This window comes from Panicum virgatum, chromosome 1N (genome assembly GCF_016808335.1).
Source record: "Panicum virgatum strain AP13 chromosome 1N, P.virgatum_v5, whole genome shotgun sequence".
NCBI classification, from domain to species: domain Eukaryota; kingdom Viridiplantae; phylum Streptophyta; class Magnoliopsida; order Poales; family Poaceae; genus Panicum; species Panicum virgatum.
The window spans coordinates 42740376-42811240 of record NC_053145.1 but is presented as its reverse complement, the minus strand read 5'-3'; the positions used below and the strand labels follow the sequence as shown (position 1 = coordinate 42811240).

The following is a 70865-nucleotide window of genomic DNA, read 5'->3' as shown; positions in this document are numbered from 1 at the left end:
AAGGTGGTTGCTGTGAAACATGAAACTTGTAACTTGGGTGGTTGTTTTGATCTGAATGCTTGCCCTCCGGATGAGGTTGTTGTTACTCCCAGTGGGGGGGACGACGTAGCTGAGCTATGCGTAGTTGGGGGTTCCAGTGAACATTTACATATGGAGGATGCCGAGCCAGCGAAGCAGCAGTATTTGCTAAGTGGATCAGCAGTGAACGAAGTCATTCATGATGAAATGAATGAGGAGAGTGCAATCTGTGCTACAGAATTGGAGTAATGTCGGCATGAGTTTGATGGAGCCGTGGTTGGTGATGAACTAACTCCTCGTGTGTTTGCTGAGGATACCCCTGATGATGTTGGTTATGATGCTGAGTATGTAGAAGATTCCGATGATGACCGTCCGGTTAGTGGGATGAGTGAAGTAGATATCCAGTGAAGTAGATATCCGTGCTTTTGAGGCAGTGATGGGCCGGCATCCTAGAGTGACTGAGTTTAAGGATCTGACAGGCAGCAAAAGGGCAGTAGTTGATGATTCTCCGAGTGTGTCAAAGATTCCAGATGCTGAAAATGGTCCAACAATTAGGGCTGGTTTAGAGTTCCCGACCTTATTGTCATTGCAGATGTGGTTGCAAGAGTACTCTGTGAAGCACAACAGGCCTTATAAAGTCGAGCATTCCAATCGAACCGTTCGGTACACTATTGTATGTGAGACCGTTGGCTGTCCGTGGACCATTAGGGCACGTAGGACGGCTGGAGGTACTTGGAAGATCACTAGCGTTGACCAGCCATACACGTGCGGCGATGATGAGGGTACTGGAAAGTATTTGCAGCTTACAACCAAGTTCATTGCCTATCGACTCATGAGTACTATAAAGGCTCAACCTAGCATTAGTCCTAGAGCTTTGATAGAGATTGTTAAAGAGATATTTGACTATGAGATTTCATATGGCAAGGCATGGAGAACAAGGGAGATAGCTAGATCGATCATATTCAGTGATTGGAGTGAATCACGGGAAATGTTGGCCGCACAATGCATCTGGCAATAGCAATCCGGCAGCTCTTCCCCTTTCGGCCATACCTTGCAATCTGAAATGCATCTATTTGGATCATCAGGAGGACCTCCCATATGTGCCTCCATTTCCCTACGAATATCTGCCCGAGACGACGATGTCATAATGCTCTCCTGGAGGCAAATGAAGAGGGAAGGATTGCTACAATGCTTGCTTGTTGCACTTCCCACGATCATATCCTACCCTTTTTATAGAAGAACTCGTGCGACAACATAATGCCAAAATCTGCAGAGCCCACGTTGCCCCTGCAACGAATCAAAAAAGCTACATGCTCACTGCTACTTATTCCGCGCCAAATATTTTGGCGCGTAGTGTCATACTTCCCGCGCCAATTAGTTTGGCGCCGAAGTACAGAATATATTCCCCTGCAAAGTTTCACCTGCAAAGGTTCCCCTGCAAGGAATATAAAGAAAGCAGAGATTCCCCTGCAACGAATAAAGAAAAGGGGAACAAATCTAAAAAGTTGGAAGCTCGTGAACTGATACGTAGTGCTATTCCGCGCCAAATCTGCTAGCGCGTACCATCCGACTTCCTGCGCCAATTAATATGGCGCGGACAATAAACTGCAGATGGAACAAACGTTAGCGAATATAAAAAGCGGGCGATTCGATTCCCCTGCACAGGTTCCCACTGCAACGATGATTGAAAGATGGAAGGAATCAAAAAAGTTGTCCGCTTGTGAACTGCTACGTTCCTGTTCCGCGCGCAAATCTACTGGTGCGTTGGTCACGCGCCAATTACTCTAGCGCGGACAATCCTTCAACCCCAACGCACAAACGTCAGGCGGTACCTTCTGTTCTGCGCCAATTCATTTGGTGCGTGCTAACCCATTTCCGGCGCCAATTACTTTGGCGCAGACCTACTAGCAGCAGGCAAGCAAAAAAATACGTGGCGCCATGCTCCTATCCTCTTGCCCCTTCAAACAATAAATATATACTCTAGTCATTCACATTGGTTGCCAACATGATTAATATGACAGTCAACATGATTTAAGATTAACTAAACAAAGCAAATATTACAATAATCCAAATGGTCCCTCCAAACTACAAGGTCCAAACTACATGACAACCCACAGCCAAGTCTATTACTTCGATACACAGACTTCTACTAAGTCTTGACGCATACAACCTTGTTAACAAGCTACAACTTCCTTCCTGCATTCTACTGAGTGCATCGAGGCCATTTTCCCTTCCTCATGGCATCGGGGTTCTCCTCTAGTGCTGCTTTAGCACGACGAACACGCTCTAGTTTCCTCTCCCTAACCTCCCTGGCCTCAGCTTGACGTCTCATTTGGATTTCCGCTTCATGCTCCTTCTCCGCTGCTTCCTCTTTGCGCCTCCTCTCCAATCGCTCCTCGCGCTCTGCATCCAACCTCTTCAAAGTCTCCATCCATTTTTTGTCTTCCTGTTTGATCTCAGTATCAATCCACTACTCAAAGTCGCATAGCGGCAGAGGAGTCTGAAACATAATCAAAGTTTAACCATTTAGTCGAACACACACATCTTTGTACGAAATAAATAAGCACAGCACAACATACACTACTTACCAGCAACCCAATTCGGATCTGACAATGGGAAGGCTCAAATGCAAAATTATCACACATCCAGTACCTCTGCCGATACGTATCCTCTTCGTCAGACTTGGCAACCTTTCAACGATCGCCACAGTAACACATAGGCACGGGAACACCGCTATGTAAAGGCAATCGTTCGAATGTGCTGCCGAAACGAACCCTACTGAAATTTTTTCCCATGTCAGACCAAAGTTAAAGTAAGAATGCAGGACATACAATTAAAACTTCAACGCAACATACCTTGCCTTACTAGCCTTACCACGCCTCGGCATCCCACACAAACGCAGATCAACATATCAGACATGCATGACCATTCATTTCAAAATGATACCGCATCTATTCGTACTCTACTCACTGGTTGTCCTACACCAACCATCCTCTATTACTGATGCAGTTCACCTTACAATCCGACTGGCCCTAGATATAGTACCTTTATTAAACATAAATTTAACATTCACTGTTTATCCTTTAATCTCTTCCATGAGTCCATCGATATATGCTATGCACATTTGTGATGTAACAGTCAATGCAGAAGGTTAATACCTAATATTAGAGTAGACATTTGGGATGGATCTGGACACAGTGTTGCTGAATGTCAATGTTGGGGACAAATCGGTTAACATTCCACATATTTTATGTCAGACTGTTGTCGGCTACATGAAACCTACTCACCATTACAACTAAGTTGTTACAATCGATTCTAAACTTCTACATCAAGCCTCATGAACCCCCGCGAATCGAATAAACCTAACCATTCCATAAGATCCTAGGGATCCAAAACAAAGGCACAAGGGGAACCCATAGACAAAGTTGAGTACCAACCTCAAATCGACGCTGTCGGTTAGCCCGCGCACCTACCCACCGCCGAGCTCACCACCAATGTCCGCTACAGCCGTCTGCTGCTCCGCCGCACACACGGCCCTGAGAAGAAGATGCCGGGTCCACCAAAGAAGAAGACGTGCACGCTGACAAGCCGGCCCAACGGTCCTGCCTTCTTCTCCGCCGATTGGGTCGCCGCGGCCGCCGCAACCTCTCTGGGGGCAGGACCACTGGATGGATGGGTTGGGGGTAAAAGGGATCCGCATGACCCCATGACTAAGAACCCGGGAGCTAGGGTTTCGCGAGGTCCGCGCCAACGGACCAGGCGCGGTCATTATGGACTCCGGGCCCACACCAAATGGGAAATAGATCCATTACGGGGAGAGCCGACCCGCACCAAGGCAATTGGCGTGGAATTAGAGCCATGTCAGATCTGGTGCTGGTCAACATGTCAGCTGGACAATCAACGACGGGACTAACATGCCAGTGGCCTTGGCATCCTAGAAGTAACGTTTAGCGCCAAATCTATTGGCGTGGTCGGGGTGGGTCAGTTCTGGAAATAGTTTTCCCAGCCGTTCACTATTGGAAATACTTTAACAAAAGGGTCAAATTGGCGACAAAATACTAAGAAAATTACGGTTTAAATCACACCTTGATAGTATTAAGTTGCACATCCCGATTTTTAGTTTCTTTTCTCTTTATTTCCTTTTTCCTTTCTTTCACGTTTATTCCCTATATGCACTAGTTCATCTCATAAAGTACTCCTCTAGCACTAGAGAGGATTCCAATATCCAGTGTCATCATAAGGAGGCGGAGTCAGGACTTGAAGGTTGGGTATTCAAAAATTCAAAAGGCAAAGCAAAATAGTTGTTTTATACCTATTACATATATATACATTTAGTTATACCTTTAATTACAATATATTAGCAAATATAATGGATATTTATTATTCAAGGAATACACATGAATACTGAGTGGGTCCACCCTACCATAGAATTTCTCTTTTATTGTTGAATGTTCCTGATTAAATAGTTGAAGATGAAGATTTGAATTCATAGTTTTTCACCCAAGTTGCACAATAACAAGGAAAAAGAGGAGTTGTTCTGTTCCACACACCAAAAGATAATCGGAGCTGCTAGCGCCCAGACGTCCGATTTGGACGCTAGCATCGGACGCTGATTGCAGCGCTTCCTTAATGGATATCGGAAAAATTCCTGCTGCAATATTTATTGATGTTGCGTGTAACATCATGATTTTCTGCACTTTCTTTTCATTGTTGTCATCGCCTGGCACATGAGCTCGAGGGGAGTCTTCCCCCGACCCTGAACTCCTCCCCAAGACATGCTTAGGAGTATAAATGATCGCAACATGCCCAAGAGCCAGAACTACCATATCAACATCCAAACTGACTGTCCACAACATGAAAACAAAATAATAGCAACATGCAAAATAACTTGATGCAACATTCAGGAGGCTAATACCAACATAGTTGGTTGCAACATTGCGAAAAGGTAATTCCAACATCCAAATTTACTTGGCGCAATGCTGAAATAATTGATACAACATCCAAACACATAGGCTACAACACAAGAAATGGGTTACCTCAACAGTAAAACTCACTTGATGCAACATTTGTAATCATCAATTGCAACATCTATAAGTCACAAATTGCAACATCTAGCTGGAACATCAAAAGGAAATAGCCTCACCATCAAAACTCGTTCGATGAAATACTCAGAATCAGTAATTTCGATATCTAAAATAAAAAATTCCAACATCTAAAAAATCTTAATACGGGGAAATAGTAATACTATATCATCAACCAGCCAGTGCAAAATCATCGGGAGATGGGTTCGTCCGATGTTCACCAAACTCTGATTCCTGTCGAGGCTAGCAGTAGCTAGCCTCCTCGACGAACAAGAGCCCTCGATTGAAGCGCATCCAGCCAAGAGTAGGTAGTGGACCCTATTTGTTTCCAAGGGCTTCTTTTTAGCCCATGTCATATCAAAAAGAATCTTACTATTTAGGAGTATCAAATAAATATGTTTAAATTAAAACTTTTGCACTGATGGTGCTAATTCGCGAGAAGAATCTAATAAGCCTAATTAATCCATAATTTGCTACAGTAGCCATCTACTAATTATGGATTAATATACCTCATTAGATTCGTCTCGCATTTTAGCCTCAAGGTTCTGGAATTAGTTTTGTAATTAGACTTCATTTAATAATTCTAAATACTAAGATTCTTTTTGATATGATATGGTCTAAAGGTTGCCGGGCAGTGGCGGAGCCACCTATATAGCAAGGTGCGGCGACCGCCACGCCTGGGGCTGATGACTCATAAGCTGATTTACCCGACGTGGCACGGATCAGTACCATGTATAAGATGTATCACACCTTGTACTCGTGTGTCATGTAACTAATCGTGATAGCCTTACAACTAGTCGGAGGAGTAAGAACCACCCAAGTAGTATTTGGATAAGCTCATGGGTCGCCACCGACCTAGGGCTCCCATGTAACCCTACTCACTCGGTCTATATAAGGGCGAGTAGGGACCCCTCTCATTCATCTTGAATACTCCATAATGCACAGAGACTTCCTCTCTACACGTTCCAAGCAATACAAACCACACAGGACGTAGGGTATTACGCAACATCTGCGACCCGAACCTGTTTAACCCTTGTGTTGCTTGTACCATCATGTTCTTGATCTCGGCGACCCCCCACGATCATCTCTCTACCTAAGGGATATGTTACATGTTAGATGGGATATGCTATATTGCTATTAATATGGCAAATGAACTTTAGGTTTAGTTGTATGTGGCAGAGCTTTCTATAGAAGAATTGACTTGCAAGTATTTTACAATACTAGTCCCGATGATTTCTTTGGAGAATTCATAAATAATCATCTATCCTTGCATACATTCATAATTAATCTTTTGTTTAGTGTGATTTGGATATGTGGTTTGGCTTATTTATGTATATTTCAGAAAACAATCAACTATTTGCAAATTCATGATTAATCTCTTGTTTAGTGTGATTTGGATTGAATTGTGTTATGTTTTCCCTTACGATGGAGATCATGGCCGAAGGGACTTACGGTGATTGCGTCTGCTTTGTAGGTTCAAATAGCTTGTTCTATGTCAAATATGAGTATGTTTAAGCTATAGGGTAAGATGGTCTTTGAGATTGCATGCTATTGCTGCTAGTTTCTAGTAGTGGACTGGTTGAAAATTGTCATGGTGCAATTATTGTAAAATCTTGTGCTAGATTAAAACTTAAGTTAGACTATGGTTTCACGTTGAGTAAAAACTTGTGCTATTGTATGTATATGTTGAGATGGATCAAAATTTATTTCACGTAATGAAATGTAAATGTGTTGTGTTTATACATGGACTGTTTTATATTTACGCACTGAAATTTTGGGCCAAAAAGTGACCCACTTCTAGACTGGGCCAATTAATAAATGGGCCAGAAACAAAAAGTCAATCTCCACATCAGCAGACATGTCTGGATGAGCACCACATCATCCTCCATATCATCAGCCACGTTGGCATCCATGTCGGTAATAGTTGCCATATTAGCATCCACGTCACCATCCATGTCAGCAACCACGTCACCTTGACAATTCAATCTGTGACGAAGTTTGTGATGTTTATTTTCGTCACAAACACTGGACCTAGATTGGGTTGCGCGGGCTCAAAGCTAATCTATGACGGTTAAGAAACGTCACAGATTGCTTCGATCTGTGATGATTTTTGTTAAACTGTCGATCAATTTAATTTGTGACGCTCAATACATGACGTTATCTGAAATCGTCACAAACACTGCTTTATGACGGTTTTCAACGATCTATGATGAATTCTCTCCGTCACACATTAAATGATTTCTTGTAGTGAAAGCATATCTTCCAGGCCCTAGTGTATGTGGAGTGCAGAGGTCCGTCCGGCGGGATTTTTGCATCAACACAACCTTGTGGATTTCCACTCCAACCACAGCATCCGCGACGCACTGACCATTGTGACTGCAGGGAGATGTCATCTTACCAAGTTCTCTCCAGTCTCACCGTCTGTGATGCTCCCGCTATGACTGCAGGGGGATGTTAGAGTATATCAGGGATATCTCTATATTATGTAGATTAGAGTTGTATCCGTATTCTACTATATCTATAGAAGAGACTCCTTACCCTCCAAATCATGTACACTTATGCATTCAACCTCATGCTAATATAGTTCACGCATCCATTACATCAATTACCCAATCTTAAAATTTAGAAATTGACAACGGCGGAGCCAAGGGGGGGCTACTAGGGGCACGCCCCCCCACCCCTAACAGTACAAAAAAAACTTTTATTCCTTCCTCTTCTTAGCAGTAAATATAATTAGACAAGTAGCAACAAATATAATTAGACAAGTAGTTTACAGCAAGCGTAATGTCTAGTAGCTCACATTGCATCTCAATTAAAGTCTAGCAGGTAGCTCAAGAGACAACAACTACAATCAAATAAGAAGTAACATTCTAAGAGCTTATTTGGCATAGCTTCCTCACTGGATTCACAACTGTCAAAGTGCCATTTTCAAATAGTTTCATTATGTGGCCGTGAATAAGCCGTAAAATGGCTTTGCCTACGCGAATGAAGCAAAAAATTGTAGCTTCTGCGGCTATCATGATCCTAAGTTATTGAAGCCATTTTACCCAATGTTTTTTTTAAATAGCTTCAACTTCAATTTCATAAAAAAAACTTCAACTAGAGCTATTTCAGTAGGAGCCGTAGATTGAAGAAAGCCCCGGGAAAAGGGAGTTGGAAGGTCGTGGATCATGGAGGGCGATTCCAGACATGCCGCGTGTGGAGGCAGGGACGCCACCACACGCTCGCGCCGTCGCCGTCGCGGCTATGGCTATCGGCTCGGTTTCCCTTCGTGCCCCCCCTTGGGGGAATTTTTTCTGGCTCCGCCACTGGAAATGGAGGGAGTAGGAATGATAGATACTACTCTTAGCGAAGAAGCTAGCTAATTAGCACCTCTAAGCAAGATCTACGGGTCGCGTGCCATCCAAATCTATTGCTTTAGGCTGCACAACATTATGGGCGCTTGGGCACTTCTATATCGAAAACGGATTGATATCGGATGGTCCGCCTCTCTCAACGTCAAGCCAGTTCGGACCTTCAAGAACTCACCGGAAGCAGTCGTCGTCTTCTTCCTTTCCGACCCTATCCCATGCATGAGAAACACGCTGACCACACATGTGGGCATATGGCAAATTGGCAGTGTCCACATCAACTTTTAACCGATATCCTCCACGTATCCAATCAAGAGGCAAAGTGATCTTCCATCCCAAGTCGGCTGAATCGAGTGACCACGGTGCCGCCGCGCGCCTTCTTCGATGGCTGGATGAAGCCGCCGTGACGCACCTTGTTGTGGGCTTTTTAGGGTACCCACAGCCGGGTGGCGGAACGCACCCGCCTAATCCCCAAGGGGGTGTACTCGGGATTGCGCTAAGCGATTAGGCCTATCTAGCTTGGGGGCAAGAACGCAAGAACACACGAGGATTTTAGAGTGGTTCGGGCCGCCGGAGCGTAATACCCTACGTCCACTTGAGAGTAGTATTGCTCTAGTGTCGGTAGATGAGTCTATCCTCTACCTTCCAGTCCTCTTTCGGACCTGAGCCTTTCTCTAACGGGCGTCTCCCTTTTATAGAGCAAGGAGGGCGCGTACACAGGTGTTGGACCCCGACAGATGGGTCCAACAAGGATGTATACTATACCAAATAGACACTAATGGAGCTACAGTGATGGAGAATCTCTTGCCGGATACACTTCATCATCTTGTAGACTCTCTGACCGAGGGGGGTCTTCTCCTGTCCCATCGGCGAGGCGCCCGTTGAGGTAGTGTAGGTTGCGGCGTAGACTGTTGGGTCTATTGCATAGGCGTTATGATACTCCATCGTCGAGTTGTCGTGTCTAACTGGTGTGCGTGGCGTGGGCGGAGCCAGAGGCTGCACCGCGCGCCTTGGTAACGCACGGTCAATAGTACAGCCTGGCAAAAGCCACCTCGGGCTCTGCTGTGGCAGAGCGCACTTACGTCTACCGTATTCAATGCGGTAGGTGGGCGTGTCTTCCCGGGGAAGCGCCGCGCCCCTACGCGAGCCCGCACCTGCGGACGCGTGGCGGCTTCGGACCCCCCCCAGGCGGCTTCGGACCCTGACAGGCGGGGTGTCTGTTTTCTCCCCGCTAAGGGGTCCGGATAGTATTTGGGGGTCCGGGACCTGGTGGGAGGTCCGGGCCCCTTAGCCGAGCGCTCCCTTCTCCGGGACACGTGGCATCACCGGACCTTCCTCAAGCGGGAGCGGGTCCGGGTCCGTTTGCCGGGAGAGTAGGGCTCCGAACTACAGGGGTCTGGCCGCCCAGCCGTCGAGGCGTAGTTAAGGATAACTACGAGACTCTTGCCTAGGCACAGCAAGAGGGGGTATCCCAATCCTGGGGTACCGACAGTGGCCCCCGGGCCCACCTCGGGAGAGGTACGAACCTGCGGGTGGGGCCACCATCATGACGTGTTTCCACGCAACTTGGCTGTGTTGATGTGCTCATGTCGAGAGCGGGTGCTCTGGACCCCTTGGAAGCCGGAACACCTGTTGCCAGGTTCTGGTACTAGTGTGTTCTCTGTAGGGCGGTGAAGGTACAGGCTTAGGGTATGGAGCCAAACTATGCGGCTGCACGGACCTCGAACCGCTCAGGGAGCGAGCACCACTTCCCCGGACCCGGCTTCAGGCAACCGTGGCGAGCGGTCTCCGCCGGAGCGGGCCACCGAAATGGACTTGGAGCGACCGTGGCGAGCGGTCTCCGCCGGAGCGGGCCACCGGAGTGGACTTGGAGCGACCGTGGCGAGCGGTCTCCGCCGGAGCGGGCCACCGGAGTGGACTTGGAGCGACCGTGGCGAGCGGTCTCCGCCGGAGCGGGCCACCGGAGTGGACTTGGAGCGACTGTAGGGTCGAGATGGCGGACTAGAGGGGGGGTGAATAGTCCTTTCTAAAACTAATTGCGCCGGCTAACCGAAACTTATGCGGAATTGAAACTATTCGCTTAGCCAAGACTTCACCCCTCTAACTATGACTCTAAGGCACCTCCAAAAAGATCCTACACAAAGCGAATGGAGTGCCAAGCTAGTAAGAGCTCTCCTAACAAATCTAATGCCAAGTCACACAAGCCTAAGCACTAGTACTTCACAAACCGGGGGAGCTCCTACACAATTCTAATGAGCAAAAGCACAAAGCCAAACCTAAGCTCACTCGATGCTCAAGGACAAGGATACTCAATCCAAATCCAAGAGCTCAACTTGCTTAGCTACACAATCTAAGCAAGAGCAACTAATTAAGCTACACAAGCTAACTAGTTACACTAGAGAGCAACTACACAAGCACAAGATATAGATGAATGTAAATACAAGGCTTGTGATTTGGAGAATGTAAACCACCGAGAAGAGTAGACAAAATTGACATGGTGATTTTTATCCCGAGGTTCACTTGGTTGCCACCAAGCTAATCCCCATTGAGACAAGCTCCAAGGTTGCCGCCGATCCTCTTGCTAGTGGTGACTCTCAAGTCACACTCTCCCACGGGGAGTGCTCACACCGAGCTCTAGCACATGATCCGGCCGAACCACTTGTTGCTCTTCACGTCTCGCTCAACTAGAGTTGCTCTTCGCGGCTCCCGCGGGGTGAGCACAATACCCCTCACAATCTCTTCTCCGGAGCACCGCACAATCTTCTTGCGGGCTTCAACGGAGCCTCTTGCCACCAAGCCGTCTAGGAGGTGGCAACCTCCAAGAGTAACAAGCACACCGGCTTGCAACACGATCACCTAGTGCCACTCGATGCAATCTCTCAAAGCAATCGCACTAGAATCGCTCTCTCACTCGATCGGATGATTACTATCAAGTTAGAGTGAGTAGAGGGCTCTCAAGCACTCTCACACATGGACACCAAGTCCCCAAGGTGCTCAGCAACCTCAAATGGCCGGCCACACCCTCTATTTATAGAGGGAGGCCCCAAACTAGCCGTTACACTCAAATCCCGTGAAAACAGAGATTTCGCGGGCTGTCCGCCTCACAGAGACCGGACCGTCCGCCATTCAAAACCAACGGCTAGAACTGCAATGATTATGTGTCAGAGTCGACCGTTAGAGCCCCGGGTGGACTGTCCGCACCCTTGGGGCGGACCGTCCGCGGTTCAAAACTTCGAACCAACCGATTCGCAAACGTCTCTGACTAAATCTGGAAGTGACCGGCGGACTGTCCGCTCCCCAGGGGCGGACCGTCCGCCGTTCAAAAGGTCAGCACACACAGCAACCGCAGTGTTTCTGTCCCAGAATTTTCAGTAGGAGGCGGACCGTCCGCCCCCAAGGGCCGGACCGTCCGCAGTACAATTTGGACACCCAAGACAGAACTACTAAGTTTCTGCGCCCGTTTCAGCTTTTAAAGACGGACCGTCCGCCCCCATGGACCGGACGGTCTGCAGTTCATTTTGGACCACCAACAGAGCCAAAAACGGTTCTGCACGAGCACAACCGAGATAACGGCGGACCGTCCGCCCCCCAGGAGCAGACCGTCCGCAGGTCTATTTCCAGCAGAAATGTACCTCGGTAAAACGGCCCTAACTCTTAGCTCCGATGTCCAAATTTGGTGATCTTGGACTCTATGGAAAGCTTATTCAGAGGGCTACACAACCCAACTGAATATTTGATCCAAAACACAATGGATCAAAGCAGTATTTCACTTCAAGAGCCAACCTAATCTCCAAAGAACACTGAAAAACCTTTCTTGCTTCCCCAAGTTGATAAACATCAACTCCAACTCTTTCTCCTTTGCAAATGTGCCAACACCACCACGTGAACAACACCATGTGCATGTGTGTTAGCATTTCACAATCATTTTCAAAGAACTTTCACTTGATCTCACCACGCCACTCGATCCTAGCAACATCGCAATGTTAGATCGCTCAAGTGGCACTAGATGACCGATATGCAAACAAGTTTGCCCCTCTTGATAGTACGACCATCTATCCTAAATCCGTGTATGCACTTCTCTACACAACCTTTGACCGGTGAAATGAAATGCCCTACAAGTCATACCTTTGCCTTGCGCATTCCATTTCATCTTCCCAAATGTTGATGCCACACAAGCACCAAACTCCATCAAGCCCTTTGATCATCATCATGAGTCAACACTTGGCTTGATATTTCTTAAATGATATGATCCACTCCATATCATCACATGACCTCTTTGGTTCATCGATCTTGACCTTGCTCGCTCTTCACCGTTGTCTCGGTCCATCGGCGCCAAATCTTGCCCAAGCTTCACCGCCTCGCGGTACCTCGCTTCAAAGTCTTGACTTGCCCTTCTCCATTGCAACCGGTCCATCAAGCCAAGCTTTGTCTTGGTCTTCTCCACTTTGGTCACATAACTCCATGTCATGTCTCATATGCAATGAGCTTCTCGATCACACTATATGAGCATAGCATCAACCCTTAGCCATTTCTCCTCCATGGCACATGTTGCTCATACTAGTGTCTTTGTGTGGACTAATCTTTTGTGTATCTCAACAAAAACACTTATTAGTCCATCTAAGTTGTCACTCAATTACCAAAACCAAACAAGTGCCTTTCAGCGACCGTGGCGAGCGATCTCCGCTGGAGCGGGCCACCGGAGTGGACTTGGAGCGACCGTGGCGAGCGGTCTCCGCCGGAGCGGGCCACCGGAGTGGACTTGGAGCGTTGCTGCCGATCCCATGAATTACGCCACCGGACCTTACAGTGAGGTGTAGGGAACCAGGCCTTATACTAGAAGGGAGCCCGGGACCTCTAGGGACAGCAGTCTCGGATATTAGGGGACTCGTAACAAGGTAGTGAAGTACGTAGGCTTAGGGTACATTACTAGTCTAAGCTACGCGGAGCTTCTCTACCCCAGGATACGGGCACCACTTCTCTGGAGCAGGTCCCTAGAGGTCCGAACTACCTTCCAGCTAGAAGGGGTGTCCCCACCTGACCACAAGCCAGTAACTCGATTTTGGATTGTTAGCAACAAAAGAAAAACCTCCGTATGGAAGAAAGAAAACATGCAAGCTGAACGGACAAGTGCTATCAGGTTAATGTAAAGATAGAACTAAGGAAGCACATCTCCTTTATTGCTTGACTCGTGGTGTACATCAGAGGTCGGGATTACGAGGGCGGACCTCTACCGCTCTGGACCACTTGCTGGTGTCGCCTATTTGTGCGATGAAGCCAGAGATCGGGTTTACAAGGGCGGACCTTTACCGCTCTGGACCACACGTAGGCACCAAATCATTACAAAGGAGAAACACACTCAATCCTATCTAGTGATAACCTACAGCCATTGCCCCGTAAGGCGTACACGTTGCTGGCTGTAGTGGAGCTGCCACCTTGAAGGTTCCTCTCAGCTGTTGGGGGCGAAGGCGCCCTGGACGTGCCTTCACAGCATCATCCAGCATCACCTCGGGAGCTTGCGGGGCCCTTCCCAGCATAAGACCTGTTCATGCTTTAGTTTGCATGAGAACAATTTCTTTGGCTTTGAATGGGAGTGGCCCTGCAGTTGCCGGCTGCAGTCGGAAGCCAGCCCGATGACTGCTCATAGTGAGCTGAATCCAGCCTGGCCCCTAGGCACAGCGAAGGACGGGTGCTCGCTTGGATGAGCACGGAGCGTGGAGAAGGGTGGTCGTTCGCCGGCTCCACCTTGGTGCTGGCGCAGGGCCCCCGTGTCTCTCGGTGAGGCCAAGGCCTGTCTGCAGCAGCACCGAGAGAGGCCTAAGCCAGGTGAGGAAGAAGGCGACAGGCATCCTTCCCGAGCCACAGCCGTCGGCTCCAGCTCCATCTTGAGAGGAAACCTTGAGCCGACGTCGTGTCGTCGGAGGGGGCTCCCGGTGGTTGCTTGAGAGAAAACCTTGAGCCGACACTGGGATGGCGCAGGGCGACGCATAGCAGGCGTCGCTCTTGCGCACCACCGTGCCGGCTCTGAGGTGTCGTAATGGCGACGCACAGCAGGCGCTGCTGCCGTGCGCCACCGCACCGAGGATTCTGCCACTTCGGTGTTGGGGCATGCGTCGCGGGTGGCGCCGCGCTCCTCTTCATCTTCTCGTCGCCGTTGCATTGGATGAACTCAACCTCAGAAACTAGGAGGTGAGTGGAGATCTAGCCAATGCTTGCGCGTATCCCCACGGTTGGCGCCAAATGTTGTGGGCTTTTTAGGGTACCCACAGCCGGGTGGCGGAACGCACCCGCCTAATCCCCGAGGGGGTGTACTCGGGATTGCGCTAAGCGATTAGGCCTATCTAGCTTGGGGGTAAGAACGCAAGAACACACGAGGATTTTAGAGTGGTTCGGGCCGCCGGAGCGTAATACCCTACGTCCACTTGAGAGTAGTATTGCTCTAGTGTCGGTGGATGAGTCTATCCTCTGCCTTCCAGTCCTCTTTCGGACCTGAGGCTTTCTCTAACGGGCGTCTCCCTTTTATAGAGCAAGGAGGGCGAGTACACAGGTGTTGGACCCCGACAGATGGGTCCAACAAGGATGTATACTATACCAAATAGACACTAATGGAGCTACAGTGATGGAGAATCTCTTGCCGGATACACTTCATCGTCTTATAGACTCTCTGACCGAGGGGGGTCTTCTCCTGTCCCATCGGCGAGACGCCCGTTGAGGTAGTGTAAGTTGCGGTGTAGACTGTTGGGTCTACCGCGTAGGCGTTATGATACTCCGTCGTTGAGTTGTCGTGTCTAACTGGCGTGCGTGGTGTGGGCGGTGCCAGAGGCTGCACCGCGCGCCTTGGTAACGCGCGGTCAATAGTACAGCCTGGCAAAAGCCGCCTCGGGCTCTGCTGTGGCAGAGCGCACTTACGTCTACCGTATTCAATGCGGTAGGTGGGCGTGTCTTCCCGGGGAAGCGCCGCGCCCCTACGCGGGCCCGCACCTGCGGACGCGTGGCGGCTTCGGACCCCCCAGGCGGCTTCGGACCCCGACAGGCGGGGTGTCTGTTCTCTCCCCGCTAAGGGGTCCGGATAGTATTTGGGGGTCCGGGACCTGGTGGGAGGTCCGGGCCCCTTAGCCGAGCGCTCCCTTCTCCGGGACACGTGGCATCACCGGACCTTCCTCAAGCGAGGAGCGGGTCCGGGTCCGTTTGCCGGGAGAGTAGGGCTCCGGACTACAGGGGTCCGGCCGCCCAACCGTCGAGGCGTAGTTAAGAATAACTACGAGACTCTTGTCTAGGCACAGCAAGAGGGAGTACCCCAATCCTGAGTTACCGACACACCTCATCCGCGTCATCATTGTTCCTCGTAGGCTCGTAGTCGTAGCGCCACCCTCATAAGCGTTGGACGGCCGGATCTCATAAACAGCGAGCATGCGCATAGAACACAGCGCCGTGGCGCCACCCTCATCCTATAACCGATCGTTCACTGTTGTGGGTATGTTTAATTACTGATCAGCAAACTAACCCATCGTCCTGAACTCCTGAGGAGCGATGGCACTAATGTTCACCCTCACATTGGATGCTGCTTTTCTGATTTTTTTCGTATCTACCCGATCCTAAAATATAAGGTATTTTGCTTTGACCTAACCAAACTTAGAATAAAATGAAATGCCTAATATTTTGGGATGGAGTGAGTAGTATACAAATGCTCCTTCAAGTTTACCAATATACTCCATCCGTACTGAAATGTAAGGTATTTTAGCTTATCATAAGTTAAATCTTTTTAAGTTTGACTGAGTTTATAGTTGAATGTCAAATGAGAATAATTAGATCCAATATAAAATATATTTTTATGATGTGTTAGATATTAATATTCTTCCTTTAAGTTTACTTTGACTTAGGATGGAATAAAATAATTTATATTTCAGGAGTGAGGGAGTGACTCTATCACAAAAAAAATTCTGTCAACATAAGTGATGGTTGCTACCGTGCCAATTTCCGATTTAGAATAAGCACTGCTAGCATCCAGATGTCCGATCTTAATCTTTTCATCGGAAATTGATAAACACTTGCAACATCAAAAAATTATGTATACAATTGACTCGGATATTCGATTCGATGATGGAAAATTCCCATCACGATGTAACATAAAAAATAATATTTACAATAGCGGTACTTGACTCTTGGGAGCATCTGATTTTTTTTTTCTGTGCGTGCGTCCTAATCGTAGCATTACCAATTTAGAAACCGGAAAAGAGCTCAGAATCTTTGATGAGAAAGACGGGGGTGGAGGGCAGACAAGGGAACCAGATGTTGTATGATGCCCAGGCCCAGCCCGGACCGCTGAATTTCTTGGGCTTTTCAAGAGTTGGTCCTAAAACGGCGGTTTTTTATTTTTTTATTTTTATATTTTCAGTTTTTACAAAAATATATTTTCGAATTGGAAATTTACAGTAATATACTCCGGCTGCCCCGCTGCCGGGCCGCCCGGCAGCGGGGCGGCAGGGGCATTTCTGGAAAAAATTCGCGAAGAAAATTGCGCGCAGGTCCCTGGGGCCGGTCGCCCGGCGGCGGGGCGGCCGGCCCTGGCCGCCCGGCTGCAGGGCAACCGGCTCTCCCACCCTTATATAAAGGTTGGCCAGTCCCCCACCCCTCATTTGCATCATTGAAATTCCAGAAATCAAGAAAAAAGAGGGAGGGAGGGAGGCGAAGCCCTACCGGATTTTCGAGCCGGCGACTGCAGGTAACCAAAATTCTTCTACGCTTTACAAATAGATCATGTTGTAATTATTTTTGTTGAAACAGTAGATTAGCAATCAATTTAATTATTGTTAGGAGTGATTAGTGGTACATTTAGGTGCAGTTACTTGTAATGATTAGCGTTGATACAATACATTTAGTGTTAGATTAAGTATTAGAAAGTACTAGAAAATTGTTAGAGAAGTATTAGAAAGTCTTAAAAATTGGAAGATAATATTAAAATTTTTAGAAAATGTTAGAAAATTGTAGAAAGTATTTTGTTGAAACAGTAGTTTAGCAATCAGTTTAATTATTATTAGGAGTGATTAGTGGTACATTTAGGTGTAGTTACTGATAATGATTAGCGTTGATATAGTATATTAGCAATCTGATTGCGCACTTGTGATTGCCAGGGCTCAACACCATGGCATCCTCAGGATCCACCTACATTCCATGGAGTAAGGTGACGGAAACAGTCCCCCAAAGAGTCTAGGTGTCTATGTGTTGTTGCGGATCCTTGTGCAAACTAATGAAATCAAGGGTTTTGTGGGACGACTTTGGCAAGAGGTTCTTCATGTGCGAGAATTACGAGTACGACCCGCCCAAGCATTACGGCAAGGACCGAGCAAAGGTACTACAAAACACTATCAGAGTTTGTCACTTTCAGATCTAGTAATGACTTCTAACATGATTTGGGGAAAGACTCCACCGCCTCTATGTGATTTCGTGCAGTGGTTAGACACCGAGCAATCTCAGCAGGATAAGGACCACGTGGAGCGTCAAGCAAGGTGGGTTGCACAAAGGTGGCAACGAATGCTGCATGAAGAACAGATGGAGGAGAAGCGCAAGAAAAACCAGGAAGAGATTCAGAAGAGGATTGCAGAAGTGGAACATCAGAAGGCAGAGGAACGTGAAGCTGACAGGGAGAGAAAGCGAGAGAGGGCCCGCCGTGCTAAGGAAGCAGGGTCTAAAGCTATTAGGAAGGGAAAATATCCCCGGTGCACTCAGTAAAGCACCACCATGTAATCCCGGCATTTTACATTTCCTAAGGCATGATAGGTTTACTCACAACATGAGGTTATCGTGTTGCACATGCCATGCTTTTCATTGTTCAAGTACCTAGTAATACGAACGCCTTAGGCCTCTGCTTTGTAATCGTAGCATTGTTTACAAAACTGTATTGCAAACTGAAAATTTTTTATTCGTAACTATCCTTCTATTTTCAGTACACTACATTCAGTGAGCAATCTAATTGAACCAACCTACACATTTAGAACTGCAACCAAGAAATCTTACTACACAAATACCTTCGTAATATTACATGCTACAATCTAATACAAATACATATCAATACATAACGAAATATAATTATCACATACAGGTCGGAATACATATCCATACATCTGGTTCAAATACATATGTACACATAACGAAATCTAGACGCGACGGGCTCCAAAATCCGGAGGCAATCTATCGGTGGGATTTCCAGAAGGTCCAACCTCAGCACCAGCATTATCTTCTTGCATTTTATGGCACTTCTTGTAAGTGTGACCATCTGCTCCACACTGGTTGCATCGTTTTTTCTTCTTTCCTACCTCAGACTCATCCATTTTGTTACGGATACGAAGTGTCTGCCGTCGACCAACCCCTCTCCTAGCATCTGGATTGGGAATGAACATTGGAGAGATATTTGGTGTAGTGAATGATCCCAGACTGCCTACGCCATATATCTCATGGCCCCAAGTGTGCACAGCGGTTTCTTTTTTGTAATATTCTGAAACAAAAACCACAGGATCCAACCCAGATTCTGAACATGCCGCAATGACATGGGAGCATGGTAAGTGAAGAAGATGTGGCTTCTTGTATCTACAAAAAAACCTTGTCTTCCGGCGTTATCAAGCAATCCTGAACGACCATTTGTCTGCGGACACCCTGTCCTGTCCTGTCCTTGCATGAAACCTCAAACCTTTGATCCTTTGTGCCTATGGAGACCACTCTGTGATATTAAGCCTTTTTAATCTTTTTTTCATGTAGTTAGTGACCCTATTACAAAAATCACTCCTAGATCATTAAGTAAGACAGCAGCTGCCTGGTACCGCTCTCTGAAGTACCTTGTGCATCCGTACATGATGAACTCAACTATGCCAACAAGAGGAAATCCACGAACATGACGCATTACCATATTGTAACACTCTGCGTGGTTGGTTGTCTCGATCCCATATCGATGACCACCAGTGTCGTATAGAATGGACCACTTCTCTTTAGGTGCATCCTTAATCCACTATGTGAAAGGTCCGCCGCCGGAACGTCTCCGGCTGGAGGTTGAGGTCTGTTCCTTTAGCAGCTCGGCGCACATGTTATCTAGCACCTGCCACAATACATTAAACTTCCGCTGCTGATTCTGAGTGCACAACCTCTTGAACAAATTCATAAGTTCCTTATTCTTGAAGCGCTCGTAAAAGTTTGCACCCATATACCTTATGCACCACCTACTCACAACATCTGGCCATATAGGAGGTTGTCCTCGACTTCCTTCATGTAGTTGCCTTATTGCTGCTAGAAAACCTGCATGTCTGTCACTGATGAGGCAAACATCAGGCCTTCCAGCAACAACGTGAATCTTCACACGTTCAAGGAACCAGCACTAGCTTTCTGTGTTCTCATTCTCAACAAAAGCAAAGACGATGGGAACCACCTGCTTGTTGCAATCAACTCCAATCGCTGTCAGTATTGTCCCCTTATATCTTTCTGTCAAAAATGTGTCGTCAATACATAGAACAGGAAGACAATACATAAATGCCCTCACACATGCACCAAGGCAGAAGAAAGCACGAAGCAGAAACTCAGGTCCCCTATCTAAACTCGGTACAATGTAGGTATCAGTCGCGCTTCCAGGATTTCTCTGCACAATTGCTAATAGCATGTGAGGCAGGTTATCATATGATGTCTCATATGTGGCGAATCTCATCTCAAACACATTTTGTTTTGCCCGCCAAGCCTTTGCATAGCTGATTTTGTATTGAAAACGGTCGTCGATGTCCCTAATTATTAATTTTGGCACATAATCAATTTTGTCCAAAATCACCCCATACATCTTCTTGGCCACGAAAGTGGATGTGATGTTACGGTGAGTTTGCGCAACAGCAGTTAATCTACATGTATGTGGTGTAACAATTGAACACTCCCAGTGTGTCTTGTACTTGCCCTTGTAGGCATGTACTCGCCATGTACAATCGCCATTGACACACATCACCTCATATTCTTTGCTGCTAGACTTCACAACTCTGAATTCCTTCCTCAATGATATAGCCCAAAGCTTCACAACATCTTTCACAGCTTCAATGCTAGGATACTTTGCCCCCTGCACAACCTCATTATCTCTGTATTCGTACTCATTACTCCTAATATCCTGTATCACTGGATTTCCAAAACTCTTGTCTCGCCATTCACCTAGCAACGGGTAGTCCTCATCGTCTGATGAGTCCCCACATTCTTCCATCATTCGAGCATCTTGGTCTTCATTCTGTACAGCTTCCACTATTCTAGGTATCCGCTCCCCCTCATCAGCTAAACCTTGTGGCTCAGGTTGAATGACATGCACGTTCTGATCTTCCTTTTCTCCTACCTGATCAGCTATACCTTGCGGCTCAGGTTCTGTGACATGCATGTTCTGATCTTCATTTTCTTGTTCCACTGCTTGGTTCATATAAGATGATGTAATTGTTGACCCTTCACCGAAATGGGCTGCCTTCTGGTGAATCTGAATTAGCATTGCAAGAGGCCACCCGCGGTCAAGAGCTGCTTGCATGTAAGTCCGTCATTCTTCGGTGTTTGCTATAAGCATCAACTTCCAGAAATCTCCTTCAGTTCCCCAATTCGTCACAGTCTGAACGGTTAGGAAATGAGTCTTTGGATTCACATTGAATATCTCGTGAAGCCATTTGCGTATGGAACCAAAACTCCTCTCTAAGGGTTTATCTATTCTGCACTCTCTTCGTTCAAAAGCTGATAGATCTACTCCATACGCATCATGAGAAATATAGTAGTCACCATAATGATCTTGAAAACGAAGTTTGCTCGACATATCTGGACACACAATCATGATATTAAATTGATTGCTAATCTACTGTTTCAACAAAAATAATTACAACATAATCTATTTGTAAAGCGTAGAAGAATTTTGGTTACCTGCAGTCGCCGGCTCGAAAATCAGGCAGGGCTTCGCCTCTCTCTCTCCCTCCCTCCCTCTTTTTTTGTTTCTAAAATTTTAGTGATGCAAATGAGGGGTGGGGGGACCAGCCAACCCTATATAAGGGTGGGAGGGCCGGCCGGCCCGCTGCCGGGCGACCGGCCTCCAGGGACCTGCGCGCAATTTTCTCCGCGAATTTTTTTCAGAAATGCCCCTGCCGCCCCGCTGCCCGGGCGGCCAGGTCCCAGCAGTCCGGTAGCGGGGCGGCCGTGGTATATTCCTGTAAATTTCCAAATCGAAAATATATTTTTGTAAAAAACAAAATAAAAAATAAAAAAAACGCCCCTAAAACGCGGCCACACACAGTAGCCCATCAAATTTCTTGGAGGCATATCTGCCCAGCCCATTTCTGTTCTACGGTTGAGAGTTGTGGCTGACCAAAGTTCAGGTCCAGCTTTGAAAACTGCGTGCTCGAGTCACCCGCACGAATTGTCCGCGCGAGATCGACAAGGACACACACAGTGCTGTGGGCATCCGTGCCGTGCGTGTCCATGGACACATGCCGCGGACCGGTGTCACGTCATTTGCTCACGCTGTCACACATGCAACGGAATCTGGCCGGAAAATGTAACAAGCTCACGCCTAGATGCGTTGCAACGTTGCTTTTCTCCTTTTTCCCCTTCCGAATACCACCGTGGGAATGCTGTGAAGCTCGCATGGGCCCAAAGAAAAATCCAGCCCACACGGCGTCTTCAGCGGTCAGCGCCAAGCGCGTCCACCCGACCCGAGTGAGCACAAAAAGGACCAACAGAAAGGCCCGCGGAGCAGCAACGCCTCTCTGGTGTGGCATGGGCCCCACCCCGCCTGGCACCTGGCGCAACGCCCTGGCCGTGGCCGCACGCCCCCACCGCGAACCGAAGCGCGATCGCCGCCAGCCACGGCACACGCCGCGAAGCAGCAGCACCACCACCCCCGCGCTCCCCGCGATCAAAGGCGCCGTTCAGTTGTCTGGGCTGGAACGCGTCTGGCTGGGATGGAATGTGGATCGGCGACTGCGGGGCACAGTGGAGGAATCCCCCGGGGCATATTCGGCCTTCCATCTCTCCAGTCATGCTACTACTGGAGTAGTCAACACCGGGAGGCGATCGACACCACGGCACCAGACGCGCCTGCTGATCGTGAGCAGGCAGGCGTCCCGGTGCGACGGTGCGTTGACCGGACGAAAATCGGTGAAGTTGTCGTAGTCGTTCGCCTCGATCTCGTCCAGGATCTGCCGGTACAGAAGCAGAGAAGCCCACACCTGAAACAGCAGCTGCAGGCTTGCAGGTAAGCAGATTGTTGTTCAATTCATCTAAGGCAGACAGAGTTGTGTGATGCTGATTGCTGAAGAAATGTATAGATGGCCAGGGCCAGGAGAGAGTAAGATGCTGATGTCTCACCGGCCATCGGCTCTCCTGATTGAGCTCGGTGGCGCCTTCCTGAGCCTACGCGTCTAGTTTACTTCAGCCAGAACCAGCTGGCTGGGCTGCTTTCCCAGCCAACCGAACAGCGCCAAAAGCCACCTCGCCACCCACCATGGCCGCGCCGCGCGTGCGCGCGCTTGGACCGACGCGCAACGGCATCCTCCCCCCAGCGCGCATGCAGCCGCCCGCCCCGCGTGAGCACGGCCGGGCTCACTCCACTCCACTCCTCCCCCCCCCCCCCCGCCCCCCCCCCCCCCCGCCCCGCCCACCGTCTCCCTCCCCGTGCTATATAGCGCGCGCCTCCGGGGCCCTCCGGATCGCAGCCTAGCCTCCGCAGTCGCCCAACGCAGCCCCCCGCGTTTCACTCCCAGCGGTCGCAGCAGGCGGGTTTAAGCGCCGGTTGGTCGTGCTTCGATTTCGATCCATCCGATCCGATCCGGCTGCGGAGAGAGAGATGGCGGTGCCGCCGGCGTTGGCGGTCTCCGGGGCCGTGGCGAGGGCTCCACGGCCCACCGGCGGCGGCGGGGACCGGAGGCGCGGGTCGGGGTCGGGGCGACCGTCGCCGTCGCTGGTCTTCCTCTCTCGTAATGAAACGCCCTCCCTGCTCAATCACTCGCTCGCTCATCCGCCGATCAAGAGTGCCAGAGTGATGTGGTGATGATATGATGCGTGCAGGGGGTGCCCGAGATGGAGCTTCGGGAAGGCGCGGGGCCATGCGCGCCGCGGCCGCGTCCGGGAAGGTGATTGTTCCCGAGGGCGAGAACGACGGCCTGACATCCTCGGCCGACTCGGCTCAGTTCCAGTCTGACGAACTGGAGGTTCGTGATCCGTTGATCCTTTTCCTTACCTTCCAAAATTGTGGAACGTACCACACTGCGTCTATTTCCGGCGGTTGCCCCTTTTCTGCATGCGATTCGAGAGCAGAGGTCGACGCGCGATCAGTGAGCCTCCGAAAGTGGTGCATGTTCGATGGAGTCGCAACTCTGTGCACCACCATTTAGAGTTATCTGTATTACAATCGTCTTCTGAACATTTCGTCTGTCTAATCGTCATCTGAACATTTTATCTCATGGGCACTTGTCTAGGTACCAGACATCACTGACGGTAAGATCGAGTCTTCAGAGACAATGCAAGGTGCTGATGCTGAAGCCTTGAACAGAGAGGTTTTAGGATCAGCTCCACAGGAGAAACCGCGTACAGTTCCACCACCAGGGGATGGACAGAAAATATTCCAGATTGACCCCATGCTGCAAGGCTATAAGTACCATCTTGAGTATAGGTCTGTATTGCTTGCTTCGTTCAATTCTACTGCACATTTCAAGATGATCCAGTCTTTCATGAGATATAAAACGCCTGCCTCGACTCTCTGAGTGTCATGAAGATATAAAATGCCTCCCTCGAGCCTCGAGTGTCATGATGCTCTTTAATTTTATCTTAGTTTTTCATATGGAGTAGTTACTCTTCAAAGTTTTGCTGGAAGATCATATATTCATATTGTAGCATGAATCAATAATTAGGTTCATTTCCTCCTGGAAATTATCATGTATATTTGATGCCTAACCTAAGAATTAGAATGCAATGGATATGTCCCCTTTCAGGGTAAGATATTTGCAGAAATGGTCGGCCAACAAAATAGAGGCTCATAGTGGGTTATAATTCTTTCTAGAGTGTCAATTAAATGACAACCTTCATTTGCATCCCCTTTTGCATTCTTGTTATAAGACCAACTCCTATATAAGCCCATACGAACACACCTAGCAATCTCACTATGCTTTAATTAATTAATAAAAAAACAGGTACAGCCTCTACAGGAGAATCCGTTCAGATATTGACGAGCATGAAGGAGGTTTGGAAGCCTTCTCCCGTAGTTATGAGAAGTTTGGATTTAATCGCAGGTAAAATTTCTTTAACATGCAAGTGTCAATCCTTCTTCCAATGTAGAAGCAGTTAACGTTGTATCTTCTTCCTACGCAGTGCTGAAGGTGTCACCTACCGAGAATGGGCTCCTGGAGCACATGTATGCTCTTCTTCAAATCTTATTGTTTATCTTAATACAATACTAGCTCAATCTTTAAATGTGGAAATGACCACTCCCACATCTACAAAGCTATTTCAATCCTATGATTTTTTTACTTTTAAATGAATATCTTATCAGACTCGGCTAGTGTTATTCAGAAGTGCCTCCTGCTTTAATTGCAGTCTGCAGCATTGGTGGGTGACTTCAACAACTGGAATCCAAATGCAGACCGTATGAGCAAGGTATACTTATGGCTTCAAAATGCATTTTATTTTTTCTCAATGGATTGTATATTAAATTCATTAGACTCAGTTCCTTCATTTAACTGTTGCCATAAGTTGACTACTAAAAATCAGTGTCGCTGCTGCTGTAAACTCAGTGTTGAGAACTTACGCATGTTACACGTATATTCTAATTTTCTAGATATCTTTTACTGCTTGTGTACTCATATAAAAGGAGGAATTGAGTACCATACTTAAATGCCTCCTGGAAGCATGTGTCACTCTATATTATTGATAAGGAGTTCCTGATGCTAGTATCTGATGTGCTTTCAGAATGAGTATGGTGTTTGGGAGGTTTTTCTGCCTAACAATGCAGATGGTTCGTCACCTATTCCTCATGGTTCTCGTGTAAAGGTATATTTTCCTGCTTGGTCAGTTATTTTTGGCTTGAAAGCATCTCCTAATTTAATCAATGGATGTTTTGACCGTGTACAGGTGAGAATGGATACTCCATCAGGGATAAAGGATTCAATTCCTGCCTGGATCAAGTACTCAGTGCAGGCCCCAGGAGAGATACCATATGATGGGATTTATTATGATCCTCCTGAAGAGGTCTTCATATCCCATATTCCGTACTTATAAATTCTGAATTTTTCTTCTTTGTTTCTACTTTGTGCTAGCATTTTTTTTCGGGAAAATATATATCATTTTCCTTGTGCCTCCCAAGTGTATTTGAACCTATCCTATTTGTTGTGGGATATTTTTCCTTCACTAGCCAGTAACTAAAAGAGTTTACATGCATATGCAGGTGAAGTATGTGTTCAAGCATCCTCAACCTAAAAGACCCAAATCACTGCGGATATATGAAACACATGTTGGAATGAGTAGCCCGGTATTGCACCTTTACCTGATGACTCCTCAGACAATGCTAGCCATATGCAGTTTTAGTTACATAAAGGCTTCAAGGATGTTTGGTACTGTTAACCTTTTTTTACCCTCCAATTCACAGGAGAAATGATGTCTTCTTGTATTGAGAAGAACAGTTTAAAAGTTACAAACCACACACCCAACACCTTACATTATAAAGACATACACACCACTGACTATGAAAAAACGACCACATAACCATGCTTCCAATCCTTAAAAAAATGCTACCAAGAACTAGCTGGCAGCTACATCAAGCTGCGCCAATCCCCTAGCACCTGCTAAGCACCAATGTTACTTATGCTGCTATATGTTTCTTTAGTTTTTAACATGATATTAACATTTCAAAACAATGTGCTTGATTAAACTACAATGTATGTTTCTCATGAATGTTTGTCGATTTGTGGTTATATTTCTTCTACTTTAGTTGCTACATTCTGTTTAATGTTGCAAGTTAAATTGATGCTTCCCACAATTAGTTTACTTTTGAATTCATAAAATAAACAAGCGAACGGCACAATATCTTTACCGTCAATCTACATTATCTAATTACCATGTGGTTATATCCACAAGTTCTTTAACTAATCATTATCCTATTTTTGACTGGCTATCATTTTGTTACTTTGTTGGCCCTTGGATAAACGATATAATCCTTTGTGATTAGGAACCGAAGATCAACACATACGCGAACTTCAGGGACGATGTCCTCCCAAGGATAAAAAAACTTGGATACAATGCAGTGCAAATAATGGCAATCCAAGAGCACTCATATTATGGAAGCTTTGGGTAATTTCAGGACTCAATTTTGGTTGTACTTTTCCTTGTATCAATAATTTACACAGTACCTTTCAATTTTGAAAACTACTATACTTGAAACTTCATTTTTCATCACCCTTTTTTTATGTGAGTATATAACTGCTGTTTCTTGCTGCCTTTCCACAATTTCTTCTATTTTGATTATTCTTAAAATGTTAAAGTTATGTTTGGTATTCAATAATCAATTGCATTCGGATGCATGTATATTAGCAAGATTTACATAGATATATCCCCAACTGTATGAATTGTCTCTGAATGGATGGTTGACTGCTTGATACTGTCATTATGGCACTACGGAAACTCACAAGTATCAGTATCAATGCTTATTTTGCTAATTTTCCATGTTTCGAACAGGAATAATTTTGAGATAATTTTTTTTTCTCGAACACGCAGGAGAGCTGCGTATCTTTGTATTAAGTGAGAAATAGTCCAATTACAAACACATCACCTTACCTTGGACTACAGTCTCGAATCTTAATTGTAAATGAAGTTTCTTTCATTTTTGGCAAACAGAATTACAACATTGATTTAATATTGTGTTACTTCCACTGCAGATACCATGTTACTAATTTTTTTGCACCAAGTAGTCGCTTTGGAACCCCAGAAGATTTGAAGTCTTTGATTGATAGAGCACATGAGCTAGGTTTGCTTGTGCTCATGGATGTCGTTCACAGGTAATTGACAAATTCTTTGTTGTTAGCTCATCTACCATATGTATGATTGCATAGTTAATGGTGTTGGCCTAAACTGTAAAGGCTAAATAGTCGGTCACCTACCGTTTAGCTCTTTATTCGGACTAAATGGCCAATTAAACGGGTTAAATGGTCATTAAACAGGATAAACGGCTGATTAAATGGACACAGCTAGCCGCTGTATAGTGTTTACATGGTGTGTAAATGGGCTAAACGGCTGTGTAGGCGAACAGTTAATGCTAAAGCTGGTTCAGAACTCCTGAGTAAAGGCAGTATAATAGTTCCACACTAGGTGGAAGTATTTAGCCCCCAATTATCAGACCTGGGCTGTAACTAGTCTACAATCTCTACCACATACATAAATTCAGAAGATGAGAAAGAATTGCTAAACCATAATGTGTGAATACAAATCTGGTTTATGAATGTGTGAATTCATCTTGAATTTGGGTGCCTAGAAAAAACACCTAGTTCCTCCTAGGTTGGATCTCTCTCCTGGGTCGAATCTGGTTATGAATATGTGAGCTCACAATCACATTTATATTCATTTTGGTATCCTTTCTTGTTGATGCGATGAAAACATCATTTAGTTTCCGCCAAACAGTTCTAAATATATTTTACATGTCAAATGTTGCCATCCACTAAGAAATATAAAAGGATATGAGGCTGTTGCTTTGTAGCACCTATTTTCTTATAAAAAAGAATATCAATGGCCAAAACCAAGAACAATAGGCAAAATTATCAGATACTGAAGCCCTAAGAATATTTGAAACCTATTGTCATGGTTCAAATCTCTTTGGCTTTAGGCCTATTGGGATTGGGATGAGATTGATCATTAGTTCATTATCAAACGGACATCCTTGTCGATTTACTGAAGCCATTTGGGTTCATACCATTGCTTTTATGTTACTTGCAGTCATGCATCAAGTAATACTCTGGATGGATTGAATGGTTTTGATGGTACGGATACACATTACTTTCATAGTGGTCCACGAGGCCATCACTGGATGTGGGATTCCCGCCTGTTCAACTATGGGAATTGGGAAGTATGGAACAGAGAATGCTCTATTTCCATTCATTTTGTTCACTCCCATTTGTTTGTTTGTTTCTTTTTTCTTTGCATGTATGTCTGCTAACATTTTTATACCTACGCAGGTTTTAAGATTTCTTCTCTCCAATGCTAGATGGTGGCTTGAGGAATATAAGTTTGATGGTTTCCGTTTTGATGGTGTCACCTCCATGATGTACACTCACCATGGATTACAAGTAATTTAAACTTAATATCTCTTGATTTATCTTCGATTGCTAAATCTGATGGGATTAAGCCTAAGAAGTAGCTACCTAATACAGTATCATATTTTTCACATTCATAAAGTACTGCAATTTATTTTAGGTATCATTTACGGGGAACTTCAATGAGTATTTTGGCTTTGCCACCGATGTAGATGCAGTGGTTTACTTGATGCTGGTAAATGATCTAATTCACGGACTTTATCCTGAGGCTGTATCCATTGGCGAAGATGTAAGTGCTATCCGATTGTCATTAATCTAAGTTCCTTTCTGTTTATCTTGCCAAAATGCTCCTATATGGTGATGAAAAAAAGTTATTTTGTAGTTTAGTATAAAGTGTTCGCAAGTTGTTGCTTAGCATTATTTTTCATGTCTTCGAATTTCATGGTATAATTAACACCAATTGTAGCAATGTGCTTAACAAGTTTGTTTTACATAAATATAATAGAGCAAAGGTATGCTTTGCAACAGGTGTATATATAAGATAAATAATTTATGAAGAATCACTTTTTTGAGACATATAAAGAAAGTGAATGCATGAGCCTACACTATAATGGATACAATTTTTGGATTTATAAATCCGATATTTCAATTTGAAATATATCTTGAGTCTTAATCTCTTGTGAAGTTGAAGCATGTTCCATATTGATAACCTATTTACTTTCCCTGGAAGCTCCTGATCTATTGAAGTCGGACAAAGTATACACCATGTTTTTGTGGGCTATAATTTTACGACAATAGGGCAACAGCTCCGCATCATAAAGAGGAAATTCGAATCTATCCACAATGATTGGCAACTTTTCTGCTGGATATTCAAATTAAACAAATATATAACTTCTTCAGGTTAGTGGAATGCCTACATTTGCAATTCCTGTTCACGATGGAGGAGTGGGCTTTGACTACCGGCTGCATATGGCTGTGGCCGACAAATGGATTGAGCTAATGAAGTAAGTGTTGCAAATGGCTGTGTACGATTATTATTTTCTTGTATTGGGCTGCATATCAAATTAATCTCTTTTTTTTGCATAACACTACAAGTACATGCATTGCATGTGCCATATGCGTGTGCCTTTATTTTTGGGTCACCACTTTTGAAATTTATTCTACAAAATTATGAAAATAATATGTAGTTGACAACTTTTACAGTTTCTCATGAGAGAATGTTTTTTGCACATGTTTGTGGCTATACGTGCTATCAACACTACCAAATGTGTCTCGAGATTTAAAAAATTTGAACTAATGAATGACCATCTGACACTCAATATTCTTGTTGCACAAATCTTGAAGTTCTTTTTTGTAGGTAGGATAGTGCACACCTATACCAGCATATACATGTGGAGGTGCATATCTATTTCACACAAGTAGCATTACATCATACACAATGTTCATCTATTGTGTGTCTCTACTCTCTACAAAAAAAAGTCCTCTCTTTGAATCTGGCATTCCTTTAATTTGTTTGAAGCTTTCACTCTGAAACTGTAAAGCTCTATCTGTAATATGTCTTCTGCTTTTATTTTGATATAAATATGGTGAGTTTCAACCTTCTTTTATTTTTTTAAACCATGTAGTCAAAGTGACGAAGCTTGGAAGATGGGTGATATTGTGCACACACTGACAAATAGAAGGTGGTTAGAGAAGTGTGTTACTTATTCTGAAAGTCATGATCAAGCACTAGTTGGTGATAAGACTATTGCATTTTGGTTGATGGACAAGGTAACCACTCATTAATTTTTTTGTACTAATTGCGGCATAGATCATGTTTCACATATTTATTTTTTGCCAACAATGATTGATTCTCTTTATCCTTTCTAAGGAAATTCTCTTTATTTTCCTCAAGTTCCAAATTTATCTATAGTTCCTACGAAATAAATGTGATTAAAAGCACAATGTTAGAGCTTTTTTTTAATTTTAATTAATTTGGACTTGTGCCCCCTGCCTTTCTGTTGTTTTGCTGCATTTATTTATGTAATCTCGTGCACTGGATCATGACAGCCTCTAAGATCCCTGTATGAGTGAGTTTCAATTCTCATCAGCTATCTCTGTGAGAACATATATGCTTTTCTTGATTTAATACTTAGTTGTTTTTAGAACAAATATTGACAGTTTTTTGTGCTATATTTTCAGAAAAATCCATTTTGTTTTTACCTTCCACTGTTACAGAAAAGTACGGAAGAATGACACCGGTTATACTTGTGCAGGATATGTATGATTTCATGGCTCTGGATAGACCTGCAACACCTACCATTGATCGTGGGATAGCATTGCATAAGATGATCAGACTTATCACAATGGGTTTAGGAGGAGAAGGTTATCTTAATTTCATGGGAAATGAGTTTGGACATCCTGGTGAGATTTGACTACTTTGCTGCATTCAACCTTCTTTGAATCTTTTATAATAGTATTTCATTTGACAATTATCTTGCCATTTATCTTGTGTTATGCTTTAGGAAACTGTTAGTTCTAAGGCCATTGATCTACTTTACATTTTGCAGAATGGATAGATTTTCCAAGAGGTCCGCAAAGGCTCCCAAATGGTAAGTTTATTCCAGGGAATAACAACAGTTATGACAAATGCCGCCGAAGATTTGACCTGGTAAAGTTTCTTTGAGCTGATACCTTATATTGATAACTGCAATAGCATGCCTCAATAAAGTCAAATTCTTAATTTCTTTTACCATTTCGAGTGCTTTCATTAACAGTGTGTCATTATAATAGTTTGGTTTTGTTCATACGAGTCACTAGTGTTTTCAAAACTAGAACATTAAACTGCTTCTGCAAAGTTTTGGTTTAATTTATGTTGTTAATCTTTGATCTCTAATTGATCATTATGGAATTTGTGCTTTTGGTCGTTAGGGTGATGCGGACTATCTAAGGTATCATGGTATGCAAGAGTTTGATCGGGCAATGCAACATCTTGAGGAAAAATATGGAGTATGTTTTTTTTCTGTAAATCATTGCTTTTACTAAAATCATACTAGGTATCCATTCCCTCTGTAATATCATTTAATTCGAAATCATTTTGCTATTTCACTGGACTAGTAATAAGCTAGGGAAAATCAGTTATGAGTTCTTATATGTTGCATCACTAACTCTGTATATGGTGTCTGATTTTAACCATTCTTTTGTGGCAATCTACATAAACTTGGTAAATCTTAGTTTCATGATCACTAGTAGTACCCTTAATATTAAGTCATGTCATAACAGCAACAAAGATTTTCTGATGAAATTGGCTATGTAATTGCAGTTTATGACTGATGATCACCAGTACATTTCTCGGAAACATGAGGAGGACAAGGTGATTGTGTTTGAAAAGGGTGATTTGGTATTTGTGTTCAACTTCCATTGTAACAACAGCTATTTTGACTACCGTGTTGGCTGTCGGAGACCTGGGGTGTATAAGGTATGCAGCTATCGCGCAAATATTTCCCATGATCAAAGTGTAATTTTTCTTTGCTAAATGGGTTTGCTCGACCTAATCTCTATCTGCAATTTGTCCGTTGTCATTATTGATCTCTTCCGATGATGAGGATAGGAGTAAGGAATTTATTGGTGTGAGGAGTTCATATTGTCGTTTAATCTCCTCAAACAAATAGGCTACTAATTTTGTGGTTTCCAATTTGGTATGCTGCATGAACAGGAAAAGGAAGCAAAAAAATACGAGTGCCTTCCTAGTTTCTACCCTTCTGGAACTGGTTCTTCTGTGTTTTCATATGCTTGACAAAAGACCCAGAATCGTTGTCTGCTTTTAAATAAATGGCACTTAACTAATTAGCTTGTTCTGAACGCCATATATTTAAAAATGGAGGGAGCACCTAATATGGGTGACTGCTTGCTCATTCTCTTGTTGGCGCCTTGATCTCATATTCGAACACACCCATATTTCGAAAATTACCTGGTGAAATTACTAAGAACATACTCAATGTGCTGAGTACTTGGGTGCTGATAGCGTCTGCGATTTTCTACTAGGTGGCCTTGGACTCAGACGCTGGACTGTTCGGTGGATTCGGCAGGATTCATCATGCCGCAGAGCACTTCACCACCGTAAGTTTTGTGTCACATGAGAATGCTTACAATTGCAGCTTGCTGATTTAAACTCGTTAATGAAGATGTGAGCTAACTTCCCCTTGGCTCATCGTTACCTACAGGACTGCTCGCATGACAACAGGCCCCATTCGTTCTCCGTGTATACACCAAGCAGAACCTGCGTCGTCTACGCTCCAGCGGACACAATGACGCCGGAAATCAGTGAGGAAAGCAAGTAAAACAATGCCAGTACAGCTAATTGCATGCGTGGTTAGCTTTCTGTGCCTGAGATTAGGATGCGATTTGCAACCTCTGCCATTGGGTTGAATAAGGTTCTCCTTCAATCCATGCTGGAAAGGCCAGACATCTTTTTGCTGTGTTGTGCTCTTAGTTTAGTATATCATATATAGCTACCACCCTTCAGGATGTCGGTAAAACATAGCTATTTTGCTTCTTTCTTTTTTTTAAAAAAATATTTATACCATTGGTGACTGATTTAAGTTCTGTTCGTCTGGCACCTGGCGGCGCTCATTATTCACCTCATGATCTCGTGTCTGCTCTTCTTTCTTAACGTTGAGCCCTAGTGTTCTTCTTTTCAAAAAAAAAACCCCTAGTGCTCTTGAGTTGATCGACGTGTAGCTTCTTCTGCGAGGTCTTACAAAAGGACTCCCTTTGTCAACTGTGGCCGTGTTTAGTTTCTCGTGCCAATTTTTTTTGGAATAGAATCTCGCTAATTTATTGTATTAAATGAAGTCTATCTACAATTTTTTTGCATAGATGGATTGTAAATCGTGAGACGAATCTAATGATGGATCGGATGGTTATTGTAGCATCACTGTTACAAATCATGGATTAAATAAGCTTATTAAATTCGTCTCGCGATTTACAACCTATTCGTACAAAAAATTTTATAAATATACTTTATTTAGTACTCTATGTATGTGTCCAAACATTCAATGTGACGTTTTTGGAGAAACTTTTGGAATCTAAACAGACCCTGTAGTAATAAAAGGATATTTTGGGTTGTTAGCATCGGAGCCGATGATTGTTGCCCATGTGCCAGAATATGCATAGAGCAGAGCAGTCAGTCAGTACCAAGCAGTGTGGCCCTGCCTGATGCTTGTCCTTGACTTCTACTCCTCCCCAGACCCCAGTACCGAGTGTGGGAGTCCAATCCCTGAAGAGTGAAGGCGCAACCTTCCCGGCTTGGCGTTGCAGGATGCAGAGACCTCGCCTGCCTTAGGTGTTAACCCTGCAGCAACGGGCCCGGAGACGCGGTCGAGGGGGAACGGCGGAATGGCCGCCAAGTTAAGCAGGGTTTTTCCTCAAAAAAAAATTAAGCAGGGTTAGGGATGCATGCCTGCCTTCCGCATCCTCGATCGGAGGAAAACGAAAGGAGATAGATAGACTAGCGAAAGCGTGCGTGCGTGCGTGCGTGCACATGGGCTCACCAAACTCGTGACAGGGGACGTGCACTGGACCCTGCTGCTTGCTCAGGAGTCACTCCTACTCGACCTCTTGTTGGGTCGCCACAGGGCGTGTCACCACTTAACGCTTCTACATGATGCTACCTGATCGATGATGCTTTGCAGTTGGTACCGGACCAATCGAAAGCCGGTGCCCCCGCTCTCATCGGCCACATGCACGGGGGGATGATGTTGCTGTCTCGTGACGACCCGCAGAGGTATATCGTGGGCCACGACTCGTTGCATGCAGCTTGAGTTAATGAGTGACACACTGACGGCTGCATATTTATGAAGATAACCTCAAATGATTAAAGAAATTGTTAGCACAAATCGCCGCCGGTGCTTGCTTAAAGGTTCAGGCTGCGAGTAGTTAGGACACTCGCTCAGCTCTCTCCATCTTTTGCAAGACGAGAAAAATAAAAGGAGGAGAAAGGAAATGAATGTGCATCAGCTGGGAGCACAAGGCAGGAAGCGAAGAGCGATAGCCGATAAATAGACGAGTGGTGGTTGCCTTTGGCTAGCTGCTCCTACTACCAAATTCTTACACGATGAGCTACGACTAGAGCCACCTCTGCGTCCTGCTAGTTCGGTGAGGGAGTCGAGTCGATTGGCACCGATCGAGCTGCTAGCCTGCTACCAGTTGGCAGCAGGGCGATGCAGCAGGGGGGCCAGCAGATGGAGTGCGGCAAGGAGCAGCAGATGCAGCTCGTGTGCGTGCGGAGCGCGTCGACGGGCGAGGAGGCGATGGCGGAGTGGGCGGCGGAGCAGTCGTCGTCGCGGTCGGCGCTGTCGCTGTTCAAGGAGAAGGAGGAGGAGATCGAGCGCAGGAAGCTGGAGGTGCGGGACAAGGTGTTCTCCATGCTGGGCCGGGTGGAGGAGGAGACCAAGCGCCTCGCCGTCATCCGCCAGGAGCTCGAGGTCATGGCCGACCCCACGCGCCGGGAGGTCGACGCCATCCGCAAGCGCATCGACAAGGTCAACAAGCAGCTCAAGCCGCTCGGCAAGACGTGCCTCAGAAAGGTAACATCCTACCTTGCATCATCCTGATCGATTGGCTTACTGCTCGTTGGTTGGTCAGCCAGAGATTAAACCGACCTTGTTTATTGTGTTTGTTCTTTCGAACGTGACCTCGATCGAGCAGGAGAAGGAATACAAGATGTGCCTCGACGCCTACAACGAGAAGAGCAACGAGAAGGCTACGCTCGTCAACAGGCTCATGGAGGTGACTGTTCACTTATTACAAGTTTACAACATGCGTGTTCTGCACTTTTTTTTAGAACTGTTTTCTGCAGGTGGAAACTTTTAAAAAAAATAAGAGAAAAGAAAAATGTTTTCCCATCCCAGTAAAGAATGACAAAGTTAGCTGGGCCTTTTCGAAGTGACTAGGCCGTTAGATTTGGGCTTGGCCAAGCAGGCCGGGCGCAATATATTTCCAGTTTTCCACGAACTGACCACTGACGTTTTCGCTGCTGTGTACTACTACTTCGTGGCAGCTCGTGAGCGAGAGCGAGAGGCTGCGGATGAAGAAGCTTGAAGAGCTCAACAAGACGATAGAGTCCCTCTACTGATCTGCTCTGCACGCCTCAAGAGATGACGATGACGAAGACGACGATCAGGTATTAGTCCGGAGGCACCACAGGAGGAGCAGAGCATGCACTGCTGGTTGCATGCTACACGGGCAACTTTTTCATGCGACGTGCGTGCGTGCATGGTGATTGAATTTGTGTTGCTTTACATTTGTGTGCTAGCTTTGTAATGGATGGGCAGACTAGAGATACTGTTGCACTCTCCGTTCTAGCTGTGCAAATGGAGATTCTCAAAAACAAGATCGATGTTCTATGAGTGGAGACTCGAGTGTACTCAAACTGTCGAATCAAACGAGATCATTTACACTTTTATCCTTTGCCCTGTTTGGAAAAGACCAAATCCCCAGCCCGTCCATGTGGATGGGCTGGAAACTTTGGGCACAGGCCCTTCCAACACAGGCATTTTGCGTGTGACGCGACTTGAACTTAAGTATGGATTTAAATGTTATTTTTCCATTTCGATTGGTGGAAAGAGCTGATTTCGACTAATTCAATAGTGTTCTATGAGAGAGAATAAGCTGAAATAAGTCGAAAGCAGACATGCAAACTGTTGTTGCTACAGAAACACTGTACCTTAAGATGAAGGAAATACAGGTCGAAGTCTAATTTCTGAGATTGTGTCAAGTAGTTAAACCATGTTTTGTATTTGGAAATAGAGGGAGTAGTTAATAGTGTTTTTGTAAAGAAAAAAGGAAATCTTCCTCAAATCCTTACGTCAAAAGAAGGTATACAACTTTATTTTCTCCTCTGCGAAATTCCTCTACTAATCCACCTCACTCCCATTAATGGTAAACTCAGTATTCTTGATTATCACTTGGCATGGCTCTTGCCTTTTGTTTTTTTAGGGCATTCAAAGCATGCTGGTGGTGCTGGAGAAAGCAAAATAATTAAGCTACCCCACAAGAAACTAGGCAATCTATCAATATCTCGTATATCTATTTCAATATCTCGTATATCTATTGTTTATGTAGGTATAGAGTTTCAAGAAACAATTTCCTATTGCAAATGACTGTAGCATTTCTTTAAGGGATGATGAACGTTTCTAGCATCGGATTTTAAAATATAAGAGCATCTCCAGCAATTCTCTAATAAATATTGCCCAATGACTAGGTAATGTGGATGTTTAGTTCTTTCATAATTATTGGAAGAGTTGTTTTTGAAGTTTCCTAAAAATCTCATCCCAAACAACTATTTTATTGGAGAGCTTCAACTCTCCCTTTATTTTGGGACAATTGTGGTGGATTATTAGTTTATCCCATAATTATTGGGAAAATAGAGATTTGTTGAAACATAATTTTTAAACAAATTCTCCTAATATAGTAGTTGGGTTGGGGATTGAGGATCAGTTGGAGATGCACCAGACATGATTTAACTTCGCGGTCTTTAAAACTAGATTTGGTTGCACTTTCAGCTACAAATCCAATAAAAGCAACTCCAGTCATAGCCAGGGTTCACCTAACCGACCGGTCTCCGGTAACCGCCGGGCTCCGGTTCCGGTTTACCGGACCGGTTGCACCGGTTACCGGTAGAAACCGGTCAAATTCAAATTTAAATTCAAAAAACTCAATTCAACCGGTTCGTACCGGTATACCGACCGGTTAGACAGGTTTACCGGTCGGTTTGACCGGTTTACCGGCCGGTTTGACCGGTTTGAATTCAAATCCAAATTTATAATCGCATGTGCAACCGGTATACCGGCCGGTTTGACCGGTTTACCAAGTGGGCCTTAATGGGCCGTCTCATTTTTTTCCTTTTCTTTTTTGTTTTAACTTTAAATGCCCGAAAAGTATGTTAAACGAACGAATTTTTGAGAAAATTTGACACCATTAGATTCGTCGCACCTTGAAGTATTTTTAGGATTTTTTTGGGATTTTTTCATTTTTTGAATTCAAATTTGAATTTTGAATTTGGGCCGGTTTGGTACCGGCCCAAACCGGAACCAGACCGGACCGGTTTGACCGATAACCGGTCAAACCGAACCGGTTCCCACCGGTAAGGGGAACCCTGGTCATAGCTCCTAAGTTAGACCATCTGAATATTTTACTTTTGAGTAAATTGCACTCATCATATAACAACTTGGCAGGTGGGTGTAAATTGGTCCAATAACTCGTAAAGTGCTCAATTTAGTACAATAACTTGATAGCTGGGTGCAGATTGATCCAACAACTTACAAAATGCTTAATTTAGTACAATAACTTGGTAAATTGGTGCATTCACAATCCAAACATTACAAGACAATATATTTGCTAATATCAAGTCACAATAAAGAGTATATTCACATCGGAACATACTATTTGACCGAAAATTTTTGTGTCGCAATGGACACCAATAATTTTATTCTCAGAATAAATTAATTATGGTTTTATTAAAATAATATATTATTTAATCACCATTACAACAACAACATATTAAGCAAAGTAGATGAACGTCAATAATTCTTAAATTTTATAAATGGAAATTATTGATGGTGATCCGGTTGTTGCTTTTCAACTATGTACAAATTTTTATTAGTTCAAATGCAAAAAAATAGTATTACATCATTATCATCACTCAAATAATGAAGTTGATAAGAGAGACACTAAAACCTTAGGTTTCTTCTGCGCTTCTGCTCATGTATTCAATAATGTTCATGTTTGTTTCTGTTTATTTAGCTCATTTTTCCTTTCTAATGAATATATGAGGCTTTAAAAATATATGTACCAAGCTCCTTAAAGGTATGGATAGTTTGGATCAATGTATTCATTTTTAGTTTAACAGTGCATATAATCAAACAAATCATAAACAGGGAGAGTGAATTTTTCAATATTGAATATCAAATTAAATCACTATACAAAAATAATTAATGTATGGACATAAAATTAATTTCTAAACAGTGAAGGTTTTATCCTGGCCAAATACATTGCCACGCAGGCGCATCACAAAAATCAATGATCAAATAATACTTAATAATTTGTCCTAACATGAATATACTCTTTATTGAGATTTTGCGTTAGTTACATTGCCGTGTAATGTTTGGAATGTAAACCTATTTTCCAAGTTATTGCATTAAGTTGGGCAATTACAAGTTGTTGGACCGACTGCACCCACCTGTCAAGTTATTGCACTAAATTGAATATTTTACAAGTTGTTGGACTAATTTGCACCTACCTAACAAGTTGTTATATGGTCGGTGCAATTTACTCTTTATTTTTATGGACTTTTAAATTTGCTTCAACTATAGCAATAACCCTCAATCCTAACTTACAATGGCTCCCTGAAGATCTTCTAGGGATAGAGAGTGAAAGAGAAAATTTGGAGGCCTTTCAAAATAGAGGAATTAGTACAGGGTTTGCTGGAGTGCATAGTTTTAGTGTAACCCTTTAAATCCTTTAAATTTGGTTTAACGAATGTGCTGGAGCAAATTCTGCATCTCGGAGGACCAATTGTTGATTGAGAATCCCCATTTCCAGGTCATGCGTTTCACTTGCCGCGCTGTGTCATCTGCTCCTCCGATGGCGTACGTGTAACAAACACGTTTAAGCACATGGTTTGCCGGGGCAGGCAGGTCGGCCTCGGCCTTGCTCTTCATCATAAACCCAAAATAAGAAAAAGAAACGAGGCCGGTCGGTCCGGTTAGGGATGAAAGCGGGAACGGAAAAATCCCGTACCGACCAACACCGTATCCCGATTTTCCCGATCGAATACTGTATTTTCGGGAAAAAACAAAATCAGGAAAAAATTCGGGAAAATTCGGCGAAATCGGGATCGAAATCGGTTGGGGACTTTTCTCGACCGAATTAGCAGATCCCGTTTTTAATTCGGTATTTTCTCGCGGTATTCCCGAATTACAACAGCCACACCAGCCAAACCATCGCACCTCACGGCCCAAGGCCCATTCGCGCGCCCACCCTCCACCAAACCCTAACCTCCCGAGTCCCACCCTCCCAGTCCGGCCAGCGCCCCAGCCCCCAGCCGCACGCCCTCCCATCCCCATCGCCCAATGCCCCAGCCCCCAGCCGCACGCCGCCACGCCCCCATCCCCATCGCGCCTCCCCACCTCGCGCATCGCCCAGCCCGGCCAGCCGCACGCCCCCATCCCCATCGGTCATCGCGCCTCCCCACCTCGCGCAGACGCGCAGCGCAGTCGCGCGCCCGCGCTGCACGCGGCACACCCGCACGACACCTAGCCAGCACAGCAGGTCAGCAGCACCTCCTCCCCATCGCGCCTCCCCATCGCGCCTCCCCACCTCGCGCATCGCCCTGCCGCCCTCCACTTGCCGCCGGCAGGACCAAGAGCCCAGGAGCAGAGGAGCCAGCTCGTCACCTCGGAGGCCCAGATCCAGCACAGCAGCACCTCCTCGCCAAAGCGCGCGCCACGGCCGAGTCCTCGCCGCCTTGTGCCCCTGTCCCTGGCGCTCAGGATGTCAGGATCCATGAAGCCGCGGACCGAACAAGGGCCATCTTCCGGTTCAACTTCTGCATCGCCCGCCACAAGGCGTCTCTTCCAGGAGCCGACGCCGCCGGTGAACAGCAGCACTCTAGCTCCTTTTCCAGCACCAGGTAATATACGAATTTGATCGATGTACATGTTTTCATGTTGATGTGGTTCTGTAGAGTGTAGTCAACATGTTAATTAGTTTACTAGATGCAAGAGGTCTAGATCAGCAAGTTAATTAGTTTACTAGATACAAGTTAATTGTTGCAATCGTCTTATACATTTCAGCATTTCTTATCTTTATAGGATGCAAGAGGTCTAGGTCAGCAAGTGGAAGCCCTAGTCAGGATCTAGGTCTGTGTCTATCTTCAGCATCTACAAATGGGACTCCTGCATCTAGCCCGCCATCAGCCTCTTTGCCAAGTCAAGGTGGGAATGATGCCGGTGGTGAAGCCAAGGGTGATGCTGCTACTGGAGATGGTAGTGGAACACAAATGCAGTGACAACAAGGGACACAAGTGCAGGGACAGCAAGGAAGAAACACTACAGATGCCATAATTATTGAGGGTGATGAGCCTGTGCAAGATGGAGATGTAGATGAACCTCTTGTTGGTGGAAAGAGGCGAAAGAGATGCACATCAAATGTGTGGGAATATTTCACAAAGAAGCAGGTGATCAAAGAGGATAATGGAAAGGCATATCTCCAAGTGTGGGCACATTGCAAACAACCTGGTTGCAAACACAGTGCCAGAGCCGAGGGCAATTATGGGGCAATAGGTTTTTGGACCCACCTAAGAACAACACACATCATAGTGAAGGGTCAGTTGCAGCTCAAATGTGAAAAAGATGGTGAAAAGAACATCACTACTGTGCAGCCCTATAGGTATGATGAAGAAGCAAGTTTGAAGAAGTTTTACTTGGCAATAATCATGCATGAGTATCCATTTAACATATCCGAGCATGAGTACTTTGTTGATTTCATTAAATCCCTGTGTCCCAGTTTTCCCATTAAGTCTCGTGTTACCGTAAGGAAGGAAATTCTGAACATGTTCTTGCAAGAGAAGGAGAAGTTGTACACTTATTTCAAATCTGTCCCATGCCGCTTTAGTGCCACAATGGATATGTGGACATCAAATCAAAATAAGTCATATATGTGTGTCACCATACATTGGATAGATGACAAGTGGTGCATACAGAAAAGGATTGTGAATTTTGTGCATGTAGAGGGCCGCCACACAGGTAGCAAGTTGTCTGAGACCTTCACTGAGCTCATGGTTAAGTGGTACATTGATAAGAAAATGTTTGCACTCACTTTGGACAATGCAGCAACAAATGAAGTAGCAGTAAGAGACATTGTGGCTGATCTCAAGGCCAATGGTTCATCTTCATTGGTATGTGATGGCCTATTCTTTCATGTGCGGTGTGCATGCCACATTTTGAACCTAGTTGCTAGAGATGGTTTGAGTGTCATTGCCCACACAATTGAGAATATTAGACAACTTGTACTAGCTGTTAAAGGATCTCCATTGCAGTGGGAAGAGCTTATGAAGCGTGCAACTGAGTGTGGATTGGATACAACAAAAGGTCTTTGTCTTGATGTCTCAACTACATAGAATTCGACTTACATGATGCTGCAAGATGCTTTATACTACAAGGCTGCATTCATGAGGTTGAAATCATCAGATCGACGTAGGTATGAGAAAATCACTCCATCTCCTAATGAATGGTCCATGGCATTGAAATTCTTTCAATGCTTAAAGAAATTTTTTGATCTCACGGAACTTCTCTCTGGTACTTTATATCCAACTGCAAATCTATTCTATAGAGGGTTTTGTGAGATAAAGATCTTACTTGATGATTGGTGTGATAGTCAAGATACCACTATTAGTGCAATTGCTACTTCTATGAGCAAAAAAGTTTGAAAAATATTGGAAAAAGTCCAGCACCACCCTTACTGTTGCATGCTTCCTAGATCCTAGGTATAAGAAAAGGCTAATAGAATTCTACATGAGAAAATTTCATGGTCATGCATATCAGTCCCATGTTGATGAACTTGTGGATGTTATCAAGAATTTGTATCAGTTTTATTGTGCTTCACAACCATCAACTTCAAGGGCTAGATCGCGGGAGTGAATATATGCCTAGTGATACAATAGATATGTTAGTGGATAATGATGATGAGGAGCTTGAAAACTACTTATACGAGTCAAGTAGACCAGATGTGGCTGAATTGAGTGAGCTGGATAAATATATGGCAGATGCACCTTTGAGAATTAGTGGTCAGTTTGATATTTTGGCATGGTGGAAGAATCAGGTGGATGAGTATCCTATTTTTTCCCAAATAGCACGAGATTTGCTGGCTGTTCAAGTATCAACTGTTGCATCTGAGTCTGCATTTAGTGATGGTGGCCGTGTAATTGATCCATTTCGCAGCCGTCTGGATCCTGAGATGGTTGAAGCTTTAGTATGCACAAAAGACTGGGTTGCTGCAACAAAAAGGGGTAACAATAACTCCTTAAATTTAGTTCTTGTACATGAATTTTTCATAATTGTCCTTTGCTGATTTTTATCTTTGTTTATCAGATAAAAGAGTTGGTTTAATTGTTACTGATTTAGAAGTTATAGAAGCCCTTGCTGCGAAATTGGCAATTCAGGTTTATTGATTTACTATATTCAATATATTATACTACTTATGCTACTGAAGTATTGATGTAGATTTTGTAATTGCAATATCATAGGATGATGAAGTCACAGATAGTGATGAGGAGGCCCATGCAGACGACTTGGACTTTGGCTTGGACATCTAGGTTTTTGGATTGGCTCATAAGATGTCTTGCTGCTGCTGTTCAAGCTAAATGGTGTATCCAGTGTTCTTGTGTTTGTGTTTGTGTTTGTGTGTGTCGATGTGTGACTGTTTGTGGACAGTGGACCTATTCACCTATTATTTGTATGAGTGTGGACTTTTGTTGTGTTGACTGTGATGGCATGTTATCGGTTATGACAGTATGAGACTATGGCATGTTATTTGTTATGTGAAGGCTTAATGTTATGTCGTGGTGCTATTTACCTATCTACGGATAACGGATTATAGTTTTGCTTCCCTATGTATTATGTATGTATGGTTGAATCTATTGCGTCGAGTTCTACGTTTGAAGTGGTTACATGCATTGATGTTCCCGCTTTTAAATATCGCTTCCCGATCGTTATCGACATGCTTCCGATCGAATTATTTCGATTTCATTTTCCCGTGTATTCGGTTTCGTTTTCCCGGCCGAGTTCTCCCGTTCCCGTACCCGTTCCTGCATAAAAATATGAAAACGAAAGTGGTTAGAGTATTTTTTCCCCGATGTTCCCGACCGTTTTCATCCGGTCACAATCTGCCGAGCGGGCGAGGCCGAGGAAAACCCTCTGCACAATCGACACGGCACTCGGCTAACTCGAGCCCGCACCCAAGAGGACAAGAATTAAACTAGGCGTCGGGCGGGGCGGGCTGGCGCCACCGCGGCCTGGGCTGAAAGCGAGAGGCCAGAGCCTTCGCTTTGCTCGGGGCAGCCGCCCGCCGGGCCCCTCCACGATGGATTGACTTGCTAATCGCGGGGCCTAATCCGGCGACGGGGCGCGCATTAACAATGGCATTAGATTCCGTCTGATTACCGTGCCCCCCGCGGTCGACAAGTAAGTGAGCACAAATTGTTTATCGCCATTAGGAGCGAGCTAAAGAATTAAAAATCTAGGCGCGGCGGGGGCAGGGCACCCTCGCCATCGCCATCGCCATCGCCATCGCCATGCCTGCCTCTATCCTCTATCCTCTATCCCTCTTCGTCTTCCTCCTGCTCCTGCTCTTTAATTACCCGGGAACGACGACGAGGCGGGATGCTGAGTGGATAGCAGGTCGGTCCCTAATCGCAGCCGGGGAGGCGGAGCGGCCGGCCGGGGCGAGGAGACCGGCGTCCGTGCAGGTATGTTTTTCTGCTCGTTAATTTCTCTGACGGGATTCGAGAAGCGGCGGGGGGCATGAGCGGAGCGGCTCGGTTGCTGCGCAGAGGGGGGCCGCCGCGCCGCGCCGGACTGAGATGCTGGAGCAATGTCAGATTCCAAGGGCGGCGGCGGCGGCGGCATGGGCGGCATGAACATGGTGACCACGGCGATGGCCTTCTCGGTCAGCGCCTTCTTCGTGCTCTTCGTCTTCACCAGGCTGCTCTGCGCGCGCCTCCACCTGTCCAGGGCCGCCGCGGCCGACGACCGCGCCGCCGGCGACGCCTTCGTCGTCTCGGCCTACAACGTGAGGCGGCCGCCGCCCCTTCCCCTACTCCTTCCCCACATCATCCGCGTTATCCTCTTCCATGATTGTGACTCTTGTTGGGAATCAACTTCGATTCAGGTGGAGCGCGGGATCCACGGGCTGGAGCCCTCCGTGGTGACGACCTTCCCCACCGTCAAGCTCGGCGACGGCGGCCCGCAGCGGCCGCCGGTGCAGGAGGCGCAGTAAGATATCGCCTTCCTCTTCCGATCCTCCTCTCTGTTCTTTGCGGTAAATCTGCTTAGTTCTTATCCGTGCGTGCATCATGCTCAACTGCACATGTTTTCGCTGCATTTCGCAACTTGCGATGACCAATTGGCCATCAACAGATGGATGGATCATGGTCTCATGGACCAAGTCGCATTTTGCCACAATTGGCTGGCACCCTCGGTGTTCTAAACCTATTACCATTTGTAGACCATGGCAGTAGAGAATCCATAAACCCCTTTTGCAGCCCACAGACGACCAATGCGATTGCGAAAGCCTAAAAGAAGAGGTTTTAAATTTCTGAAAGAAAAAAAGGGTATGTTTAGGTTATGTGCACTTGCCGTTCTGAAACTAGCTTATCACACCAATTTGAAAGGCCACATTGACTGCCAATTTGGGAATTGTAAAATCAGGTTGGCATAGGCACAGACTCAAAGTGAAAGCAACCCTGCAAACAGTGCTATCAGGTTGGTCTAGAAGAAGAGGGTTTAAATTGCTGCAAAAAAAAAAGAATCTAAGTTGAGTGCACTTGCGGTTCTGAAACTGGCTTAGCTCACCATTTGAAAGGCCATATTGGCTATCAATTTCAGATTTGTAAAATTGAGGTTGACGTGTGCAGAGTCACTGTGAAAGCAACCCTGAAACATTCTATCAGTTTTGTCAGTTTAACGGCCACTGCACGGTATTCTTTCTTCTTAATGTCTTAACGATTAACATGCCTACAGAACACTACACGATCACCACGATCAGCATTCATGCAATTGCAATCCTGACGAATCAAGAAAAAAAGAAGTCTAACGCTTCGCGCACAGCAGAGAATTTCCATGGGCTGAACTGAACGTCGTTCGCCTGTGCTTGTGGTGTGCAGGTGCACGGTGTGCCTGGAGGAGTACGAGGCCAAGGACGTGGTGCGCGTGCTGCCGGCCTGCGGCCACGCCTTCCACGCGCCCTGCATCGACGCCTGGCTCCGGCAGCACCCCACCTGCCCGGTCTGCCGCGCCTCCCTGCGCTCCAAGGCCAGCGGCGGCAACCGCGCCGCGGCGCCGGACTACAGCGTCGTCGTCGCCGGCGCCGCCGACGCCGCGAGGGAGGCCTCCTCCCACCATGTTCCGGCGTCCTCGTCCGACGACACCGCGTCACCGCGGGCGGCCGACGCGGATGGCCGGCTGGAGATCATCACCGAAGAGCCTGCCTCCCCCGACAGCCCGAGCCTTGCCGCCGCCGTCGGTGCCGACCGCCATTCTCCCTGCGCCGAGACGGCGAGGCAGAGCGGGAGCGCCGCCGCCGCGTCGGAGCATTGCTAGGTAGCGCACGCTGACACACGCTGTGTTTACATGGAACGGCCGGAACAGTGTTGTGAATTGAGATCGCGACCGTGATTAGGGGCTAGTCTTTGGGGAAAATGTAATCTGGTTTTAACAGGCTTCTTTATTCTGATTTCGTGAAGCTCATTGCGCTTGCTTGTACAGTCTTAGTTGAAATGATTGAAGCACTTGTTCTTGTTCTTACGTGATCAGTAGCTTGAAGGCCATGCTGGCGCTACGAGAGTTTCAATGCTGACATTTTTATTTTTGAGAATTAGTTTCAGTTGTGACATAGATTTCGCAAGGAAAAATCGGTTTAGAACGAAAGGCTCTCTGTATTCGGGCCGAACGTGAAGGCCCAGTAATAAATCGGCCCACGGAAAAACAAAGCCCGCGGTTCGGACTCGCAAGCAGCAGCAGAGTGGCAGGCAGGCGGCGCGCGCGCGATTAGTACCACCTTGGCAGTTCGAGGAGGGTAGGACGGGAGAGCGAGCTACAAAGCGAAGGCCAGGGGCGACGTTGCTCCATACTTACCTGGACAGGGTTGATGCCCGATCAAGAAGGGGCATGGCCTAGGTTAGTGGCCCACATTGCACTTGGTGGGTGCGCTGGCCTACCATCTTCCTAAATGGGAGAGTGGATGTCATAATTTGTGGTAGAATGGGGTACGCGTTCGCGCGGCCCCTACCAAATTTAATATTCAAATTTTGCTCCCTGTGTCCATTTCTTATGACTCCACAAGTAAGGTTTTTGTTCTTGCTAACAATGCTTGGAGGCCCTTTGGGCTTTACACGGACACCTTCATTTGATATTGGGCCCAGCTCTAGAAAATCAGCCCATGACAAGAAGTGGAAATCTTTTTCATACAATATTGAGAAATCGATTTCGGTTGGGCCCTTCCACCTTTGCTTGCCTTCTCAGCTCTCTGAACTCTGATAGCCGCCGTTCTCGCCGACCCGAGCGCCTGGCCGGCGCTGCGCCTCGTCCCTTCACGGCGGGGAGATCCCGGCGGCCGCACGGTCTATTGGACAACTTCGCATCCCAGACCTGGCTACCTCCGGAAGGAGTTGGTGAGCTCGACGGAGCTGAAGGACCCCAGGTTCTTGTATGGCCCCGGCGAGAGTCCGCCGTCGACGGCGCCCAGCTGCCGCCTCGCGTCCGCGGCAGCCCGTCGCCTCCTGTCCCACACCCTGTACGCCCCGAACGCGGCCGCGCCGGCCACCGCCGCGACGCCGACAGTGAGCAGCGCAGCCTTGACCCCGCTCGCGCCGCCGCCGCCGCCGCTCCGCCCGCTCCCGGCCGCCTCCTCCAGGCTCCTGACCTTGAAGTAGCCAAGCTTACGCTCGTCGCCCCCCACCAGCAGCTGCGCCGGGTAGTCGAGGAGGTAGCAGTAGCCCGTGCCGTTGCTGTACACCGCGCCCCAGCAGCTGCAGTTGCGCTCGCACCGCGCCTCGCAGTCCGTCGCCGACGCCGCGTGCTCCAACCCCAGCAGCTCCTTGTTCACCGGCTCCACGCCCTGCCGCCGCACCGTCCTGTACAGCCCGCCGACCTCCCCGCCAGGGGTGCCGCACAGGCTGCCCCCTGCGGCGGCGGCGGCGCAGCCCGAACCGTCGGTGGCGTTCGCCAGGCACTCGCACCCGCCGCTGGGCGGCGCACAGACGCTGTAGGCTCCGCAGGTGGTGGGGAGCTCGCAGACCTCGGTGATGGCGGTGTAGTCGGCGGCCCACCGGGTGCCGTCCCAGTAGTAGGCGCGGAGGTTGCCGTCGGGCTCCAGGGTCATGCGGCGGAGGGCACGGACGCCGCGGTTGAAGGTGTCGAACGAGAGCACGTCGGCGGGCGGCCCCTCCTCCTGGTACATGGCGAGGAAGCCGTCGGGCTCCACGCGCGCGTAGGTCGGCCCGCCGCCGGTCACGATCTGGGCCTTGGCCTCCAACGCCGTGTGCTTGAAGTACATGGCGGCGGCGACGCCACCCGACGGCGGCGGCTCGATGTAGAGCGCGAAGTAGTTGCTCCCAAGCCGCATCGCGAAGCGCCGGTTGAGGGTGTAGAGCGCCGCCGCGGAGGTGAAGTTCTGGCCCTGGACGATAGTGTCCGACGGGTTGTCGAAGCTCTGCCACACCACACCAGCACTGGTGCTCTGGATTTGGAGGTTGGACGTGCTGAGGAGGACGACGCGGTCCCCGGCCGAGGCAGAGGCGGCGGACCAGAGCACCTTGTTGGCCGCGCGGTCGGTGAGGACGAGGCCGCCGTCGAAGGAGAGGGAGGCCGGCGCGGACCAGGGCGCCGGGTGGTCGGGGATCGCGCGCCAGAGCGGGAAGGCCGACGGGAGGTGGAGGACGGCGAGGTCCAGCAAGGTGGTGTTGACGCGGAGGAAGCCGAGCGCGAAGGCGCCGGTGGGGTCGGCGAGCACCGGCTGGAACTGCGAGTAGGACTGGTCGTGGGTTGCCGAGAAGCCTCGCCGCAGCTCCTGCGCCGTTGCCGCCGCGCCCTCGCCGGCGGCGGCGCCCGGAGAAGCCATCAGCGCTGCTGCCGCGGCCGCCACGCACAGCACCAATACGAGATGAATCCTTGCCATCACCGGCTCCATGTTAGTTAAACCTTGTTGATCTGTAATCACAAGCTTTGGATTCTTGAAACGCTGATGAATTTAAGCGAAGAGCCGACAGCATGAGACGGTGGCCAGTGGTGGACAAAGATCATCAGTCATCAGTGACGGACGAGCAGGAGCGGACAAAGATCGTCAGTCCGCTGCGAGGTGCGAGCTACCAGTAAGTGAGAGTGATGCACAGCATCAGCACGGTCGTGCGCCATGCTGCCACTCGTGGGAGTCGTGGCTCGGCAGGCCAAGATAAAGCAGGCAAGGGTGCGGTGCCGGTGCGGATGGGGGAGTTTGGTCAATGCGCATTGAGCACCGAGCACACTGATTAGATTACTGCTGGACTCTTCCTCTCCATGAGATTGCGATCAGAAACTCCGAATTGTATAATCCCATTGCCTACTTGCAGTTGTTGGAAAGTGGAACTCTTCCACTAATAAGAAGATGAATAAGGCCACACGAGGAGTGATCAAGAGTCCAATCCATGTGAGCATGGACCTGGCCACTTGGGCAGTGCCTCGCATACTATATTTGGTGTATAGAGTTATCCCCTTTCCATTTTAGTCCTCCTATGCAAGTACTAGCTCTGTCCCAGGCCAGAATATAGCTAATTTTTTAGGTTTTCTTAGAGTTAAATCTTTTAAACTTTGACCGTAGATAGTAAAAAAAAATAAAAGTTGTCAACATAAAAGTGGTACCTGTTTATTCATAATGAAACCAACTATCACAACATGTAAGTAATTATTTTTGAAGATATTATTGGTCAAAGATGAAAATATTTGACTTTGACCAAATCAAAAAGTTATTATATTTTGGGAAAGGGAGAAAGGAAATTAGTGATCTAATTCAAATGGTGAAATTGGAGATCCATATATACAAGTCATACCATCTCCAACTAAGGCAACCTGGTTGCTCAACCATCAAGCAGGACGGTACCAACCTTTGCTAGGATGTTTCATGTGTGCTTTCAGCTGAAAGCCTGCCCACTTGCCCTGTCTTTTGCACTATCTTTTTGTAATCTTGTGGCCGCACCGTAACCAGACAATTATACCCGCGATCATGTTTGTTCATACCAGCCGTGCGGAACACATTGTTTTCGTTGACTAACCTTGCACGTAGCCAATTTGAACAAGGCTACATGATTAGGGATTTCTTCTACCCGATTTTCCAATTTCTTCTTGGACCATACGGTAGGCACATTTCACTGGTCAGAATCCCTGTGATGCATGATTAGAGATTTTGTCTGTTGATGCTTTGCAGTTCAGTATGTTATAAAAGTGACCCTTCCATTGTTTTCCGCATTTCTGAAGCTCAATAATGGGTGCATACAAGTCATTATGCGAATGTTCAGACTCTTTGATGCCTACTCTGTTTATGCAAATTTGCATGAAGCAGCTACTTCTCGCATCAACAACCCCCCCCCCCCCCCTCTGATCAGTTTTTTGGTAATCATCTTCGGCTCAGGAGCCAGGAATAACCAGAAAGGCAACGCAAGCGTGCCAAACTACTTGGTAAAAACTTATCATCTTGACTTGAAAGTGGCAAGGATATGATTGGTCCAATTCATGATCTGCAAAGATAGTGGTTAGTCCGCAGATGTGGAAAAATGGTAGCAGTCGTATTTTAAACCTTCTACAGTGCAAAGTGTACTATCCATTTCCCTTGTGGATAGCCTGAATGAAGAACAGTTGCCAAACCAGCATCCCACGCGGATGCATTACGATGCCGCCATGAAAGAAGTATTCGTTTCAGTTTGTATGCCAAATTTTTTAATCATCCTGTAGTCTAGCTCTCTTCCAAATAAAAGTCAACTTCTGGAACCCTGTCACTTATCAGCAACACATGCAGCGAGAGGGGAAGCCCCATGCCACGATATCTGCTGCAGATCCACGCATTACTTGGTCAAAACTGAGGGGTCGCCGTGCTCGCATTTGTCAACTGTGTTTTTATGCCGCACAAGTTGCATCACAAAATGTCAGCTCACCTGTACAATGTGCAGTTGCAGGTTGCAGCTCCAGCGGTTGAGCTGCCAACCGCATGACGTGCTCTTGATTCAGCCTCTTGGCTGGCAGGTGAGGTAGGGTTTCAGGAATGCGTGCTCTTTAATCTTCATACCTCGTCGTTGTAGTTGCAGGCAGTTAGGCTGTGATCTCCATGAAGGTCAAACAGAAATGGTGCTCTGATTCTGAATGAGGTAATGGTTTTGTGGCTGGTGAAGCCAGTGCCTTTTGCAGTTCTTGGTGATCGATGCCTTTGTGACGAGGCCATGTTTTCGGGTGTTTTCCTTTTTCCTTTCTCGTGATTACGTTGTCGGGGATGCGCTTGTCTGCTACGTTGACTAAATTCCTTCCAAAGGGGAAAAAGAAATGAGAAAGGCACATTGAGCGAAAATATTGTGATGTACACTATGTACTGGCCCTGTTCGACACCATTGGTGACTCTGCAGAATCCACATATTCGAGAAGCCGGTGAACACAGCCATTTTCAGTGGGTGTACTTCCTCGTATGTTGACATCTTCTGGACAACCACTTTTGGAAAGTCCTCAAAAATGCGTATGCGCTTGATAACTTTGTGTACGTGAAGATCATTTGCGCAATGTTAGCGGGTGTAAAATTTTAAAGGTTGTTTGGATCCAAATGCTAATAGCTAAAATGCTAAAGTTTAGCACTAGCTTATTCAAACAAGAGTGTAACAGGTGGGTTAAAGTTTAGCCAAGATTCAAAAACTTTAGAAGAGGTACCTTTTAAAACTGAAACACGGTCACACTCGCAGCTAGGGAGGACGTCCATGTCAGCCAAAAAAATAACAGCCGTCAGATCGCGCACAGATGACACAGATTATTGCTATTTTGCAAAAACTCCCAGACTTTTTGGAAATCACACATGCCATCCAAAGGCCTCTCTTAGGAATTGTTTTATAAAAAGTGCTAAATTTTGTCAAAATACGACCCGCTATCCACCGATCTCTCTCAAAGGTAAGTTTTCATAAAAAACCCCGAACTTTATCAAAATACGACCCGTCCACCAATCTCTCTCACACAACTTTTCAGAAACCCATCTACCTTTTATGAAATTAAAAATGTGTTCGGACAATTTTTAAAACACAAAGGAAAATATAGAAAAAATATGAATTAGCTTTTGTTTGCTTCGTTAGGATAAAAGTAACCAATAAAAGTATTAAATCTGGACCGAGTGTGATCAATCAAGAATAAAGTATGATATGGCAGTAAATATATTTAGTAAAATATTATGTTTAAGATTTTTTCTTCCCACATGTCGAAGCCCGAGAAAAAACAACCACCGCGAACAATAATACACAGGTGACTAAAACATTCAGCTCTTGTAATGATAAAATAGAGACATACATTATACATCACCTTTTAATAAATATTGCACACTACATTGCCTACTAAATACACATTCCTAACCTTCAGATTGTTATAAATTTTATCATAAATATCTTAATCATTTAACAATATAACAACAAATAAAAAGGAGGGTCACTTTTGCACGGCAACGCAGCGCATTGTTCTAGTGAGTACTAAAATATACCTTTCAACTTTGGCCCATCCAAGTTGATCCTTAATCACGTGCCTGCATAGGCTTTTAGGATCGTTAGTTCATTATCGAGGTGGTTGGAAATTGAATTTGCGAGTACGGCGCACGACATGGTCAACTGGGCACCTTAGTTATTAGGATCGGACCGGCAATCGAACCGCTAGCGTGCTCGGTTCACTGGTTCACTGGTCTGACCGGTTGAACCAACAGTTCAAAATGGATTCCATGAATTGGTAATTGATAGAATGGCCGGCCTACTTACTGACCCTTTGACAGACTGAAAGAAGTGTCTTGTACTACTCTTTCTTGTTGCGCAGTACGTACTTCTTGGAGGATAGATGAACACTAGTCATACCACCTGGATGGAAGGATTAGTAAGAGTACCTGGAATTGAACATATTCTAGCCTTACATTGATCCAGGATAAGCAGGATCTTGGAGTCATTTGTAGACTGGACGTGTTGTTCAGTTGAGTAGCTACACGCGATTGCTTGCAGTTGACGCTAACTTCAGAGCTAAATGAAAAATCTAGTAGTCAGTTCAGTCGTTCACCGGCTTTCTTTTTGTTCTCCGCCAATGAATTATGAATTTTCAATAACTTAGGTAAGTGAAGCGAGAGGAGGACAAGTGGTGGGTAATCACGACACGGAAAGTCATTCACTTTAAGAGGAAATTGAGCTGAATCGCGTCGCCTTTAGACTGGTATTAGCAAATGATTTGTTGATCTGAACCGAACAAAGACACATCTTTGGTGCAGTTTTCCTAAAGGCGGCTCACAGGTAAGAGATCCGTTTTGTCAATCAGCAAAACCAGTTTTCGTAGTGATGAAAGAAATTATTATAGATTAAATTTAAGCATATAACACAAGGCACAAAGTGGTGCAGTGGTAACTTTCTTGGGTGGAAACGAAGCATACAGGGTTTGAATCCCCTGTACGCCCCCTCTTGCCCATTTATTACCGCGCAGGCACCCCTCTCCCTCGCGTTCCTCTCCCTGGCTCGGCTCATGGCCGGTTTTCTTCGGTTCGATTGAATAAAAACCATCTGGTTTTCAGTAAAAACCGCCGGTTCAACTGGATATTCACCGGTTCGCTTGTAGGCCGGTCTTTTACGTGGACAGAACCGGCGGAGCCTTCGGTTCCCGGTTCAACCGGTCGGACTGGCCGGTCCGGTCAGGTCCTAATAACTAGGCTGGGCACTGGAGCGACCGAGTGATGCATTTTCTTCGTCCTGCAATTTGGATGAAATCAAATAAACATTTCAATACTAAGGAAACATGGATTCGGGCCTGGCCCATTAGATGTGTCAAGATGCCTGGGCTGATTTACAAACCAATGTGTGCTTGAGGCTCATTAAAATCTTTGCCCAGTAAGTTTACCCACTGTTCAAAACACTATCAAATTGTGAGAAATTTGTCCACGGGACATTGTGAAAGTGTGTTTTTGTGTGACATACGTAGGCAAAGTCAATTTAGTCTCCAGCATATTTTGAAAGAGTTCTTTGGTCTGCAACACACAACCGCGAAAAGAGGGCGCCCCCCCCCCCCCCCGCGATGATGCTCGGTCACTAATCATGATCTCGTCATCATCCCCCCCTTTTCGGGGACGGTCTCTTCTCTCTCTCCGCGGTTTTGACCCTATGTTTTTGGCTTCGGGTCAAGCCCTAAACAATTGTGGTTCATAGGAGGGGTAAAAAAACATTTTACCCTTGGACTCATTGGTCATCTTGTCCCTATCATTTTTCTCTATGGCCTTTTCATGGACCGCTTGTGTTGCTGCTTCGCTTGAACAGGCACGAGGCTCGATCGGTGGTCGATCGTCCGGTACTGTTCCTTGCTCGCATGATTAGGCTGTTAGGGACAAGGGTATATGATGTTATTCTATTTAGTAGTAGTATATATACCCTTACTCAGGCTGTTAGGGACATCCTCGATCGCCACTCGCATGTTAGTTTCGCCCCAGGCCCCAGAAATCTCAGGGCCGGCCCTGAGTGGCGATCGAGGATGCTCATGGAAGCGAGGGGGAACACTTATCACAATGCCAATACTCTTACTCCTATACACCGTGGAGAGGGAGGCTTGGGAGCACCCGACAGCCAATGGAGCGACACGTGTCCCCAGAGAAAGGAAGCGCAACGCTGGCCGTCTCGATCCACGCCGTTCCTTAGTTTTTTTTTCACAAACAGACCATTCAAGTTTTTTTTATTTGAACCCGCTGTCCACATTTTTTGCAAACTAGCCCTGCCAAGCCACCCTCCCAACAGCCCCATTCCCAGCCACGGCCTCCCCCCTCAACCCGCGGCGCACCCTCCCCGGCCTCCCCCGCCCCCTTCCCTAACCCTAACCCTAGCATCCCCCGCCGCCACCCCGCTGCCCTCCGCCCCCGCCGCCAGTCGCCGCCCTCTGCCCCTCGCCCTCCTCCCCCATCGTCAGTCGTCGTCCTTGGCCGCTGCCCCCTCTCGGGCTGCCCACCTCTCGACCCCCACCGTCGCCGCCCCTCCGACCCCCGCCGTCCGCTCTACCCCTCCGACCGGCGGCGTGCCAATGGTGGATCTGGTCTGCTCCGCCCTCCGACGCTATCGTCCACCGAGGTCCTCACCCCTTCCCCCTCCCGCTCCATCCTGCCCCCTCCCGGCATTCATCGCCCTCCATCCCTCCCCTTTGCCATCTCCATGCCTTCGCCGCCCCTCTCCCTCCCAAACACTGCCACCGTCCCTCCCCATACCGCCTCAGTGTGCCGCCCTTCGCCTGCCGCGGAGGGCGCAGATGGTGGATCTAGGCCGGCGATGTGGAGGCGAAGCAATGGGCGGTGGATCCGGTCTAGCGGTGTCGAGGTGGATCGGCAAGCGGCGGATCCGGGCGGCGGCATCGAGGTGGTGCAGCGGCCGGAAGATCAGGGCGGGGGCATGGAGCGGGTGGTGGATTCAGACGTTGGTGTCGAAGCTGTGGCATCGGCGGTGGCGCTGGTGTCGAGGCATTAGTGCGAATGGCAATGGGAGCGGGACATACGGAGGTGACATCCAGGCAGAGACGCGGGCGGCGGGAACGCCCGGTGGCGTCCACCGCCGTGCGGTGCTGTGTTTCCTTTTTTCCCTCTCAATTTTCCTTTTTTCCTCAATTTTTTCCCTTTTCAGTTTCCTTCCATGTTTTCTTCCTACGCGGTGGAGCGTGTTCTTCACCTAGTAGTGTCATAGTGAGCGTAGGGTGAGGGGTGAGGACTTGGGTGCAGGGGCGGAGACAGGGGGCGGGCAGGGGCCTGGCCCCCCTAATGCTCCCGTAGCACCATTATCAAAGGTGGAATTCATCCCAGCGGCAGCCTGCGGCAAGACTGTTGCCCCCCCCCAATTACTGCTTGGCCCACCCAATGATCAAATCCTGGCTCCGCCCCTACTTGGGTGCTTCCTTCCCTAACAAGATTGGCTCGGTCCTCACCACACTATTCCAACAAGACAGCTTCGTCATCAGCCGAGAGAAGAGAGGCGCGTGCACGTATGGGAAGCCGGGAAGGAGTGAGTGGCGCCGTTACGACTATTACGATGCGATGCGACACACCAAACTAATTGCAGATAAATCTACCTGCCCCACCTTATCCCATCATTGCTGCACCCCTGTGGCTACAGTGTGGTCCTGCTGGAAAGACCCCTAAGCCCTGACCAGCATCCCGGAGGAGCGATGCATTGCAAGCTCATCCCAGTCTCGTGCGGGAACCTAGGGCATGGCCGTGTTGACACGAAATCCAACCAACACACCTGAGTGTGCTAGAACACACGCAAGAACAAAATGATTAACACCGACGAAGCTCTGGACCGAACAGATATGATTGGGTGTGCCGACTGGTCTGAACAGGACGTCGCGTGGACCTAGAACAATGAACTCGGGAGGGACCCCATCGGAGCTCGCGGTGCTAGGGTTGCTCTGAGATTGGTCAATCCACTCAGGACACCTTCAAACGCCGCCGGGACGTAGGAAGAACAACAAAGTGGGGTTGGAAAAGCTAGGGTTTGAAAGAATAAAAAGTAGATGTAAATTGTATTGATTCGATTGGGATTCTCCTCAATCGGCCTTAGCCTTCATATATATAGCCGGGGAAGACGTACCCCTTTCAAGTCGGTTTACATGAGGATTTCTAGATTAAATCTAAACCTACTCGGATTACAACTTTGCAGACCTGTCTGATCGGTCGGCCACTGACATTGCCAATTTAGGCTGTCAACAAACGTCCCCTGCTTTTTGGTGAGCTATGCAATCCAAAAAGCAAGTACTAAAATATAGCCTGATATACATGTGTTACACAAATTACATTGACCTTAAATTAATGTTAAGGGCGATATCATGCATCGGCCATCTTCGTCTTCACGCACTTTACCACACGCTGGGGTAACATTTCTTCAGGTATCTCCCATTGATAGCCCTGGGTAGACATTCCCCTTGCAGCGTCTCCATCATGTATGAATTCCCGGAGATGATCTTGACAATCTTGTATATAACTTTCCAACTTGGCGACCATTTGACAAACTCATTGCTTTTCATCCCAAGAGGCAAAATCATCTTCCAAACTAGATCTCCAACCTGAAAGATTTACATTTTACCTTTTTGTTGTAGGCTCTAGCCACCCGAACTTGCCTTTCTCAATATCCTTTAGAGCCCTCAAGCGCTTGTCAATCACTTCATCAGTATTATCCATTATCAAATTATGGTAATCAACAACGGAGAGGTCATTTTGTTTAGCCAATCTATAAGCATCCAGATTTACCTCAACGGGTAAAATGACCTCTTGACTATACACAAGCTCAAAATGAGTAACCTTAGTAGCACCATGTCGAGATATGCAATGAGTCCATAATACTTCGGATAATACTTTATGCCACCTCTTAGGATTTTTTTCTATCTTCTTCTTGATAAGTTTGATCAAAATTTTGTTACTTGACTCGGCCTGACCATTGTCCTGAGCAGAGTATGGAGATGAATTGAGCAACTTAATTTTGTAAGATTTGGCAAATGCACGTACCTCCTTTGATATAAATGAAGAACCTTGATCTGTCATCAAAGTCTGTGGAATGCTGAATCTATGAATAATATGCTCTGTAATAAACTCAACTAGGTTTTTATGCATCATATTCTTCAAAGAAACCGCTTCGGTCCACTTATTGAAATAATCCGTAGCAACCAACACGAAGCGATGCCCCTTTGAAGATGGAGAATTAATATGCCCAATGAAATGCAACCCCCAACCTCAGAACGGCCATGGTTTAATGATAGGCTGCATCAACGCAGCGGGCACCAATTATAAATCACCAAACTGCTGAAATTCTTCACACACTTTATAATATTTGTGATTATGTGTTATACTGTTATGCTAAATGTGAAACTTTTACAGGAGTGATACCATGATACATAGATACTATATTAAAAGTTTGAGACTTTTTTCTTCACTAGAACTTGCTCATTTATTTTTTTCTATGAATAAAGGCACTAAATCAATATAAATAGTTACAGTGCTCATAAAAATATGAAACATTTACCAGATGATAATTTTAGAGAGTTGTTCATGCCAGTAAAATTTTAATGTTAGATTTCTTTTATAACAGAAGTAATATGCATAATAAAATTTGGAAAAGTCATAGTAGAGTATTTAAGTGATATTAGGCACTTTGTAAAATTTTTAACATCAGTACTTACTTATTTTGCTTTGCATAAATGGTTTTATGTGCTAGTGGTAGATTATTTTTTTTACTCTCATAATTAATCAGCCGCATAAAAAGGGATGCAAATTTTACAGTAAGATTACCACTTAGAATTGTGCTGGGCATAAAATTTTCATCAAGAACATAACCTATGTATAGCTTTAGTTAAAAAGGACTACATGTTAATAACTTATGAAAACATCCCTTTCACCTAATGAAGTGAGTAAAGTTATTTTGGATGTTGTTGACCCCAATTCAGAGTTGGATGTTTCTATGCCAATTTAGCATTTTGTTGATTCTGTTGTGAATACCTTATGAAAATATTGCTTTTTTACTTTTTATATATAGTTGTGCTTCGCTAAAATTTGTGGTTCAACCATTTTTTGCAGTGATTTATTTGTCATGGGTTAAGTTGTTCAAGGTCCCCATCAAGGTAATTTCTGTTGCATGTTTTATTACTTGTTTGTTCAAACTTTCTTTGGATCATATGTGACAAAGTGTTTCCTCTACATTCAATTCAATTGTTTTTACCTTTTCACAGTCATGGAACCATACATGGTCTACGGTCAGTATGTTCTGCTTGAATGCAATGGGAACTCTGTGGTTTTTTGTAATGATGGAACATCATTAGATTTATTCAAATCAAGTAATGACATGGTCATTCAAGGTCGTAGGACTACGATGATTGGTGATCAGCCTCACATTCCAATGCTCCAAGGTGAGTTGGATCCTCTAGCATCATACAATATTGCCATGGAGATAAGCAAGAAGATGACCCACTCCCTTATAATGGAGCTGAGGCAGATTGAGGCTGAGGGGAAATATCTTGTTGAGCTTGTGTGTCACCAAATGGTAAGGTTAAGTTGAGAGGTGTTCAGATTTTGAGTAATCTGCATCTGGTTGATAGAGAAGCTTCTTATTCAGCAGAATTACCATTCAGTGTCCATCATCATTGATGGTCTCTTTGGTCAGCGAGTTCCTCCTGACAATGGTGACCTTACTAATCTCATGCGCACTGACTTTAGGGTTCGTGCAATGTATCCCATTCATGCTGGTCTAGTGCGAATGGTTCCTTTCCCTCTCTGTATAAGGAGTTTCATGACCAAGTTAAGTTCAAAATTCCTAGTTACATTTCCATGCAATCTTGTGTTCCGAATCACAATAGTGTTTCTATTGGATTCTGATCCGTTCTATCAAGATCGATTTCTTCATTCATTCTGTAGGCTATCCTTTAAGTTCTAAATCTACTTATTACTGTTTCTGCTGCATTCCTATCCGTTGTGATGAGCTTGGTTTCTTTGTTCAATATGTAGGTTTATATGATGCTTAGAAACTCTCTATTATATGTTGTCGTATGAGCTCTGAACGTTAGAACTTCTATAGGGGTTATGGCATTCTATTGTGAGTGCCCAATGAAAATGTTGTCTTGTACTTCTTATACATAGCTGTGCGTCACACCCCAAAATTTTAATTTTAGGTTGTAACTATATTTTTGAATATAATTATCCATCTTCTTGATTTTTCTCAAGAGTTTTCTAGATTTTGCTAACCTTCACCCTCAATTATTCTAAAGCAAATCCAATTCTAGAAGTATCTCGATTAAGTCGTGAATATTTTATTAACCTCTTCGTATTCCATGATATTCTCTGAATTTTCCCCCATATTTTTAGATTTAAACTTGATTTTTCTCAAGAGTTTTCTAGATTTTGCTAGCCTTTATCCTCAATTCTTCTAGAGTAAATCCAATTCTGGACATATCTCGATTAAGTCATAAATATTTTATTAACCTCTTCGTATTCCATGATATTCTCTGAAATTTTTCCATATTTTTAGATTAAAATTATTTTCTTTTCCTTCTATTTTTTTCTCATTTTTCCTATTTCCTCATCCCTCCTGGGCTGAATCGCCCCAGCAGCCCAGTCAAGCCCCACTGCCCCTCCTATGTGGCGTGTGGTGACAGGCAGACCCCAGGCTAGGCACCAGTTTCTTCCCCACCGAACGAGACCTGGGCTGTGTTTAGTTCCCTCCCATTCCTCCAAACTTTCCATCACATCGAAATCACATCGAAACATTAAATATAGCAAATGACCAATGCATGGAGTACTAAATGTAGGTAAATAAAAAAACTAATTGCATAGTTTTGATGTACGTTGCGAGACGAATCTTTTGAACCTAGTTAGGTCATAGTAGGCTACAGTACGCTACAGTGTCCGATGTGACCTTTTCTCCCAAAATTTCATGGATCTAAACACACCCCTGGAGTCGACACCTCGGCCACGGCACGCACGCCTAGACTGGGTTGATCGATTAGCGTGTTCCCTTTTTCGCTGAGCAAGCGTCCGTGGAGCCCTAGCTCCGCAATTCGCATCCTCGGCAGCCAGCGTCGCCCTGCTCCCATCTGCCAGTCTACGTGCACGCCTGCCCCTTCATGCCCTGATCGCCAACACCACTATTGCAGATCGCCGGAAGCTGAGCAAAGCCGTCGACACCTTTGCCGGACTCCTTCGGCCGATTGGACGCATTTGCTTGTTGTCAGAGCAAAAGCAACGCCACCACCAGCTTCCTGACGTGAAGATGCAAGCACCACCTCTATCTGGTCCTCTGGTTCTTTGATTGGACGAACTCCACCACGATGAGCACGACAACACCGCCACACAATTCGATCGCCTCGACGCCTGCCTGTCCAATCCGAAATCACCATGGCCTTCCACGCGAACCGAACTAGTTCCACTGCTCCTCATCGTCCACCGTTCGCTGGAGCGCTACCGTCGCAAACAACACATGCACCGGCCGCCGCCAGCCAAATTCCGGCCAACCCCATGGCCCTCCGACAACGATGAGCGCCTCCCCGACATCCTCTCCACCTCCTCTCTCTTCTTCTCACCACGCCATGGCCTCTAGTGCACCTGAACACCAGCGATGAGCGCCACTAGAGGCCCTGTACACCATGGCATGGAGATCCCTTAGCTTTTGCACAAAACCCCCCCAGAGCAGCCTAATCTTTTAGTAAATTCTTGTGGCTTGTAACTTCTATTCAAAACTTGCACATAAATCCAAATCAATTCTTTTACAGATCTAACCCAACTCTATGATTAATTCACAAGCAGTGTCTAGCAAATCTTTCCATCTAACCCTTATCATCTATATTTTATCGCGTTGAAATCCCTGCAACCTTGTTTCTCCCATAGAATCATCATTGTAGCTCTGTTTTAGTTCATTCTTATTGCATTAGCTTTGTTTTAGAGTGAGCTATAGTTTAGTAGCGTTGTTAGACCTAATCAATGTTTTACAACTGGATTTTGAATCAATTTGATTAATGTATATTTCAATTAGCTTTTCAAATTAAAAGCTAATAAGAGTTGTACACTGGTTTTCATAATTGAGGTTAATATGATTAAATACCAACTTAAATATGTCTTTTATATAACTTGTTTAGTTCAAACCATGATTATAAAATTTTATGCTTAGATTTTCCCACATGGCTTTTATTTGTGAGTTAAATAGTTAACTATTTAATTCATATTGAAACTTGATAAATAAAACCTAATTAAGTTCAACTTCGTCTTTATAAATATAAACTAATACAATTTAGTTGTAATCTTGGATGTTTCTTTTAAATATTCTTTACATGTATTTTCTTAATTAAAGTTAATCTAGCTTATAGATTCTTTTCTGCTTTAATATAAATTTTCCAATAGTTGTATCTTTTCAACCGTAGCTCCGTTATAAGTGTTTCTTGTGCTCTCGCGATTGTAGTTTCTAGCCCTACCCTTTAGTGCTATCTTTTGTAGCTTTCCTGTGTTTGATATATTATTCTTAGTTGTACTTATTTCACTTATTTTTTGTATGTTTGTACCTGATGCTTGCCGCGAGTAGAAAAGAACGTAGTTCGAGAGCTATGAAGATGAAGAGTTTCAAGAGCAAGTGTTGAAGACTCTGAGCAGCTTTTATTTGAAATTAAGACAAGTATATTCCTTGATGATGTTTTTGTCCTAATAACCTTATTTATTATATGCTTGCATGCATTAAATTAGTGGATGCCTATTATCGGTAATTGCTCACCCCTAACCAGATTGTCTTGATTCGCGCTCTCCGACTCTTCGATTTTATGAGAAATTGAATTGCCCACCGCAGTGAAGCTCTATGATAGCGAATGGACTTGCTTTGATCCCAGATTATATTGTTAAGGGTTCTGAGATAGTAACGCATCTTAGGTTTCCCCTTGTTCTCCCGTATATTCAGCTGGAGCTTCAAAGCCTAGGTTTACTTAGTGAACTCGATCTTGATTCCCTTTTCAATTGATCCCTTCTTTTGAATGAGTTCTAATGGTGACAACTCAATGCTGATGTTGACGGTCCTTAAGTCAGAAATAAAGCCGTCAATTCCTGCAGCTTTTCATAACATTCAATCACCAAACATAGCTATAGGGCTTATTGCTAACCATTTCCACGAGTTTTTGTGATTTTTGGTTTGCAGGGACACAAGTCGGGAATAACATGAAAACACGCAGAAGACACAACAGAAATACACAGAACATCGATGTCTGCGTTACACATCCAAAAGAGGCCCATTTGACCAAGCAAACAGACCAACCAAGGCCGGGCACCGCAAATCCTAAACAAGGGGCCCACAAGGAGTGCACCGGCCAAAGATGGGCCCAAACCGCCTCAGTCGGGGTTTGGCCGAACCCATGGATGGGCCGACCCCCTTCTGAGGCGGTTCAAGCTCATCTTTGGCGGGAAGATCCCTCTTATCCTCTAGAAGGCGGTTATCAGTGTTCCCGCCCGTATCGCACCCAGGAACCAACCTATTAGGACTATAAAAGGGGCCTTCCTCACCCCTCTCAAGTGATTCACCATTCCATTCACATTCACTTGTTGGAGAAGTAGTGGTAGGACTCCACTTGTATCTTTAGAGTAGGGAGTGTGCGAGGAGGAGGATCGGAGAAGAGCCGGACTTGTCGGCCTCTCTTCGTCCTGTACCTCGATGGCTACGAATCACTTAAGTATCCGGAGTTCATCTTCTGCTAAGTTCTTGGTTCAGTATTCTTAAGTTATTCTTTCATTTACGGGTTCATCGTCCGTTCTCGTAACGGATGCTCTGGTAGAGGGCCCCTGATAAAGACGGGTAACCCTATACAATGCTAGAGTAGTAATCGGAGGATTAGATGTGGTGTCTAGGCCCTAGATTGCCTTTGTTTGCCTCGTGCTCCACAATATTATGGGGTAGACCGCGGGTGGTGACAGCCCTGTCGGTCCGCACGAAGCTGCTTCGTGGTTAGTGCACTCCCCCCTGCCCGAGTACGGCATAGAGCCACAAGCCAGAGGTCCCTAACGATACCTGGGTCAGACCGGTGCCAGAAGTAAACGAGTGAAAGCCTAAGTCTACCTTACCTTGATCCTTATCTTTAGATAAACGACACTACCCAAGGCTCTCCTACCTCTTGTTCTCCTGGGTTTACTAGTTAGAAGATCATTACACCTCTGTTCCCTGTGAAATTACGATACCCTGAATACTCTCCGAGTGAAGTGCTACAACGGTATCTTCTGTGTGCTTGCGGATTATTCTGTGAACGTTACGAAATACCAACAAGCATTTTTTGCGCCATTGCCGGGGAACGGTTGCTGTAGTTATCTTCAAACCTAGTTTGCCCGTGTATCTTTTCTTTTACCTTTTCTTTTATTTTATCCCTTCTTCTATTTCATCCTTATACCATGTCACACCCCTCTAGCCACCAATTCTCTATTTTTGAGGATGAGTTCTCAGAGCCATCAACCTCTCCAAAACCTTTCATGGTTTCTGGCTATGAACTTGATCCTGACATCATCGCCGTGGTTTGAGGACGAACCTTCTCTGGTCTAGGAATTGATGATCCCTACAATCATTTGCTAGAGTTCGAGGAACTGTGTTCGTACTTGGTAATCCCAAGCATGTCACAGGAAACCTTCAGGTGGAAGTTGTTCCCTTTTTCTCTCGTAGAGAAGGCGGAACAATGGTACACTCACAACGTGGGGAATGCGAATGGTGGTTGGGAAGAGCTCCGAGATGACTTTTGTCTCTCGTTCTCTTCCTTATCCGACGAAGCATCTCGACGAGGTGACATCCTTGCATTAGAACAATTAGAGAAGGAGTCCATAGGTGCAGCTTGGGCTAGATTCTCACACCTTTTAGCATCAAGCCCAGACTGGTCTATAGACGATGACATATCCTTGCACATCTTTTACACGGGTCTAGACATGGACTCGGCAGACGATCTCGACATCACCGCTGGAGGTTCGTTTATGCATAGAACTCCAACAGAAGGAAGAGAAATCCTAGATCACATCTTAGAAAACTCTTCTTTTGTTGCTTATCCTTGTGAGCCCCAGCAGGAGTCCCAATTGCACCTTGAGAGCCCCTCATCAGCCGAATTCTACCCATGCACATCCCAAGATTCCTCTGTTGAACTCTATCCCGAACCACGAACATCGAAGGAAGAAGAAATTCAACCTTCGAAGTTCTCTTCCCAATTCGAGGATGATCCTTATGAAGACCTTAGAAACACCTCAAATTTCCTTCGTTATAGGAGACCTACGGCATTCCTTTATCCTTCCACAAAATCCATGAACGAAGAATGGTCAAAGGAAGTGAGACGCTCCTCCAATGCAATTCAACTTAGCTCATCTTCCACGACCTTCTATTGCTCTATAGGGGGGAAATTCTGTAGAAGCTCTTCACAACTCCACTACCGAGGCTTGCATCATGTCTGAATTCCTCATGGACACATTCATAGGAAGCATGCCTCTAGACCCGACCGACATACTCTTCCGATGTCCTTCAGGACTATTCTTCGAATGTCGGGGGATCGCGCGGGCAGTGCCAATCAAGATAGACAAAATCGAGATCAAATTAGACTTCTCATAGATTACCCTTTAGAAATGATTCTTCATGAAAAATCATCGCAAGGGAGCCTCAAACATAAATCCGGGGAAACTGCTCTTAACTCTTTCCCGAAAAATCCAACGGTAGAGCACCATCTCAACCATGACCTATTCGAAGAGAAGATGCTCGTGTCACCGTTCATCTCTCCAAACATTGCTTCTCCTCCCGACCCTTTCAATGAAGAACTTCTGAAGGAAGACATCAAGGAGGAATGGGCAAATGGAATAATAGACTTTGCTGAAGCAGCTTGGATTGATTCACCCTCCATAACCATTCCATGTTCCATAAGGGGAATCACCGTAGAAGCCCAGCTTATCCCTAATATGGAGGGTAATATCATGCCATGGCACTTGGCACACACTCTTTTGGGTAGTGTTTCTCTAAAACCATCTGGCAGGCTTTTTGAAAGTTGTCCCTTTGGACACAGTCTTGAATGCCGGGGGATCGCAAGTGCCGTGCCAGTCACAATAGACAAAATCGAGGTCAACCTAGACTTTCACATCTTTGATATCCTCGATTTTGATCTCTCAATAGGCTACCCCCTAGAGAACTTTCATCATTCACCTCTAGGGAGCCTTCATGAAAAGCTTGGGGGAATGACTTCTGCCTCAACTTGCTTAGAGAACTCTTTGGCGAAGCCTTGCCCCAAACATAACCCGCTCGAGGAAATGCATGAGCAAATCTCATCATCCACGATCGAGTTTGAGCCTTTTCCTCCTAGCCCACATGGTGTTGTTCTCAATCACGATTGGGATACAACCACGATCTTCCACGATAAATCTCTTGAGATAGAAAACTCTTGGGCTAGGGAATCCAGTGAGGCACAAACTCTGGAGTTCGAAGAGAATAACTCTATAGACGAGCAAGCTAGCTTCATCGTCGAAACATCACCACCATGCTCCCTTAGCACCCCTCCAGAATTAGGCACTCGTTGCACCATGAATGCCTTTGCGAGTTGCAACCTCCTTAAAGTTCTCTCTAGCAAAAAGTTTGGAAGGATGGTTGTAGACGCCTTTGTTTATCATAAGCATTGTAAATTTTGTGGTTGCACTATCGCACTAACCCTGCAGCTTAAGCACAATCGATGAATGGTGGTGAAGGTGGGGGCTACATCACCAATTTATAGCTGCAGGAAGAAGCCCCCAGGGTCGAGCTTATGACCTTAAACAAAGCACTACCGGGAGATAACCCGATTATCAAAAAAAATCTTCTCTTAAAAAAATAATAATAAGAGCATGTTTTCGGTATAGTATGTACCTTCGGGTATTTTTGGTCGCTAACCCTTTTAGGTTAAGATTAAAAAAAGAACAAAGGACTTGCGATGCCCAAGAACATGGGAACTGCTCCAACTAGATGATTGGGATTACTTTGAAGGAAACACTAACATCACACACTTGTCTCTTGGTGTCCCGACACACAAAAGTTCAAGTGTGGGGGAACTTGGTGGGCAAATCAATGCAAGCTCTATTCAAAGAGTATCCTAGTTTACAGAAGGATCAGCTCTGATTTACTTATAGAAAAAGAAAAAGAGAAATAGAGAGTGAAAAAAAGAGAAGGAGAAACAAAAGAAAAAATATATAGAAAGAAAATAAAAAATATAGATAAAAAAAGAGAAGAGAAGTGAGTGAGGAGGGGAGTAAGAGTGAGCCTGCAAGATCCACACGAGTCAAAGGCTGCCATGTGCGCATACCTTCAAGCTTTGGCCCTACACATTGGCAGAAAAACATTCTGCTGCTTAACTCCACCCATCCTTGCTCTCGCGTGCATTTTCAAAGCCTCGCCTCATCCGCTTCTAGCCTTAAAAAGCGCCAATCTAGCAGCCCGAGCTCACACACCAGAGGAATGCTCCTCTTCTGGTACAGGGCTTTGCTACTCCAGTCCATTTGGCACTCACTCGCACACATGAAAGGAGACATATTTTGCGCCTCCAATCACCGTGCCAATGGAGCATGCCACCAAGGCCCAGGGTTCCTGCACACTAGTCGTGTGTATGACCCAGTCTTGCAACACCTGAGTCAGCATGGTCTGTGTGTCGTCCTCTACTTCTGTTCACATCAAACATGGAGGAGTCATCGACAATCAAATATGACCATGCCACCTCTACAGCAATATCAAAACATCCGTCCTACATGCAGGTGGTAAGTGCACTCAGGTATGTAACCCCGAGTTCACCAATCTCCATTTGAACATAGCTTTAACTTTGAAATTCATGCTTCCGTTGCTTATGCTCGTATGCTCTGGTTTGGATGTATTCAATTGGTACATCCATAGGCTTTTTAAATTAAGCATGGTGCTTAGGTTAAAATAGCCTTATTTAATCAAATTAGACATGGTGTCGAGTTTGGTTAATCAACGTTGAGCTAATACTATCACAAACATTGGATGCATATCTTTTGTGGACTAACCCTTGCAGGAAAGTTTTAAAATTTGAGGGGTAAGTCCTCAAGTTCATGCGGGAGATAAATAAAGGCATGGGATGCATGTCAGGCAAATTTGCACAACATGCAAGGGGAGCACAGATCACCTTTCCAAGGTGAACTGTGAGTATATTGTCAAAATGCTCCTTTATGTTTGTGCAAGTTTTATCACAGCCTTGTTTAAGACACAAATTTGGTGAACCACAATAAAAAGAAATAAAAACCTTTTGATAATAAAGAGGAAAATATCTTTCTTAGAAAAATGAATGAAATAAAATAATGGCCAACAACATGGGATCCATGCAATTTGAACTTTGGAATATGATTTTAATTAACCATGGATGTGAACAACAAATAAAAAATGATGAAATTCTTTCAAAAGATCTTTAGACCTTCTCGAATATTTTTTGTCCACTAACCTTTTGCAGGGAAATGAAAAGAAAACAACTAAGGAGCAGCATGAAGACATAAACACTCAGACAGCCCTCCTTGGTCCAAGAAGGAGACAGACGCACAAGAAGCCAAGCAGAACAAAATGCAAGGTTTGGCTTTATGAATATAGAGCTTAACTCTTGCATCCTTGTTCAGCGATTAGTAAGTTCCATCAGATAAAGATTCCACATACCTTGTGCATCCTCGTTTATTTCTTCACCATGCAAAGTTACCCATGATGCCTAGCTTGCCATCATAAAAAGAAAATAAAAAACATACATATAATGAAAATAATAATAAAAAGAAACTTAGGCACTTAAACATTCGATACCTTAATAAAAATTTGACTTCCCGGTGATTCAAAACCGGCAGAGTCCTTGTTTGTATTGTTTTTCTTTTGAATAAGAGCAGGTACAAGAATAAGTGTGGGGGAGATCTTTCAAAGACACCAATTGCAAACCTATTTGAAGATCTCTCCCCCAACATATTGCACAACATCGACGGTCTAGCACGCTGAAGAACAGGACAGATGGGATCCAGAGAAGGACGACCGAACCTCTGATTCGATCAAACCAACTCTGATTTCCCTCAATCACCTCTTCTTCCTCTTCAAATGATGGTTTGTGCAAACACACTCCTCATACTCCCTAAGTCTTTGAGTTTAATTGATTTTAATGCTAATCACTAAGAATTGAACTCAATAAACCTAGCTAATCCTATGCACTCCATGCACTTCATGATAAACTTGCATACTCTTTATTCCTTGACTTTTGCCTTGTTCTTGTGAACTAAAACATGATAGGGAACCCATGCTATCTAATAATTGACTCTTGAGATATGGTTGAACGAATGGAACCTAATTCTTCCTTGCAAAGTACTTGGGATTTATTTTATAAAATTTAAAAATTCAATAGCATGGCTCCTCAGTTGTTTAAGAAATTCCTATCCAAAGCCATATGTTTTTCAAAAACTTAAAACCTTCCACATATGCAACTTGTTTTCTCATTGAGCTTTGTCAAATTGTTGTGACCCTTAGTGAGATTCATTTCATACTCCCATGATCAAGATCACGTACACGTCCACCACCACATGCTACACTTCTACACTGGAAGTTAGCAACATATCCACTCATACTTCCATCAAATAAGAACTCCATGTCACCATATGACATGTCTCTCTCATAAAGTTAGACAAAGGATATGGGGCTATGCAAAAAGAAATAAAAGATGCATACTCAAAGAAGGTATGCCACATGCTTCGGCATGGTCGAAAATAAAAGATGCATACCCAAAGAAGGTATGCCACCTGCCAACAAGGCATGTCAAAAAAAAAGATAGCCTCTATCCAAAGAAAAAAGAAAAAGAAAGAAGAGAGATGGTTCATACAAAGGAGTTCATCCATCATCCACCAACCACCAAAAAATACACATATATACACACTTGCACATCTTGATCAAGGTTTATGATTTGTTTCTCCTTTGGATCCGGTTTTTGACTTAGCAACAAATGAGAAGCAGGTATGCCTTTGACTTTCTTCCGACCCTGAGCTCCACAAAAGCGTTTTTAGAGGTAGGTGAAAAAGAAGGCAACACTTTGCCTTGGTGAGGAAACCAAAAAGCAAAAAGAGAGAGAACAAACTGAGGAGCTAGAATATGTTTGATTTCGAAAATTCATAAAACCCAAGTATATGAGCACGGGAGACTAAGGAACCTGAAGTTTAAACCGTTCCAAGTTTCAACTATCAAGGTAAGCATGGTGGACACTTAAAAAGTTCACAAGTCTGGGAGAAGCTTGGAATAATTTGTATGCAGGTTTCTTCAAAGGAGTTGCATCCACCTTAGTCTTCGCCTCTTTACTCGAGGACGAGCAAAGGCTAAGTGTGGGGGTGTTGTTGATGGTCCTTAAGGCTAAGGCGTCAATTCCTGCAGCTTTTCATAACATTCAATCACCAAACATAGCTATAGGGCTTATTGCTAACCATTTCCATGAGTTTTGGTGATTCTTGGTTTGCAGGGACACAAGTCGGGAATAACATGAAAACACGCAGAAGACACAACAGAAATACACAGAACATTGCTATCTGCGTTACACATCCAAAAGAGGCCCATTTGACCGAGCAAACGGACCAACCAAGGCCGGGCACCGCAAATCCTGAACAAGGGGCCCACAAGGAGTGCACCGGCCAAAGATGGGCCCAAACCGCCTCAGTCGGGGTATGGCCGAACCCATGGATGGGCCGACCCCCTTCTGAGGCGGTTCAGGCTCATCTTTGGCGGGAAGATCCCTCTTATCCTCTAAAAGGCGATTATCAGCGTTCCCGCGCGTATCGCACCCAGGAACTGACCTATTAGGACTATAAAAGGGGCCTCCCTCACCCCTCTCAAGTGATTCACCATTCCATTCACATTCACTTGTTGGAGAAGTAGTGGTAGGACTCCACTTGTATCTTTAGAGTAGGGAGTGTGCGAGGAGGAGGATCGGAGAAGAGCCGGACTTGTCGGCCTCTCTTCGTCTTGTACCTCGACGGCTACAAATCACTTGAGTAAGTATCCGGAGTTCATCTTCTATTAAGTTCTTGGTTCAGTATTCTTAAGTTATTCTTTCGTTTACAGGTTCATCGTCCGTTCTCGTAACGGATGCTCTTGTAGAGGGCCCCTGATAAAGACGGGTAACCCTATACAACGATGGAGTAGTAATCGAAGGATTAGACGTGGTGTCTAGGCTCTAGATTGCCTTTGTTTGCCTTGTGCTCCACAGTATTATGGGGTAGACCGCGGGTGGTGACAGCCCCGTCGTCCGCTACGAAGCTGCTTCGTGGTTAGTGCACTCCCCTCTGTCCGAGTATGGCGTAGAGCCACAAGCCGGAGGTCTCTAACAGTACCTAGGTCAGACGGTGCTCGAAGTAAACGAGTGAAAGCCTAAGTCTACCTTACCTTGATCCTTATCTTTAGATAAACCACACTACCCAAGGCTCTCCTACCTCTTGTTCTCCTGGGTTTACTAGTGAGAAGATTGTTACACCTCCGTTCCCTGTGAAATTACGATACCCTGAATACTCTCCGGGTGAAGTGCTACAACGGTATATTCCGTGCGCTTGTGGATTATTCTGTGAACGTTAAGAAATACCAACAGCTGATTTCTCCCTTTTGATGGTTATGCTGCAAGCTTTTTAGCGGTGACCTAGAAATC

The 70865-nt window shown here is 45.7% G+C and overlaps 4 protein-coding genes and 1 non-coding gene across 6 annotated transcripts; 4 read left to right on the top strand and 1 right to left on the bottom strand.

The window, feature by feature from the left end:
* Positions 1-23120: 23120 nt before the first annotated feature.
* Positions 23121-33330, top strand: LOC120655919 (1,4-alpha-glucan-branching enzyme 2, chloroplastic/amyloplastic). The gene is made up of 22 exons (XM_039933905.1): positions 23121-23400; positions 23492-23634; positions 23902-24095; positions 24613-24711; positions 24791-24833; positions 25016-25075; positions 25388-25468; positions 25550-25666; positions 25863-25946; positions 26643-26764; positions 27349-27468; positions 28400-28529; positions 28639-28749; positions 28877-29005; positions 29617-29720; positions 30342-30486; positions 30972-31119; positions 31266-31366; positions 31627-31704; positions 32018-32173; positions 32740-32814; positions 32919-33330. The coding sequence occupies exons 1-22, from the start codon at positions 23271-23273 to the stop codon at positions 33033-33035; spliced, it is 2487 nt and encodes an 828-aa protein (XP_039789839.1). The 5' UTR covers positions 23121-23270; the 3' UTR covers positions 33036-33330.
* A 1250-nt stretch (positions 33331-34580) lies between these two features.
* LOC120655920 lies at positions 34581-36162 on the top strand. Its single transcript, XM_039933906.1, has 3 exons — positions 34581-35282; positions 35404-35484; positions 35756-36162. Exons 1-3 carry the CDS (start codon positions 34917-34919, stop codon positions 35828-35830), a joined length of 522 nt encoding a protein of 173 aa, XP_039789840.1. The 5' UTR covers positions 34581-34916; the 3' UTR covers positions 35831-36162.
* A 7787-nt stretch (positions 36163-43949) lies between these two features.
* LOC120655918 (RING-H2 finger protein ATL2-like) lies at positions 43950-46278 on the top strand. Of its 2 annotated transcripts, none has more exons than XM_039933904.1 (4): positions 43950-44221; positions 44354-44544; positions 44644-44747; positions 45638-46278. In XM_039933904.1, exons 2-4 carry the CDS (start codon positions 44380-44382, stop codon positions 46071-46073), a joined length of 705 nt encoding a protein of 234 aa, XP_039789838.1. In that variant the 5' UTR covers positions 43950-44221; positions 44354-44379; the 3' UTR covers positions 46074-46278. The 2 variants fall into 2 exon arrangements, with proteins under 2 accessions (XP_039789838.1, XP_039789837.1); XM_039933903.1 differs by having other exon boundaries at positions 43953-44221; positions 44306-44544.
* Positions 46279-46599: 321 nt separating this feature from the next.
* On the top strand, positions 46600-46761 carry LOC120657907. Its single transcript, XR_005668437.1, has one exon. It is a non-coding gene; the product is annotated as a U1 spliceosomal RNA (small nuclear RNA).
* Positions 46762-46765: 4 nt separating this feature from the next.
* On the bottom strand, positions 46766-49123 carry LOC120655917 (PAN domain-containing protein At5g03700-like). Its single transcript, XM_039933902.1, has one exon. It carries the CDS (start codon positions 48658-48660, stop codon positions 47125-47127), a length of 1536 nt encoding a protein of 511 aa, XP_039789836.1. The 5' UTR covers positions 48661-49123; the 3' UTR covers positions 46766-47124.
* Between the last annotated feature and the right edge of the window lie 21742 nt (positions 49124-70865).

Excerpts from the sequence above, each read along its gene's own strand:
- LOC120655919 (XM_039933905.1), top strand. The coding sequence starts at position 23,271 with ATGGCGGTGCCGCCGGCGTTGGCGGTCTCCGGGGCCGTGGCGAGGGCT. Across the intron at positions 26,765-27,348 it reads TCATATTATGGAAGCTTTGG|ATACCATGTTACTAATTTTT; the intron begins GTAATTTCAGGA and ends CTTCCACTGCAG. Across the intron at positions 29,006-29,616 it reads CTGTATCCATTGGCGAAGAT|GTTAGTGGAATGCCTACATT; the intron begins GTAAGTGCTATC and ends TAACTTCTTCAG.
- LOC120655920 (XM_039933906.1), top strand. The coding sequence starts at position 34,917 with ATGCAGCAGGGGGGCCAGCAGATGGAGTGCGGCAAGGAGCAGCAGATG. Across the intron at positions 35,283-35,403 it reads GCAAGACGTGCCTCAGAAAG|GAGAAGGAATACAAGATGTG; the intron begins GTAACATCCTAC and ends TCGATCGAGCAG. Across the intron at positions 35,485-35,755 it reads TCGTCAACAGGCTCATGGAG|CTCGTGAGCGAGAGCGAGAG; the intron begins GTGACTGTTCAC and ends ACTTCGTGGCAG.
- LOC120655918 (XM_039933903.1), top strand. The coding sequence starts at position 44,347 with ATGTCAGATTCCAAGGGCGGCGGCGGCGGCGGCATGGGCGGCATGAAC. Across the intron at positions 44,545-44,643 it reads TCGTCGTCTCGGCCTACAAC|GTGGAGCGCGGGATCCACGG; the intron begins GTGAGGCGGCCG and ends ACTTCGATTCAG. Across the intron at positions 44,748-45,637 it reads CCGCCGGTGCAGGAGGCGCA|GTGCACGGTGTGCCTGGAGG; the intron begins GTAAGATATCGC and ends TGTGGTGTGCAG.
- LOC120655917 (XM_039933902.1), bottom strand. The coding sequence starts at position 48,660 with ATGGAGCCGGTGATGGCAAGGATTCATCTCGTATTGGTGCTGTGCGTG.